This window comes from Panicum virgatum, chromosome 8K, assembly GCF_016808335.1.
Source record: "Panicum virgatum strain AP13 chromosome 8K, P.virgatum_v5, whole genome shotgun sequence".
NCBI lineage: Eukaryota > Viridiplantae > Streptophyta > Magnoliopsida > Poales > Poaceae > Panicum > Panicum virgatum.
Genome location: NC_053143.1, coordinates 35,793,205 through 35,865,293, shown reverse-complemented (window position 1 = coordinate 35,865,293; position 72,089 = coordinate 35,793,205). Strand labels below are relative to the sequence as shown.

The window sequence follows — 72,089 nt, the reverse complement described above, 5'->3', positions numbered from 1 at the left end:
CATGGTAGAAAACTAAGCAAACAACAAGATTGATAAATAATATTGTTGCTCTTATTACTCTGTGTGGCAAAGGGATCAAGCAGTCTCATATCATCGTGAGAGGCGGACGATTCTGAATCGAAATTCAACCTTGCAAGGATAAACCTAGCACACACGTCTGGAACACCATCGGGTCGTTCCCAAACAACCGTTGACCTTTCTTTCCGGCTTGTGGATAGGGTCACTCTCCCCGACTACAGGGCTCCAAGGTCCACCCTTCAACGAGGTCCACCCTTGTCCCTAGAAGTCGCAGTGTTGATCAACAATACATTTAAAAACCTATCTCTAAAGAGAGAGTGAAAGGTATATCCACTCCCCGGTCCAATCGGCTACTAGGCTTGCCGCGTACCATATTTACGGCATGTGGCTAGTACTTTCAAAAACTTAATCACTGCTACCACACACCGCGACCTTAGCAAGTTCATCAACACAGACGGGGTCTCACCAAAGATCATGATTATCGAACACGACCCCGTCCGTCGTCCTTATATTGATACAGAAAGTAATCAAGCAAATCCTATAAAGCTCGCGAGTGACAGGCAATCACTCGACTTTTACCGGTCCTACAAGCTTAGCAAGTAGTCGAACTCAGGTCTAGTGTTCAGTTCATAGGTTCCTAGGATCATGCATTTAGGGTTTCAATTCAAATCTTAAGAACTGTAAATGCACAAGTAAGTAATACAGTAAATGATATTAATTTGAAGTATAGGTTATGTCCGGGGCTTGCCTTCTCGGTAGTCGCTAGCTAACACAGCCTGGGGTTCTTCCGAACTTTGGTTCGGGGCTTCAGTTAGTTCAGCTGCGTTCACCTGGACTTCTGGATCACCTCCGTTAGACTCCGGGATCAACTCGTACGTCCCGTCCGTCAACGTAGTCGTATCTATATGAAATGCAAAAGGTGACATAATTAAGAACATACCCCTGTCATGGTAAAGTTGTAGGCTAACAACTGGCAAACAAGCATAACACATGGGCAATCGTTTATAGAGTAGTTAACTAACAAACCTAACTACACAAGGCATCATGATCAACAGCACAAATGATGTTGACTACTCCATAAACAAGTGGGGGTGGTTTTCTATAACAAACAAAACATGGTTTGCTAATAAATTAAACACTCAGAGCATAACCAATAATAAATTCTGCCAAAATTACACTAAACAGAACATGAACAAAGTAATCTACCCTATAAAAATCATGCCATAACATCTAACCATTTAAACAGAACAAATCAATCATTCAGACAGCACATAGAACAAACCTGAATTATACAGGTCAAACTAGAACAAAGCAGAAGCTCAAAATTTAACAGGAGATCTACACAGAAATGAACTAGCTACTGTGAATGTTTCATGATTTTATCTACACAAAAATAATTATGAGAAAATGAACAAAACAGAACAACAGATTAGCAAGATTCAAGTTTAGCTCCTGTTCTAATCATGAACTGAGGCTCAAAATTCCTGGACATGCTAAGCTATTCAAGAAGAACATGCAGAAATAGTTTCATGATTTAATACTAACAGAAACAATTTACCATAATTAAAGTCTATTAAACAAGGATTAAATCAAATAAATAGCTATACATGAGAACTGAGCACGAAATTTTTATAGCAACACTATATACATATGAGTAAATCACCATAAAAATTTCACTGCAAGATCAGGCTTTAAACAGTAGATAAGAAAAAGATAAAAACAACTAATATATATGCACTAGTAACACAAATCAAATTTTTCAGCAAAAACTTGCAACTAAAGCCTAACATATTATGGTCCTACTGCATAGAGCTCTTCAAGAAGATTCCAAAACATCTAGATTTTCTATTTTACGAATTTTCCACGAATTGATATTGAATTTCAAAGTTCACTGAAAAATCATCACAAAGGAGTCCCTAGAGCACTATTCATCTGTGTCTTGAGCTATTCAAATAACCCCCTGGCCTTTCTCGAATTTAAACCCGAGGGTCCTTGGCTGAGTCAGAGAGGGGAGGCGACGGTTGACCGGCCAAATCCCGGCGAGGGGCTCACCGGCGGCGAGGGGTAGGTTGGGGAAAACGGAGAGGAAGTCGAGGCGATTCTCTGGATGCCCTTGGGTCGCGAAATGAGGGTGGGAGGAGGTCGGTCCACGGCGAGCGGCGGCCGGTGGAGCTCGGAGCACGGCGGCGGGGTGGCTCCAGTGGGGTTCGGGCGAGGGGAAGTGGCCTGGGAGTTGCGCGAGGGCGAGGCGGTGCTTGCTAGGGGGTCAGAGCGGGCGGAGGAGCGGCGGTGAGGCGGCTCCGCAGCGGGGGTGAGCTCGCCGGCGTTCAAGCGGGGCGGCGGCGGCGTTCTGCGGTGTGAGAGCGACGGGAGAGCAAAAGGAGGAGAGGAATAGGTCGCTGGGGTCTTTGAGGTGCTCGGGCGCGCGCTAGAAGGGGTCCTGGAGCTCTGCAGGGGGCGCTCCACGGCGGCGTCGCGGTGGCGGCCATGCAGCGGCACTGGGCGGCGTGGCACTGCAGGGGAGGCTCCAGCGCGCAGCCAAGGGCGGTGGAGAAGCTCTGGGGCGACGCGTGGGCGCCATCGCAGAGCGAAGGGAGGCCGGGCGGGCTCTCCACGGCGCCGGCGACAAGCTCTGCGGCGGCGGCAGAGAAAAAACAGAGGAGAGGGCTGGAGGAAGAAGAAAAAGGGCTGATTTGCAATTTCTGAAAATTTCAGGGACCAAAATGTAAACAAGCAATAACTTTTAAACTAAAGCTCAAATGAAAAAGTGGTCAACATGAAAGTTGTTCAACTTTTCAAGATATACAACTTTGATGTTGTGCAAAAATTTATTTGACCAAAGGATAGAGAGCTAATTTTGAAAACAAAGAAAGGAATTTGAATTTAAAGGAACTTGACTTTTTCAATGAAATTTCATTTCAATCTTGGGCTGGTTTGAAAAGTTACCTGCCATGTAATGATTACACCACATTTTGCAAAAACACCCTCCACAAGAGTTATAATTGCACACCCAATTCAAATATAACTGCAGAAAGTACCTTGCATAAAATCATAATTACACATATACCCTTTTATAATTACAAAAAGATCCCTTTTCAAGTAAACTAAGCACAAGATGCATATAATGAGTGCAATTTGATTGTGCAAACACCTAGGGTGTTACACTGGCCCCCTAAACCATGTTTCTAACAAAAACCAATTTTAACGAGACGTGAGCCACTCAAGCCACACAGAGGGCCACTCTCAGAATTATGTTGCATATACCATTAATCAAATTAATTAAAAAGGACCATTATGTGTTATAGCGCGGCACCTAGCACAACTAACCAAAATGCAACCCAAGGATATATATATATATAGGATATAAAGTGGCTAGGAAAATCCTTTATAGGCATACAGTATTAAAATGCAGTATGAAATTGTATTTATAAGTGATAGGTTGTGTTCATGTTATACTTGCCTTCCTCGTACTGCTCCTGCTGCTGCTCAAAGTGCTCAGAAGACGGCTGCTCCGGATACTGGTACTGGGGCTCCTTAGCGTCTACTCACGAACACATGGCCAAAACAATGCACAATAATAAGCATACAAGCAAACACTAACAAAAACTAAGAAACAATACATCAATACATAAAAACAGCACCCTAAACTAGTCTAAAACTATTCTACGCGCTACAACGATCGCGTGGACATAAAGAACGCCTAAAACGGAGCTAAAACGCATTTTCTATGCTAAAAACAAGGTTCAGGGACTAAACTGCAAGAAAAACTAAATTCCAGGGGGTTTTCTGCAAAAACCGAGGACTAAAACATAATTAACCATTAAATCTAAGGGCTAGCGTGCAAAACTAATGGCTCAGGACTGCGGGTTCTAATCTGAGAAAAGCCAGGGGGTTTTGTGCAAAACTTTGGGCCTAACTGGAAATATGTTTACACAGGCAAGGACTGCGGGTTAAATCCAGTAAAACCCAGGGGCTCTTTATAAAGTTTTCCAGGCCGAAGGGGTACGTTTCAATATGGGCGCTTGGATCTGGATCTAACGGTTCAGATCTAAAGGGGTAGGCGATCTAATCTTGTCCGTAGAAAACGGATCGGACGGCCAGGGAGGAAAGGGGCGCGCGGGGGTGGCGGCGCGCTACCGCCGGCGACGAATCCCGCGGTGGCGCGGCTCAGGACTCGCCGGAGTTCACCAAAACCGGTGCTCCGGGGGTCGTTTCGACCCGTGCTTGGGTCGGGTGTGTCCAGCGCATTACGCGTGATGCACCTGGGCCAAAAACAAGGTACGGCGGGGCTCTGCTCGCCGGGCATGGCTGCCGCGGCGGCTCTGCGCGGGCAGGCTCGCCGGCGTGAGGCAGTTCGGGGTCTCCAGGGGCCACGGCTACCAAGACTAGCGCAACAGAAATGGGGTGCTGTGCAGGTTCTCACCGCGGATTTGAAGGTGAGGTTGCTGCAGGGTAGGTCGGCCGGCGATGAGGTCTGGCGGCGGTCCGCGACGGAGCTCGGTTTGGTGGGCGTTGGAGTGGCGCTCCGGGCGTCGAGATCCCACTGCCAGGCTCAGAGTGTCCCTGCGGAAGCGTTGCGGGGGTCAGGGGGGACTGAAGCACACCGACGGTGTGGAATCGAGGTGGCGGAGGTGTTTACCGGCGGCGAGGTCGTGGGTGAAATTCGGCGCGTGCGGGGCCGAATCGAGAAGGGCTGGCCTGGGGAAAACTCTGGACGTCGGGGCGGTGCTCCTGCGCGGCCTGGCCGGAGCTCCGGTGCGTCGGGACGGCGTGGCAGCAGCGGCGCAAAGGAGCAGCGCGGCGGAGCGAGGCGAGGGCGGTGGCGCTAGGGTTAGGGTGGCGGCTGCGGATGGGAGGAGGAGCGTGGGCGAGGCTGGGGATCCTTTTATAGGGCTGCGGCGGCGATCCTGGGCATGCGTGCCCTAGAGGGAACGCCCGCCGGGGATCTCGGCGTGACGGGCGCACGGGAGACGCGGGAGGAAGGAGACGAGGCTGACCGGTAGGGCCACTGCGTCAGTGAGACGGACGCGGCACGCGCGGTTGCTGGGCTCGGGCGCGTGAGCTGGGCCGAGGGCGTGCGGGGCAGGTCGGGGCGCGACGCGGGGTGAGGGATGGGCCGCGGGGAGAGAGGCTGGGCCGGTGCGGGTTTCGGCGTGGGAGCGGGTTGGGCTGCTCGCGAGCGGGCCCGGGGAGGGAAGGGAACTGGGCCAGGAGGGAAGGAAAGGAAAGGACTGGGCCCGCGCTGGGTTCCTGGGCTGGGTTAGTGTGGGGTTTGGGTTTGAGTTTTGGTTCTCTTTTTTCTATTTCTAATTCAAACAAAGTTTGAATTCAAATACAAATTTGAATTCAAACCACACTCAAATAATTAAAACCATGCACCAGCATGAATGCAACACAAAAAATTAAACCTATGATAAAATTTTAATTACTTGAGGAACAAAATTTTAGTTTAAATGCAAGACTAAGCAAATAAACCTTAGAAAATTAAATAAAGCCATTTAAATTTATTATTAAAATGCTGAAATTTAAATTAGGGTGTTACATCCATTAAATTGTTCCGGTGGCGCCAGGCCTAGAAGTCCCATTTGATATGCAATTCCTGCGGTTCCATCTTCTAGTTGGCTTGTGTGCCTCCGGATGGCGTCTATGTCTTCCATGTTTCTTCTTGCATAGGCACCCATGATTCTCATTCATTGTTCTGGTCGAGGGAGGTCAAAGTATTGTGCACCAAATGATGGGTCGGGCATCTCTCCTAGGTATGACGGGGGTGGGTAGCCGTAGTTGCTAAATGGTGGGGGCGCCGCCGCAGCATGCCCCCATGCTTGATCTTGGTTCCCTTCCCATTGACTTGTCCATCCTTGCGGGTATCCTTGTCCACTTGATGCACCTTGAAATTCATTCCTCCAATAAGCGGAACTTGGCGGTGGAAGGTCTACTCCCAAGTCTTCTTGTTGTGACGATGCCGATGTTCCTTCAATTAACCTTCCTCTTTTTGATTTCTTCACCTTTTTTCCAATATTTTCAACTCGCTAATCAGTCCTCCCTCTTGCGAATAATTTCAGCCTTTGATCGGGGAGGGAAATATCCATCTCAGAAATAGTGAATCCCTTCTTTTCATCCCCTCCGATATAATGGCCTTGCCTCAAATGTTCAATCCCAATATCTCTTCCCGGGACATAATATTTTTGGATCACTCGTAACCCCGGATTCATGGCTCGGGCTATCATTGTGAGATAACACCCTAACCAACTTCTCCCGTACCGGATGATGCTTCACAAATCCACCTTTCAACCATGATGTAGGTGGGATCAATCACTTGCTTCTTCACCAATGCAGCATAGATCCAATTTAATTCTTGGTCGGTGACCTTCGATTCTCTCATCCTCCCGAGAATTCTTTTGCTCAACCAAGAGTGGAATATTTGGAGGGTCACATTACTTATATTCTTCCTTTGGCGGTTGACATCTTTTGCTATCTTTGTCCAAAATTCATCAAGCTCTCCATCTTCAACTCGCACCATTTCATATGCATTACTTTTGAATCCGAGCAAACTCTCTATTTCTCCATAGGTGATGACTTTTTCTTCATTTTGAGCCGAAATTTCAAACATGGAACTTCTTCATCATCCACCACTTCTGTTGTTTTCTCCAGTGTCATGAACATCTCCAAAGCCACTTCTTCTTGCATGTCTACCGTGACACCGTCGGAAAATAACTTCCAACCGATGTTCTCCAAGAGTTGGTAGATGTCATGATGAAATCCCAACTTCTCCAATGCTTCATCATCAAAATTATAATTTGCTCGCAGCCTTCCCTTCATGAACTTGAGCCTTTCTTCTTCTTCCTTCGACAAGATAATAAACCCAAATTCTGAATTCCTGGGCTTGTATGGTGGTGGTGCGGATGACCTTGTCTAACGCCGTGGAGGAGGTGGCATCCCTTCGGTGAATCTCATGGAGGAGCTTCTCGGGTCTCTCATCCCACCAAGGAGCAACATGTCGCTCCTCGGTGCGGGGTTGTCTTCCTCCATGCTCCGCGGAGACTCGGAGACCGAGTGCCTCCGCGAAGAACTTGCCGATGCATCGGATGTCGATGAACGCATCCTTCTCCTCCCGGTGACGAACCTCATGATGCCACTCATGGTGACTCCTTGCTACACTCACTCAAAAACAAACACACTGGGGGTTTCTTGCTGGCGGGAGAACAATATATCGAAGAGTGGAGCAAACTAGGATTTGTGGCGAATTTTCGGAGATTTTTGGAGTAGATTTTGGTAGACGAATTTTTTAGGGCCCTAACTGATGTTTCTGGGTGAAGAACTCGAAGAACATAAGCAATGAACTGAGTGAGGAGCGTACTTGTCAAAGGGGAGCACCAGAGCACTTAAAAAGGGGCCAGGCCGGCCGGCCTAGGGCATTTTTGGCTCTCCTCCACTTCAATTTTCTTTGGTGGCTTGCTGGTGCAATTATTTGCTTCTATCCAGTACATTTTTCATGCTTTACACCGTCTAGATCCTGTGAACCACTCCTTTTCCTTTGATGTCCACTTGCAATATTATTTCTTCACTTTGTGTCATTCACCTTGTCCCATGCTTAATCATTCATCACATGGTGCCATCTTTGCTGAAAATCACATGTCCTTCCCATGCATGGCTGCTCCCTCCTTTGGATTATTTGCATGAGGTGGTAGGTAGAGAGCACAATTCCTTCCTGTGAACTCACTTTGATCAATGGATGTTAATCAAGCACATAAATCCTCTCCAAATCATGCTTAGATGTTTAATCCTCTTCTAACTTCGAAATTTCAGAATTGACTCAAAGCATGCAATGAGTTTAAATGAATAATCAAAGGGGAATTGAAACATCTTTACATTTGTAAGTCGAAAAATATTTCCCAACTACATTAATTTTGGTTGCACTGGAACCGTTCACTTTCATGAATTGATAGCGAACAATCTCGAATTCAACCGTGGGTCTTGGGTTTAGGTTCTAATTTTTGACAAAACGAGAGAGAGATTTTTGAAAAAGAGAATAATTAAGGTTAGGAAAATTCTAGTCCTATGGTAATGAAACTGAAAATTCTCTCTATGTTTGTGCGAACCTACGCATCAAGAATTTAAATAATATAAACATAGCGCGGCTCTACTCGTGTGTTTTATCTCAACTTGGTCCGGCCGTCATGGACAGGATGGTCGCCAAAAATGGGTGTGGAATTTTGGATGTGGCTTTCTCAAGAAGAGGCAAATAAATCATAGGATGGCTCATGTCATTGGTTTAAAATAAGATACAACATCGAAATGACCGAGCGAATAAAATCCAAATCGAATTGTTCAACCGAACGACCAATTGTTCAAAAGTATACCATGTCCTTGCGTAGCAAAATTCTCAACTCACTTACCCAAACCTCTCGCGGGTTGTCCTCCCGGCAGCTTATTCTTGACTCGACGAATGGGTTGAACTCCCGGCAGCTTTATTCTTGACTCGACGAACGGGTTGCCTCCCACAAAGCGCTTCGTTTATAGTCTATAGCTAGACTTTCTTCTTCTTCACTTCGGACCAACGTTCGGTGATGGCGCTGCAGTCTTGGGTACCCACTTCCGCACAATCCGTGGTGCGGGTTTCTCTTCTAGGTTAGTCGCCTTTTTGGCCTTCACAGGCAGGCTTTTAGCTTTCTTCTTGACGGGTACAGCGATCTTCTTTGTCGTGATGGACGCGACGACTTCTATCTCCTTCTTCGCTTCCTTCTTGTTTGGCTCCTCCTCTTTCTTTGGCTTCTCCTTTGTGATACGGCGGTGAGGCGGAACATATTTGACATTGATCATGTTGCATACCTCGAGGTGTGGACGAAACTTGAATTCGCTTGTGGTGCCATTGATGTCGAACTTTATCTCCCCCTTGCCAACGTCGATGTTCTCCCTTGCGGTCTTGAGGAAAGGCCTCCCAAGTATGAGAGGCACCTTGCTCCCTTCTCCCATATCGAGAATCACAAAGTCAACGGGGACTAAGTGTTCTCCAATCTTCACGGGCACGTCTTCGGTGATTCCTAAAGGATAGCGAACGGAATTGTCCGCTAACTCTAGGCACATGGCGGTGGTCTCCGGCTCCGGTAAGCGTAGCTTCTCGAACACATTCTTTGGCATGACGCTCACACTTGCACCGAGATCACAAAGTGCTCTTTCGAACATAAGAGATCCAATGGAACACTGGGCGGCAGGACATCCGGGGTCCCTCTTCTTTTTCAGGAGCTTCATTAGCGATTGCCGCGCTACATTCCTCGGTTACCTTGACAGTGCTTGGCGGTATCTCGCGCTTGTTCCCCATGATGTCTTTGAAGTAGCGAGAATACGTCGGAACTTGTAGAGCGTCCAAGAGTGGCATGTTGATGCTCAACCTGCGTACCATGTCAACAAATTTGTTGAATTGCTCATCTTCATGTTTACCTTTGCGGATTGCTCATCTTCATGTTTACCTTTGCGGTATCGTGGCCTTGGTGGTAGAATCTTGGTGTCTATATCATCTAGCTCAAACTCTGGCTCTTCGGTGACTATCTCTGGCATAGGAGTAGGTGTCTTCTCCTTGATGATGGTCGCCACTTCAACTCTTGGTGTAAGGATCGATGGACCAAGAGGGGGGGTGAATTGGGCCTTTTTCAAATTTCTAAGATAGATAAAACAACCTTAACCTATGCAATGCTAGTAAGGCTCAATTCACCAACCGGCTAAACAAAGCAAACTACACAAGCTAACAAAGATGTGAAACTAAGCAAGGTAGAGCTAAGCTATGATCTCTAAGGTCAAGCACATGAAAGAATGCATGAAAGTAAGTGCTTGAAATGAAAAAGAGTGCAAGAGACAACCGGATTTTTTTCCGTGGTGTCGATGTGTTGGCACACACCCCTAATCCACGTTGTGACACTCACTAAGAGTCTTGTCACCTCCCATGTCACCGAGACTTGGGCGCTCACTAAGAGTCTCTGTTCACCATCCCGGCGTGGTGGAGCTCAAGCCACGTACAATCTTCTTCTCCGGGCTCCCACAATCCTTGGCAAGCTCCGCGAGAAACACTTCGATCACCAAGATCGTCTAGGTGCTGCCAAACACCAAGAGTAACAAGCTCCTAAGCCTTCACTTGACCTACACTCAGTTGGCCCTAGCTCAAGCACATTTGCTACACTTGCAAAGGATGAGTTCTTCAAGGTTGAAGCACAAACTAAGCACTAGATTTTCTCTCTTTTGCTCAAAGCTCTTTCTCTTCTTCTCAAGGGTGGCCTCAGGTTTTCAAGGTGTCAAAAGGCAACTGAAATGAGCCAGGGGGTACCCTTATATAGAGTGGAGGAGGTCACATAGCCGTTGGAAGTCTTCTGCAGAAAAACCGTGACCACCGGAAGAACCGACGGTATAGAAAATATGGACATCGGTTCAACCGGTCTCTCTGTGTCAAAGAAGTAGCCGTTGGAGTTCTGACATAGTATCCACGCTTGCGTCATTGCACCGGTGCATGCTCCGTAGGGGCATCGGATCAACCGGTGCTGAAGAGGTTCACTGATCATCTCAAACAAGCGTTCTGGAACAAAGTACATCCAATGCACCGGTGCTTTCATTCTGAAGCGTCGGTTCAACCGGTGCTGAAGAGCAGTTGAAGTCAACCAAAACATGCTCTCTGGAACAAAGAACTTCTGATGCACCGGTGCTTTGATTCCAAAGTATCGGTTCAACCGGTGCTGAAGAGAGGTTGAAGTCCACCAAAACATGCTCTCTGGAACAAGGAACTTCCATTGCACCGGTGCTAATCTTTTGACCATCGGTTCAACCGGTGCTACACTTCATTTCTGCCTTCATCCAGAGAAGATAGACCGACAGGGCATCGGTCCTTCCGCCATGCATCGGATGCTCCGATGCTAGGGCACCGGTTCAACCGGTGCTGCTGATTTTCTTCGTTTTCAGCTGTTTTGACTTGGATTCGAATGTGACTTTGATTGTTTCTTCTTCCAAGAGTTGTGTTGACTTCTATTGACCATCTTTTGCTGTTTTTGAGTGAGTGTGCAAGATTTCTAAGGCCAACTCAAGTTTGATCAAGCTACTAACTCATGAACCCCTCTTAATAGTACGATCAAGAACTAGAAACTATAAAACCTAACTAAATCAAATGTCCTTCATCTCCTTATGACACTTTAGACTAGAAAGGTCCTTTATCTTTGAAATTGAGTCCTTGGTACACATGATTGTTTCGAATGAGGGGTCTCCTTTCATATTTCATATGAGACTAATCTAGTTATTGAGCTTTCCTTTAAAACACACGTTAGTCACATACGGTTGTCATAAATCACCGAAACTTACCATTAGCATCTATCGGCCTAGATGCGCTACAATCTCCCCCTTTTTGGTGATTGATGACAACACAAAGTAGAGATACATACTATAAGAAAATGAAAGAGATAAACAAGCATGCATTACTTGAAATAAAACACATGTAGGGACATGTCAACACAGAGCAAACACAATATCCAAATAACATGTCCATACACAAAATCCAAGAAGATCCAATCACGCCACAAACTACCAAGCTCCCCCTATCTCTACTCCCCCTATCTATCTCCCCCTTTGGCAACAAAGCACCAAAAAGGAAGGCAATCTAATCCTGAGCTGGAGAAGGTGGGGTCTTCCGGCTGGGTCCGGTGGAGAACTGAGCGGTGGAGTCGTCGATGTTGTCGTCCGTCCAGTCGTCGTCGACCGAAGAGGACTTCTGCTCGACCGGAGTCGTCGGAGCGGCAGAAGTAGCTGGTGTAGCGGTAGAAGCTGGCGCGACGACGACCGTCGAGTCCGTCGGAGGAGCAGACGTGACGGGAGTCAGGTCTGACTGAGTGACGCGCACAACGGATGGACGGAGCACCTCAGGCTGAGAAGGAGAGTCAAACGTGAGTGACTGAGCCGAGGGGTGCTGGAGCTGGTGTAGGATCTGCTGCTGTCTATGAAACTCTGCACGCTGCTCGGCTGTCTAGACACTAGGCTGTGGAGCAGGAGCCGGAGCAGCAGTAGGAACAGGACTGGCAAACAACCCGGTCTGAAGAAGTGGTGACATCGGGAAAGATGACAAGGGTGTCTGCACAAATCCGCCAACAGGTGGAGGGGGAGCAGTGGGGTCGAACTGGAGCTGCTGGGGTGTAGGGAGCTGAGGCTCAGGCAGTCCAGTGTGTCGGTACAGCTGACCGAAGCATCCCAAGAAGAATGTGAACATCTGCTGCTGTATCTGGGACTGCTGCTGTAGCTGTAGCCTCATGGCCTCCTGCTGCTGCCGAATGCCCTCAAGAACAAGTGTCTGGGCCTCCTGCTGACGAGCCTGCTCGGCCTGCATGCTCAGCTGAGCTGCAGCAAATCTGTCCTGCTGATCTGATAGCCGAGTAAGAATGGTAGCGAGTGCATCGGGCTGAGTGACCTGAGCAGTGGAGACTGGAGGAGCGGGGGCTCGTGCTGCACCAGAAGATCCTGCCTCATCATCATGAGCTCCTCGAGGGACGGTAACAGTAGGAATGAAATCCTCGTCATCCTCCGAGTCCTCCGAGTCTGTGATCAGGTAGTGTGGGAGTTGGGCCTCTGCTGCTGCTAGTGAAGCGTCCTCGGCTGCTGTCGGATCGTCTGCAATTCTGCCCTCAGCCAAGACACGCTCATCAAGAACCCGCTGAGCTCGGCGCTGTCCTCTCGAGCCACGACGACCGTCTCGAGGAGTAGCTGGTGAGTAAAAACTGAAGTGTGTCCTCGAGTGCTCCAGCTCATCCATATGCTCATTCTGACTTAGCTGAGCCAGAATCCAACAAATCCAATGAGCAAACGGATGACGACGGTGAACTGTCATCCCATCCAGAATCACATCCTCTAGCTCGCAGATAAAGAAGTCGACTAGGTCAAAGTCACGACCTGTCATGATATAAAGTAGAAGCCACTGCTGTAGAGCTGTGATCCCCTCATTGTATCCAATCCGAAACAACAAGCTCTTCCTCAAGGCTAGATGGATAGAGTGTGCCATGGGAGTCAGCCTGTCCGGAGTCCTCGGTGTGCCAGGTAGAAATGGCTGCTGAAAGAGAATACTGATCTCCTCGTCATGCGGGACGTGAGACTCGTGAGGACGTCGAGGAGGTACCGTGCTGCCATAAGCCTGATAGTGTACGAAGTGTGGCTCCTCGGCAATCTGAACTCCAAGAAAGGTGGCCAGTCGTGCTCGGGTCAAACGATAGTGCCTCTCCTGGAACATGAAGTCAATAAACTGCCGGTCCTCCTCAATGAATAGAGTGCGTAGAAGACTCGAACCCACTCTCGAATGTACCTGGACCTCTCACTGAGTAGAGCAGGCAATCCAACATATCTCTCAAAGAGAGGAAGCACTGGAGTCCCACCTGCTGCTACACGCATAGCTACCCAGTGAAGCATCTTGTGCTCACTAATCTTGATGTCCAACTGGCAGTAGGTGTGGTAAAAAGACTCCTGGAGCAGAGTGTAAAAGCGACGATAAACTCCAACGTCTCTCTGCTCGGGAAACCACTGCTCTGGGGTGACATATCTCAGTCTCTTGACTCTAGGTCCTGGTATACCCCTGAGATCAAACAACTCAACCTCGGGCAGCTCCTCACCACTATCCTAACCTCCTATCTGAGTGTCACTACCGGTGTGCTGCTGCTGCTGTGCATGGCCTGCTCCCCTTTGAGTGCCACCACCTCGAGTCCGTGGACGTGAGCGGGACTCAGGTGTGGCCTGAGCTGCCTGAGTACGTCCTGAGCAACGTAACTGCTGCTGTGGCTCCCCCTGAGCCTGAGGATCCCTGATCCTGAGTGAGCCCTGCCTGTCAGCTGCGTCTGCCACTGCCTCAGCCTGCTCTCGCTCGCGGTCCTCACGGGTGCGCTTCTTCTTCTTCTGCACAACCATCTTGCTCTTGCCCTTCTTGTCACCAGCCATCTGACATAGAGCCAAAGCATGGATTCGATTTGAGCTTATGACAAGAAATCTAGTGGATAACCTTTAAAAGAACAAACTAATATAGATCATATGAGTCAAGGGCCAAGATGTGTGAGTGAGAGGCAAGGGTCATATGTGAACATGTGTGTCAAGGATAAGAAAACTAAGATACATCACATGCTTAAGAGTGTGTAGGCCATACCCTTGCAAAACGGGGATGAAAACGACGAAAACGGCCTAAGTGGCAATTCCTCGAACACCTTGTGTGCACCGAATCAAGGGTGCAGAGAACTTCAAATCGGGCTCGAACACTCGTGCGAGGGAGAAGGAGTGGAGCAGAACTGTGGAGAAGGCTTGCTGTCGCTTGGAGAGAGGCCGACGGCGGTGGTGAGCGGCGGCGCGTGGGTGGCACAGGCGCGGCTGGGGCGCGCGAGTGGCTGCGGAGCAGCGGCGCAGGAGCAGCGTGCGCGAGTGTGGGCGAGCACGGGCGGCGGCGCAGTGAAGAGCTCGGGCGCGGGTGTAGCTTGGAGTGGCGAGCAGGCGGCGCGCGAGCGGCGGCGGAGCGGCGTACGGGCGCGGGTGCAGGGCGGTGGTTTCGCGAGAGGGAAGAAAAACAGTGAGACTGACGCGTGGGGCCTGCGGAGGGGTTAAGTGAAAACAAAACGGGCGGGCTCGCCAACCCTAAGCACCGGAAGATCCGATGGTGCTGAGAAACTAGCGTCGGTGTAAACACCGGTGTAATGTTGACCAGATCTGAAAGAGAGGAAAACCATTGTCAAAAGGGCACCGGAAGAACCGTTACTGGGGCATCGGAACATCCGATGGGCGTCGGTGCAACGGCAGGAGTAAGGTCCAGAGGCTATGCAAGGGCCATTTACTCCACGCAGTAGCACCGGTTGAACCGATGCAGAAGCGTCGGTTCATCCGCCATGCATCGGAAGCACCGGTGAACACCGGTGTAACGGTCGGAGGTTGTTCCAGAGGCGATGCAGAAACCATGCCACGAAGACTTAAGCACCGGTTGAACCGATGAAGCATAAACATAGGGCGTCGGTTTAACCGGTGGTTAAGGAAAATTTCTGCTGAACTACAAACTCTACTTCTGATCCAAATCCTCAAAAACCAAAGCCATAAACACTCAATTTGGATCATTTTCGAGAGACAACCTCACCCCTCAAACACTCAAACTAAGTGCTCGCAAGCTTTTATATAAACATAGACAAATTAAGAACCGAGCGAGGTTTAAACACAAAAACCAAATGTATGAGCCACTTTGCCTATGAACTTAGAGATAGAAACTTTAAGTTCGATAGGACGTGACTCAATAGGCATGAAAGCACAACATTGATCTTATCACCCTTGTAGAGATGATATATCATATTTAGCATGAATATCTTTCTCGAAGTGTGATTTGCTCCCTTCTGATGCTACTAACGAGATGCAATGCCAATGCAAAGCGAGAAATTAAACATGGATGCATTCTATATGACAAGCACATGCATTGCAAAATTTAAATCTATCTTGTCAAGTTTGAACCCTGGTTAAGCTTCTTCATGATGAACCATTCTTCATGCCATGAGCGAAACCAAGACCACCGGCTCATGCAAGACCCATGTTCATCACTATCTTAACAAGGTTAGACAAGCCCCTAGCACATGTACATATGAAATGCATCTATATGACAAGGCAATTATATGACGTTAGAAGCATCTAGAACGTTAAGCTCACTCCTTAGCCTAACAAAAGTACTCTCGTCTAAAGGTTTTGTGAAAATATCCGCCAATTGCTCCTCGGATCTCACACCTTGAAGAGATATATCTCCTTTGGCTTCGTGATCACGCAAGAAGTGATGGCGAATATCAATGTGCTTTGTGCGAGAGTGTTGAACCGGATTTTTGGCAATTTTTACGGCACTTTCATTGTCACAAAGGAGCGGGATCCTATCTAGTTTCACACCAAAGTCCAAAAGGGTTTGCTTCATATATAGGATTTGGGCACAACATGCACCGGCCGCTATATATTCCGCTTCCGCGGTGGACAAAGCCACGGAATTTTGCTTCTTACTCGACCAAGAAACTAGAGAATGCCCAAGCAAGTGGCAACCCCCGGAGGTACTCTTGCGATCGACACGGCTTCCGGCAAAATCCGAATCCGAGTATCCCAAGAGATCTAAGCTAGCGCCTTTGGGGTACCACAAGCCTATGCTTGGGGTGTGCTTGAGATACCGAAGGATCCTATTCACAGCCGAGAGGTGTGATTCCTTTGGGTTTGCTTGAAAGCGGGCACACAAGCACACACTAAACATTATATCGGGCCTAGATGCGGTAAGGTAAAGCAAAGACCCTATCATAGAACGATAGAGGGATTGATCAATCGGTTTACTGTCCACATCCAAGTCGAGATGCCCATTGGTTGCCATGGGTGTCTTGATTGGCTTGCACTCATCCATCTTGAACTTCTTCAAGATATCTTTAGTATATTTTTCTTGATGGATGAATGTCCCTTCCTTCATTTGTTTGACTTGAAAACCAAGGAAGAAGGTCAATTCGCCAATCATGGACATCTCAAATTCCCTAGACATCATGGTAGCAAACTCATGGCTTAGTGAATCATTAGTTGAGCCAAAGATAATATCGTCAACATAAATTTGACAAATAAAAAGATCCCCGTTGACGTCTTTTGTGAACAACGTGGTGTCCACCCTCCCGATCTTGAAGCCTTGCATGATTAGGAAGTCACGAAGCCTCTCATACCAAGCCCTTGGAGCTTGTTTGAGCCCATAGAGTGCCTTGTGCAACCTATAAACATGGTTAGGATTCCTCAGATCTTCAAACCCGGGAGGTTGCTCAACATAAACAAGCTCGTTAATAACGCCATTTAAGAAAGCACTTTTCACATCCATTTGATACAACTTAATGTTGTGATGTGAAGAGTAAGCAAGAAGGATGCGGATAGCTTCAAGTCTTGCAACCGGAGCAAAAGTTTCACCAAAATCCAAACCTTTGACTTGAGAAAACCCTTTTGCCACAAGTCTTGCTTTGTTGCGTATCACCACCCCATGTTCATCTTGCTTGTTTCGAAAGACCCACTTGGTGCCGATGATGTTCTTGTCTTTTGGAGGAGCTTCGAGGACCCAAACTTCATTGCGGGTGAAGTTGTTCAATTCTTCTTGCATGGCCATCACCCAATCCGAGTCCTCAAGCGCTTCCTCTATGCTAGTGGGTTCAATACAAGAAACAAACGAGTGATGTTCACAAAATGAAGCATGCTTGGAGCGAGTTCTTACTCCCTTTGAAGGACTACCAATGATTTGACCAATTGGATGATCCTTGGAGATGCGACCATGCTTCACTAGCGGTATTTGCGTGGATGCTTGTTGGGGTGGATCTTGTGTGACTTGTGCTTGTTGTGGAACACTTTGCTCTTCTTGTTCTTGGACTTGGGGTGTTGGTGTTGGTACATCTTCTTGAGGTAGTGGATCATCTTTTTCTTGATCTTCATCCACTTGGGGCGCCGTGGAGGTGCTTGGTGTAGATGAGGAAGGTCCTCCCCCTTGATCATTGCCTTCATGCACCTCTTCCGGCTTGATATCCCCAATGGACATCTTCTTCAAAACTTCATCAATCTCCTCATCACCTACATTTTCATAGCCAACAACCTCCTCTTGGGAGCCATTAGATTCATCAAACTCCACATCACATGTTTCTTCAACTAACCCGGAGGTTTGATTGAATACTCTATATGCTTTGGAGTTTGATGCATAACCAAGAAAGAAACCTTTATCACATCTACTTTCAAACTTACCGAGCCTTTTCTTCTTGTAGATGAAGCATTTGCAACCAAAGACTCGAAAGTATGATATATTTGGTTTCTTCCCGGTGATGAGCTCATATGGAGTTTTCTTGAGGAGTCGGTGAGGATATACTCGGTTGGATGCATGACACGCCGTGTTGATTGCTTCCGCCCAAAACTTCTCGGACGTGCCATAATCATCCAACATTGCTCTAGCTAGAGTGATGAGTGTCTTGTTCTTTCTTTCCACCACTCCATTTTGTTGAGGTGTGTAGGTGGCGGAAAACTCATGCTTGATGCCCTCTTCATCGCACCATTCTTCAATCTTCATATTTTTGAACTCGGTGCCGTTGTCACTCCGGATCTTCACAATTGGGGAGTTGTACTCCCTTTGAGCTCTTCTTGCAAATGTCTTGAAGAGTTCCGGAGTTTCACCCTTATCGCCTAGAAACGTAACCCAAGTGTAACGTGAAAAATCATCAACTATTACTAGGCAATAGAGGTTACCACCAATGCTCTTGTATGTAGTTGGACCAAAGAGATCCATGTGAAGTAGCTCGAGCGGCTTGGAAGTAGACAACATCGTCTTGATGGGATGATGTGTTGCGACTTGCTTCCCGGCTTGACATGCTTTACATAGCTTGTTCTTGTCAAACGTGACATCCTTCAAGCCAGTGATCATCCCTCTCTTGTGGGCTTTCTTGAGGTTGCTCATGCTAATATGAGCAATTCTTCTATGCCAAAGCCACCCAAGAGAAGACTTGGTGAAGAGGCATGTCATGGTGCTTGTTTGCTTTGAAGAGAAGTCCACTAAATAGATGTTGCCATGCCTAAACCCCGTGAATACCATTGACTTGTCTTCTTCAAGAGTTACTACAACACCATTCTTGTCAAAGGTACACGTTAGTCCAAGATCACACAATTGAGCAATAGAAATGAGATTAAAACTAAGTGCTTCTACAAACAAGACATTAGAGATGGATAAATCTTTAGAGATTGCTATTCTACCCAAACCTAAGACTTTCCCCCTTGAGTTATCACCATAGGTGACATGTTCATGATCGCCGGGGTCTTCAAGAGAGGTGAACATGCTATCATTGCCGGTCATGTGTTGAGAGCAACCGCTATCAAGTACCCAATGTTTTCCACCGGCTTTGTAGTTCACCTACACACATGAGAATTCACTTTTGAGTTTTGGGAACCCAAACAAGCTTTGGGCCTTGCACATGTGTGACAAGAGCTTTTGGGACCCAAAGTTGCTTGGGGAGCTTTTTCTTTGACTCCTTAGTGAGTTTGCCAATGAACTTGGCCTTCACCTTGCCCTTCACATTACTCAAGAGAAAATGGTTATTTTGAAACATTGAAGAGTAATTCTTGGGTAAATTAGGAAGAGGACGTGATGGTAAAGTGCACTCCCTAGTGTGGTGCCCGGTGACTTGGCAATGTTGGCAATATGATCCAACTTCCTTGATGAAGCTAATCTTGATCTCCGGAGAAGGAGTAGTGCCTTGATTTGGCTCCGGAAATGAACCAAGAACTCTCTTGCCATAGTCACGTGCATTGTTGAAGAGAATTTCCTTGTGGATGTATTCTCCTCTTGAGAGCTTCTCCACACTACTCTTGAGGCTTGCCACTTGATCCATCAATTCCTTTTCCCTAGAAGGTACAAGCTTGGGCAAAGCATTAGTGGCATTTGCATTAATGAGTAGGTCATCACATGAAGTAGAAGCATTGACCTTCTCAATAGTTTCATGAGCAAAGTTCTCAAGACTTGGGTCAATTACTTCATAGGCAAATTCAAGTTCTTGATATTTGTGAGCCAACTCCCTATGCTCTTGTTTAAGCTTTTTGTGGCTCTCTTCAACTTGCTTAGCAAGTACAAGTGACTCATTGTTCTTTTTGAGCAAGTCATTGTACTTGCCAAGCAAATCGGAGTGGGCAAGCTCTAACTTGGCATGAGTGCTCTCAAGAACTTTGACTTTGCCCTTTTCCCTCTTGATGACGGATGTATACTCATTAATGAGGTTAGTGAATTCATAAGGATCAAGCTCTTCATCACTATCATCTTCACTATCTACCTCACATACCTTGGTGTTACCTTTTGCCATTAGGCACATAGGAGGCAGAGGTAGTGGTGGTTCTTCATTTGTGAGGGCGATGGTGATGATGTCTTCTTCATCACTTGAATCTTCGCTTGATGAGACATCGGTCACCCATTCTTGTTTTTCCACCAAGAAGCTTCTCTTAGTGTGCCCTTTCTTCTTTGGGAAGAGCTTGGTCTTCTTGTCATGGCTCTTCTTTTTCCCAAGCTTCTTGTTTTTGTTCTTCTTCTCATCTTCTTCATCATCGCTTGAATCATGGCGATGTTTGCCTTTGTTGTCCTTCTTTCTTTTGTCCGGCTTGGGGCAATCGGGAGAGATGTGGCCTTTTTTTCCACAATTATAGCAAGTTTTGTTCTTGACATCTCCCCATGGCCGGAACATTCTTCTTTTGGGGTCAAAGTTGAAACCCTTCTTGTTGATCTTGTCATTCAAGCGTGTGAACTTTCTCATCATGAGAGCAAGTTCTCCATCATCTTCTTCATCGGATGAGCTCTCATGATGATCTTCTTCTTCATTGCTTGAGCTTGAATCTTGCTTGACCATCTTGAGCTTGCGGTGCTTGTTGGCCTTGGTTTTGAGAGCAATTGACTTGCTTGTTGTTGGCTCTTCGGTCATACCAAGGATACTCATTTCATGAGCGCGAATTTCGCCCACAAGCTCTCCCACTTCCATTGTATCAAGATTCTCCTTTTGAAGCATAGCATTTATAATGTTGTACTTGGGCTTCGGAAGGAGCATGAGAATCTTGCGGTTGATGGAGCCACTGTCAATTTTGGAGACTTCAAGAGCATTAATGTCATTGACAATGACATTCAAGCGGGAATACATATCATTGCAATTTTCATGAGCAAGCATTTTAAAAGAATCATATTTTGCTCTAAACAAGTGATATTTTTGTTCACGGACTTTTGTGGAGCCTTCATGAATTTCAATTAGCTCTTTCCATATATCACTTGCTAAGTCCATGCCATTTACTCTAGCAAAGACTTCCTCACTAATGGCTTCGAAAATTGCATTTCTAGCCTTAGCGTTCCATTTTAATTGCTCCGAGGTGGGAGTTCCGGTGAACCCGGTCTTTGTTGCCAACCACACTTCGGGGGCAATCGCATCAAGGTATGCGGCCATACGAACTTTCCAATAGGCAAAGTTCTTGCCCTCGAAGTGAGGCGGCGAACCTCCCATCTTGGCCATAGCTCTAGGCGGTGAAGCCTAATGATCCAAATGAGCAACGAGGCTCTGATACCAATTGTAAGGATCGATGGACCAAGAAGGGGGGTGAATTGGGCCTTTTTCAAATTTCTAAGATAGATAAAACAACCTTAACCTATGCAATGCTAGTAAGGCTCAATTCACCAACCAGCTAAATAAAGCAAACTACACAAGCTAACAAAGATGTGAAACTAAGCAAGGTAGAGCTAAGCTATGATCTCTAAGGTCAAGCACATGAAAGAATGCATGAAAGTAAGTGCTTGAAATGAAAGAGAGTGCAAGAGACAACCGGATTTTTTTCCGTGGTGTCGATGTGTTGGCACACACCCCTAATCCACGTTGTGACACTCACTAAGAGTTTTGTCACCTCCCATGTCACCGAGACTTGGGCGCTCACTAAGAGTCTCCGTTCACCATCCCGGCGTGGTGGAGCTCAAGCCACGTACAATCTTCTTCTCCGGGCTCCCACAATCCTTGGCAAGCTCCGTGAGAAACACTTCGATCACCAAGATCGTCTAGGTGCTGCCAAACACCAAGAGTAACAAGCTCCTAAGCCTTCACTTGACCTACACTCAGTTGGCCCTAGCTCAAGCACACTTGCTACACTTGCAAAGGATGAGTTCTTCAAGGTTGAAGCACAAACTAAGCACTAGATTTTCTCTCTTTTGCTCAAAGCTCTTTCTCTTCTTCTCAAGGGTGGCCTCAGGTTTTCAAGGTGTCAAAAGGCAACTGAAATGAGCCAGGGGGTACCCTTATATAGAGTGGAGGAGGTCACATAGCCGTTGGAAGTCTTCTGCAGAAAAACCGTGACCACCGGAAGAACCGACGGTATAGAAAATATGGGCATCGGTTCAACCGGTCTCTCTGTGTCAAAGAAGTAGCCGTTGGAGTTCTGACACGGTATCCACGCTTGCGTCATTGCACCGGTGCATGCTCCGTAGGGGCATCGGATCAACCGGTGCTGAAGAGGTTCACTGATCATCTCAAACAAGCGTTCTGGAACAAAGTACATCCAATGCACCGGTGCTTTGATTCTGAAGCGTCGGTTCAACCGGTGCTGAAGAGCAGTTGAAGTCAACCAAAACATGCTCTCTGGAACAAAGAACTTCTGATGCACCGGTGCTTTGATTCCAAAGTATCGGTTCAACCGGTGCTGAAGAGAGGTTGAAGTCCACCAAAACATGCTCTCTGGAACAAGGAACTTCCATTGCACCGGTGCTAATCTTTTGACCATCGGTTCAACCGGTGCTACACTTCATTTCTGCCTTCATCCAGAGAAGATAGACCGACAGGGCATCGGTCCTTCCGCCATGCATCGGATGCTTCGATGCTAGGGCACCGGTTCAACCGGTGCTGCTGATTTTCTTCGTTTTCAGCTGTTTTGACTTGGATTCGAATGTGACTTTGATTGTTTCTTCTTCCAAGAGTTGTGTTGACTTCTATTGACCATCTTTTGCTGTTTTTGAGTGAGTGTGCAAGATTTCTAAGGCCAACTCAAGTTTGATCAAGCTACTAACTCATGAACCCCTCTTAATAGTACGATCAAGAACTAGAAACTATAAAACCTAACTAAATCAAATGTCCTTCATCTCCTTATGACACTTGAGACTAGAAAGGTCCTTTATCTTTGAAATTGAGTCCTTGGTACGCATGATTGTTTCGAATGAGGGGTCTCCTTTCATATTTCATATGAGACTAATCCAGTTATTGAGCTTTCCTTTAAAACACACGTTAGTCACATACGGTTGTCATAAATCACCGAAACTTACCATTAGCATCTATCGGCCTAGATGCGCTACACTTGGCTTAGGCTTCCTTGCTCCCGCTGCATGTTCGGGTTCTTCGGTCTCCTTTCCCAAGCGAGTTTGAATTGCCTTAGCCGTCTCCGGACTTTTAGGTTGCCCGGGCAATTTTCCTTCGTTGCTAGATAGGCGTCCGGCGAGCTGGGCTACTTGCATCTCTAGCATCTTCATCATGTTGAGTACTTGAAGGTTAGAGCTCCCGACCTCCGTCACCTTGCCATCAATGTTCTCCAAGATCTTGTCCATAGCCTTGAACTTAGTGACGGTGTCCTTGTTGATCTTGCCTTGCTCCTTGCCCGTAGCGGAAGTTGGGTGGCAGAATCCATTCTCCCTTCTTCATGTAGTCGAGCATCTTGGCTTCCTCCGGGCAATTCTTTTGGACATGGTCGTACTCTCCACATTCTTCACATGTAGACCTTGCTTCGGCCGCCTTCAAATCAATAGCTTGGGCTTCTCTCTTTTCCACTTCCATCTTCTCCAACCTTCTCATGAGCGAGTCGATCTTCCCTTCTAGCACTTCTTCACGTTCCACTTGCAATACACTCTTCGCGGCGCCCACGGCTTGGAGTGGTTGTAGGCGCCCTGATGATGCCCATGCATCATTGTCTGCCACCTTCTTGAATAGCTTGAAAACTTGAGTAGGCGTGAGCTCAATGATAGAACCTCCGGCCGATGCGTCAATGATCCCCCTTGATGCAGTAGTGAGGCCTTGATAGAACTTCTGGACCACATCCTCCCTTGAGAATTTGTGATGAGGTACGGCGCGGATGTAGTCGTTGAAGCGCTCATAGGCTTCCGCAATAGTCTCCATCGGGGCTTGCGCGAATATTGCAATCTTGTTGCGTAGAATCTGGGTCTTGCCCGGCGAGTAGAACTCCGTCATGAACTCTTTCATCAAGGACTCCCAATTTTGCACCGTGCGCGGTGGTAGAGAATGAAACCATTGCAACGCTCTCCCAAGTAGAGAGAACGGAAAGAGCCTCGATCTTTTTTGATCTTGAGTCATCCCTTGCATGTCGAAGGTGCGGCATAGTTGGAGGAATGCTTGAAGATGTAGATTAGCGTCTTCTTTTCCAGTGAAGGGAGAGCTTTGCACCATCCTTATGATTGAAGTCTTGATCTCGAACGGAACTCCGATGTTGTCGAGATTTTGGATCGGCAAGTCCCAAACGTCCGGAGTGCATAGCTCTCCGATCGTACGCTCCTGCTCCGGTAGCGCCATCCCTTGGTGCAGTGGCGCCTCCTTTGGACTTGTTGGTAGAGTTGCTTGAGGTGAAGATGATGAACCGTCGGCTTCGACTTTTGGATCTACTAGTTCCAGCTTCCTTGATCGTGCTTCTCGTCTCCTTTGCCTGTAAATTTTTTCTGGATCATCCACAAAATTTTCGGGTTTGTTGGAGAGGTTCCCGTCCATCTCCTGTTAGGGGTTAGTGAAAAAGAAAAATATATACCAGATCTAAAAGATGAATATACAAGATCTAAAACATAAAAGAAAAATAGAGCAAAATAAAGCAAACTCTAGATTAGATTGATTTTCGTGGAATAGATCCGTTTTTTTAGTTAGCTTAGAAAAATAAGAGATCTAAAAAGGTCAAAAAGAAAAATCAAGAAAAAGAAATATTTACGAATGCAAGTAAGATTGGATCTTAAATCGATGGTTCCCCGGCAACGGCGCCAGAAAAGCTTGTTGACGCTCCTTAGCGCCCCCGATTTGTATACCGCAAGCGCACGGTTCGTGTAGCTTTTCCCTTAGAGTATTCCCCCAAGGTTTATCAATCCACGGAACCAAAGATACAAGAAATAATCTACTATCATAGAGATTCCTTTGTGTTGAGATGGTGAAAAACGAATCTAATCTACTAAAAACGACAAACACCGAAGGTAGCAAGAGAAAGTTAGAGATAACCAATCTAGATCACTTAGATCATGCATATGTTGTAGTTCCAGCTAGATGTAGTGAAGTATGATTGATGTGAATCTCAATGAAAAGCATCTTTAAACTCAAAATCTCCAATCCGATCCCTCGATACCCCACCTACTCAGTGGCAACGCCCTGTCACGACGCCCCCCTTTGGACGAAAGTACCCTGAAGCAAGTCGAACCCCCTTTGGTAGTTCCGCCATGAACCTCTAGCAACCATGACTACAAGATCATGCTAAGCGATCTATCTCGATAATAGATCTAGGATGAAGCAAACCCAAAGAAAAGAACAAAATCGAAAGAGAGAACATGGTCGCTAAACATTCGGAATCACAAATAACTTCACCATGAATGATTGTACATCACAAGATCACAACCGGGGCCCTACCTTGATCTTGATGATCCTAGCTCCAGAACTCCAACGTGGTCTTCCTTGCAAGGTTCCCATGTTGGCTAGGGCAAACCCTAGATAACTAGCATGACCCTCGGCTCTCCGAGAGGTGTCCCTCTATCTTCTCTGCTCTTTGGCGTCGTCTCCCGAATTGATCTCCTCGTGAACCTTGGGGAGGGGTCTTTAAATAGCCTCAGGAAACCCTAAGTCAAAGGGGAGGCCGAACCGCCACAAAAAGGGGCTGGACCGGCCGGCCCAATGGACCCAGGCCGGCCGGCCTGGCCCATTTCTTCGCCACCTCATGTCCTCCTTTCTCCCCAAGTTTCCTGGAGTCTTCTAGAGTTTATGCCTTTCACGATTGCACCCCATTAGACGTCGTTATCTTCAAGATTTCTTCAAGGAAAAGGATAGGATGGAAAATCCTTCCTTAAATCTCTCTTTGCTTTGCTTAGCCCCGAAGTATCTTGGTCTTATCTTGTGGGCTTTGTCCTTTGGGCTTCATTGGAGGGTGGATGTGCACGAACGGGCCTCTAATCATCATGGCCTTCGGTCCTTTGTTTGGGCTTTGGCTTTCGTCTTTCTTCGTGTCATCGCGTGATCGTGGGCCTCGTCATTTCATGCTCCAAAATTGGTCAAAAACCTGCAAAAACGAAGTACCTCCAAAATATATGTGCAAACGTGAAAACGACCAATAATTGGGCCAAGGTTAGGATGGTTAGTGATTTTGATATTAAATTCATGCCATTATCAAAGTTAAACAGGGGTTAAAATGGATACTTAAGGAGCGCCAACAGACGCCATACAACTACGCAGAATATCGCGTCCGGCGTCAGCCACTTACAAAGAGGGCCCATCTGGCAGAGCAAACGGGCGCGCCACGCATAATGCATACAAGGAAAAATATCAGGGCCCACATGTCAGCCTGCCGAGAAGGATAAGAACGAGAGGCGGCCAGGTGGGGCCGGTCGACCCCCTGGGTCGGCCGAACCTGGCCGGCCTCCTGTCCAGGTGAATTTCGAGGAGTCGCCCCAAGTCTCCTGATCACCTTCCATACGTGCATTTCACGGGAACCAACCTCCACTAGTATAAATGGGCCCCTCTCACCCCACTCAACACACACACACACACACACTTCATTCCATTCTCTCCAAGAAGGCTCTCTTCTCTCTTGCTCTCTTAGCTAGGTAGTGGAGCTAAGCTAGTACTCTTTAGCGAGCAAGTCGTCCTCGGGGTCGTTGAGCAATCCTCGGCTCCTGGTATGGCTTTGTATCTGACTTGTCAGACTTCTATTCATAATACAGAGTTCTTCCATGGTTGCTTTACTATCTTGATAGTTTATCAATCCATTCTTAGATCGTTCATAAGTTATGCTACGGTCTTGGTTAGGCCAGATGATCCGGGTACGGATAGAGGTTCGTTGTGCTTTCGGGCTTGCTCTAGTGTTTTACTTGTCCATCCGAAGGGTGGGAGACCTGGGGGCACTAGAGTAGTGACTTCATACACGAGCGTGGTGCTCGGTTATGCAGGATCCTTCGGATATGACCGTGCTCCACGGTGTGACTGGGGTAGACAGCAGGTGGTGACAGCCCTGTCCGTCCGCCGTAACAGTGGTGTTGTGTTTATCGTACTCCCCGACGTTCGGGTTCGGTGTAGGAGTTCATGCAAAGAGGTAACGGGACTGGACGTACTCCGGTGCGGGTTAATGTTACCCCTGTTAGACTATTGCCTATTGCTTGAGGCACAATGTCATGGTTAATGTTGAGTACAATACATTTACCACTGCCATCCTTTGGGACACAAATAAATGACGATACCCTTACTCTCCGGGTGAAATACTACAACAGTATATCTGTGCGCTTGCGGATCCATCTATAATTGTATTGATTATTGTAACACCCTAATTTAAATTTCAGCTTTTAATAATAAATTTAATTGGCTTTAATTAATTTTCTAAGGATTATTGTGTTTAGTTGGCATTTAATCTAATGTTTGATCCTCAAGTATTTAAAATTTTATCATAAGTTTAAACTTGGTTGTTGCATCATGCTGGAGCATTGGTTTAATTTGTTTGAGTGCTTGAGTGATTTCAATTTCAAATTTGGATTCATTTGGGTTAAGTTTGTTTGAATTAGAAAAGAGAGAGAAAATAGAAATAGGAAAGGAAAACTTCAGCCCAACCCGTGGCCCAAAGGCCCGGCCCAACCGGCTCTCTCCCGCCCAGCCCGCGCAGCGCTCCCTCTCTCCTAGGCCGCTCCAACCCCGCAGCGTACCGGCCCAGCTCACCCCTCGCCCTTAGCCCGCGCGGAGCACTCAGCCCGCTCGCTCGCGACCGCGTCGCCCTCCCCCACTGCGCGCCTGACCCCACCAGCCAGCACCCGCAGCCCAGCCCCCGTGCGCGTCGCTTTCCCTCGCTGCCAGGCCGGGCCCGCCGGTCAGATCCTTCCCCGTCCTCCTTGCGCCCGCACCCAACGGCCTCTCCGCAATCCCGCCGGGGATTTCGCCGTGAATCGTTCCCCGAACGTGCACGCCAAGGATTCCGCCGCCCTACAAATAGCACCCCTTGACCCCTGCGCCCCTCTCATCCACCCGCGCCGCCCCAGAACCCTAGCAGCAGCCGCCGCTACCCCGGAACTCGAAGCAGAACCACCCGCCGCTGCCGGTGAGCATTTTCCTCTCACGATTTCTTGCCACCGGCCTTACTCTGGCCGCGTTGACCCACCCACCGCCGCCGCAGGAACACCCCGTGCCAAATCAAGGAGTCTAGGAGCCAGGGGCGGCCCCGTCGCAACCTCCCGCCGCGAGCCCCACTCCATCGCCGCCGCCAACCTCGCCGTGGACCATCGTGCGCCGCATCTCTGACTTTTGCCAAGTCTCGGTGAGCGCCCCAGAGCCCCATTCCTTCTTTTGCGCTAATCCAATTAGGCCGTAGGCCACTCTATTGGCCGGGCACCGCCGCCGGCATTTCCCCGCCCCGCTCCGTCGTGGCGGGCACCCTACAGAGCAGCACAGCCCCACGTAGGCCCTGCCTGCACTGGCCTTAGCACTGTGGCCCCTCACCAACTTGGTTGCGCCAGACTTGAGCCCTAGAAGCGCATGACCGCGCGCGCCGTCGAGCACCGCTGTGCAGACCCGCTGCCGCCCGCGCTTGCGTCGTCCAGAGCTCTGCCGAGCTCAACTGAGTGTCCAGGTGGACCACTCATAACGTGCTGAGCATCCCAGACCCAAGCTCGGGTCGATTTGACCCCCGGAGCACCAAGATTGGTGAACTCTGGCGAGTTTTTCCCCACGCGCCGCCGCGGGAGAAGAATCCCGGCGAATCCCGCCGCCGCCGCCGGTCACGTTCGACCTCCGCTGTTCGATCTGAAATAGATGCACAAGATTAGAACCCACATCAATCAGATCTGGACCGCTAGATCTCGATCCGACGGCCCACATCCACGCGTACAGGTTCGCTGCGGCTGTTTTGCATAAGAGCCCCTGTAGTTTATAATTATCAACCCGCAGTCCATAATAGTGTAAAACTATTTGCAGTTTGGCCCAGAATTTAGCAAGCAGCCCCCTGAGCTTTTTAAATATTGAACCCGCCGTCCAGCACCTGGTCTTTTGCACGCTAGCCCATAGATTTAACGATTAATTACGTTTTAGTCCTCAGTTTTTGCAGAAAACCCCCTAGAACTTAGTTTTTCTCGCAGATAAGCCCCTAGAACTTGTTTTTAGCCTAGATTATGCGTTTTAGCTCCGTTTTAAGCGTTCTTTATATCCACGTGATCATTGTAACGCGTAGAATAGTTTTAGACTAGTTTAATGTGCTGTTTTTATGTATTGATGTACTGTTTCTTAGTTTTTTGTTAGTGTTTGCTTGTATGCTTATTATTGTGCATTGTTTTGGCCATGTGTTCGTGAGTAGACGTTGATCCATCTGAGGAGCCCCAGTACCAGTACCCGGAGCAGCCGTCTTCCGAGCACTTTGAGCAGCAGCAGGAGCAGTACGAGGAAGGCAAGTATAACATGAACAACCTATCACTTTTAAATACAATTTCATACTGCATTTTAATACTGTATGCCTATAAGGATTTCCTAGCCACTTTATATCCTTTATTGTAACACCTGGTTTATAAAAGAACATAAACCGAGCAATCATATACGTGCCAGGATCAAGTCACACGTATATACAACAGAATGAACAGTATATCACAGCACATATCACGAATAAGACATAATAAATCGAAATACGAATGTTATTTATTACATTAATGACAAAAATGTCTGATACAGCGGAAGCGAAGTACAAATACGATAAAAACTCTCCGAAGCTGAGCAGGGCGCCACAGGGACGTCGACTGGGAGACGAACGCCTAGAAGTCCTCGTAGTCCTGGTAGCGCTGAACGAACTCCCTCGTGTCGGCAGGAACTGAGCAGTAGTAGAGTATCCAAGAGGAAAAAGTAGAGAAGAGGCAAGAGTGAGTACACAACTTGTACTCAACAAGTATAACACAAACTATGAGGCTCTAGGCTGGCTGACTGACTGCATTAGCTTTTAAGTCTTGGCAAAATTTTATTAAAGCAATTTACTACGAGTTGATGAATTACCATTTACCCAGTTACATAGTAATTAATCAAATTTAATTAAGAACTACTAAGAACCAAACCGAAACCAAGCCACCAAGGTAACCCCGAGAGGCACCCCCTCGTCGGAAGGGGCTAACCCCACTAATCAAAAGGAGGATCTAGGCCGCTCATAACCGTGAGCACGGCTAGTATACCAGTTTTACACTCTGCAGAGGTTGCACACCTTTACCCACAAGTCGTGAGCTACGCTAGAGGTTCATCACACTTCCTTAGGTGAGATGACTAGCGACTCACTACGAGGCCTTTACAAAGAATCTCGTTGGTAGGGAGTAACCGCGAGGGTGGATCGGCGACTATGGAGCAGGTCTAGTGGGCGTCAAGACACGAAGCACAGACGAGGCCACTCAGCACGAGGGCCATAGAAGCTTACCGCCCCTGCCCCGCAGTTAAGTTACTCCAAACCAAAAAGATCGAATTATTACGCCAAGTCTATCCCATTCTAGCCTTGTGGTAGCGCTGTTGTCCCAGGTTGTCGCTCTATGAACCGGTCCTTATGGAGAGTGGCCAACCAAGCACTAAGCACCGTGCTGGCCCCCTAAACCATGTGTCTACAAAAACCATATTTTAACGAGATGTGAGCCACCCAAGCACGAAGCACAGAGGGCCACTCTCAGAATTAAATTCGAGTAAACCATTAATCAATTTAATTAAAAAGGACCAGAGTGTGTTATAGCGCAGCAACCTAGCACAACTAACCAAAATGCAACCCAAAGGATATTTATATAAAGGACATAAAATGGCTAGTAATGTCCCTATAGGCATACAGTATGAAAATGCAGTATGAAAATGTATTTAAAGGTGATAGGTTGTTCATGTTATACTTGCCTTCCTCGTACTGCTCCTGCTGCTGCTCAAAGTGCTCGGAAGACGGCTGCTCCGGGTACTGGTACTGGGGCTCCTCCGGTAACTCAGAGTCTACTCACGAACACATGGCCAAAACAATGCACAATAATAAGCATACAAGCAAACACTAACACAAACTAAGAAACAGTACATCAATACATAAAAACAGCACACTAAACTAGTCTAAAACTATTCTACGCGTTACAACGATCGCGTGGACATAAAGAACGCCTAAAACGGAGCTAAAACGCGTAATCTAGGCTAAAAACAAGGCTCAGGGGCTTATTTGTAATAAAAATAGGGTTCCAGGGACTTTTCTGCTCAAACCGAGGGCCTAAATGTAATTAAACTAAATCTTCAGGGTCTGACTCGTAAAAACTTCAAGCCTGGACTGCGGGTTGTATTTTAAAGAAACCCAGGGGCTTAGACGGTAAAAACTGGGCCAAACCGCAATTATTTTTCAAAAGGGGTGGACTGCGGGTTGATAACAAGAAAATGAGGGTGTCTTTAGCAAAACTACCACAGCTGACCGGAATCTAGCGTGGTCAACGGCCCTGGGCCGTTGGATCGCGATCATGTGCGCCAAAACGAAGAGGTACGCAGGATCTAATCCAATCCGTTGATTGCGGATCGGATGGACCAGATCCAAAGGGGGCGACGGCGGCGGCGCGGGCGCGACGGCGAGCGGCGGCGCTGCGTTGCCGCGGCGGTGACTCGCTGGAGAAACACGTAAACGCGTTCCTGGGCTCGATTCGGCGCGTGACTTGCACAGGGAGGCAGTGCGCGAGGCCAGGAACTCGATGGCGGGCTCTGCGAGGTGGGTTGAGGACTGGGCGTGGGTGCGCGACGGCGAGCGGCGGGTCCGCGCCGGCGAGCGTGTGCGTGAGCACCTAATGGGCGCTAAGGTCTACAACATCTAGCGCTAAAAGGGAGAGGAGGTCCACGCGGTGCTCACCGAGGGGTTGTGGTGGACGGAGATGCGGCGCAGGGGAGTCATCGGCGAAGTCCGACGGCGGCGTGCGTGCGGTGGTCGCGGACGGGGTTGACGCAGGGGCTTCCCGGGCTGCTGATCCACCGGGGAAGGTTCGCGGCGGTCCTGCGGAGGTGCAGCGGGGGTCAGATGGTCCGGTGATCACCGGAGGCAAGGATTTGCAGGGCGGAGGTTCTCACCGGTCGAGGTCGAGCAAGGAGGCCCTAGGAAGCCTCCTGGAGTTGAGGCGGCGAGGCCACGAGCTTGGCAAGAGCTGGGCGGCAGCGAGGTGGCTGAACCATGGCGGCGCAGGGGGTGCCGTGCGGCGGAGTGGTGCGGGCGCGGCGAGCTAGGGTTTGGGGGCAGCGCTGGGGGAGATGGGATGCAGGGGGGTCGCGGGGCGCTACTTATAGGGCGGCGTGGAACCTAGGCGTGCGTGCCCAGTTGGCAGTGGGGCGCGTGGGGCGCTGACGCGGCGCTGCTGCTGGCGGGTGGGGTCAGGCACGCAGGGAGGAGACGGCGACGCGCGGTGTGGGCGAGCGGGGGCGAAGCGGGCCGCGCTGGGTGACTGGGCCACGTGGCGCGGGGCAGGCCGGGGAGTCTGGGCCGCGGGGAGAGGCTGGGTCGCCTTGGGCTAGGCTCAGGAAAAAGGGAAGGGGGGAGTGATGGGCCTGGACTGGGTTGTGTTGGGTTTTCCTGGGTTTGGGTTTGGTTTCTTTTTTAATTCTTATTTCTAAATCAAACAACTTGTTTGAATTCAAAAACAAGTTTGAATTCAAACCACACTCACTCAATTAAAAACTATGCATCAGCATGAATGCAACAACAGGATTTAAACCTATGATAGAATTTTAATTACTTATAGAACAAAATTTTATATTAAATGCAAGTCTAACACAATAAACCTTAGAAAATTAAATAAAGCCAATTAAATTTATTAATAAATGCTGAAATTTAAATTAGGGTGTTACATACCCTACACCCTTAAAGAAATCTCGTCCTCGAGATTTAGCTGGGCTGGCTAGCAAAGAGATCTGGATAGGTCTTCCTCAACTCATCTTCTCGCTCCCATGTAGCCTCAGCTTCACTGTGATGACTCCACTGAACTCTGCACATCTTGATGCGCTTGTTCCGAGTAACCCTCTCTGATGTCTCCAGAATCTTCACCGGATGCTCAGTATAAGTCAGATCTTCCTGCACATCGACTCCATCCAGGGGTGCCTGCTCCTCGGGTACTCGCAACACCTCTTCAGCTGAGATAAATGGAAGACATCATGAACTCCCGAGAGGCTGAGAGGTAACTCCAGGCGATAAGCAACTTCGCCTTTCCGCTCTAGCACCTTGAATGGCCCCACATACCGAGGTGCTAACTTCCCCTTGACATTAAATCGGCGGATTCCTCTCATCGGAGACACCTTCAGGTACACATAATCACCGACACTGAAAGTCAGGTCTCTCCGTTTGCCATCTGCATAGCTCTTCTGTCTGCTCTGTGCAATCCTCAGATTTTCCCGCACAGCCTGAACTATCTGCTCTGCATCATCTATGATCTCAGGGCCAAAGAGCTGCTTCTCACCAATCTGATCCCAATAGAGAGGAGTCCTGCACTTTCTGCCATACAATGCCTCAAAGGGGGACTTCTTCAGACTAGCCTGATAGCTGTTGTTATATGAGAACTCCGCATAAGACAGGCACTTATCCCAACTAGTACCATACTGAATAGCACAAGCTCTCAGCATATCCTCCAACACTTGGTTGGTTCTCTCTGTCTGCCCATCTGTCTGAGGGCGATAAGCCGTACTTAAACGCAGCTTCGTATCCAACGAATCATGGAGCTGCTCCCAGAATCGAGAAGTGAACTGAGACCCTCTGTCAGATATAATCTTCTTGGGCACACCATGCAAGCAGACAATCCGAGAGATGTACAACTCTGCAAGTCTAGCACCGGAGTAAGTAGTGTTCACTGGAATGAAGTGAGCAACTTTCGTCAGACGATCCACTACTACCCAAATGGAGTTGTACCCTTTCTGAGTACGAGGCAATCCAACAATGAAGTCCATAGTGATTTCCTCCCATTTCCACTCTGGAATCTTCAAAGGCTGTAACAGACCTGCTGGCCTCTGATGCTCAGCCTTGACACGCTGACAGGTGTCACAAATAGCCACGTACTCTGCCACTGAACGCTTCATCCCATACCACCAGAAATGTTCCTTAAGATCATAATACATCTTCGTGCTGCCCGGATGAATAGAGTAAGCTGTATCATGGGCCTCACTCAGAATCAACTTCCGGAGATCAGGCATGCAGATCCGGTTCTTGTACCACAAGGTACCCTGATCATCCTCTCTGAAATGAGGAGCCTTGCCCTTCTTGAGCAACTCACGAATCTCCTGCAGCTTCTCATCATCTTTCTGATGCTGCCTGATCTCTAACTCTAGAGTCGGTACTGCCTCAAATGCTGCACTGGAGGTATGATGCAAGAAGCCCAGACTCAACTGCTCGAACTCCTCGCATAACTCTGGAGGCATCTGGAAAGTCACGGCCATGTTGACATAACTACTTCTGCTCAGAGCATCTGCTACAACATTGGCCTTGCCCGGATGATAGTGAATCTCCAGGTCATAATCCTTGACCAACTCTAGCCATATCCTCTGCCGCATGTTCAGCTCATTCTGCGTGAAAATATACTTGAGGCTCTTGTGATCAGTGTAGATATCACACCGCTGCCCATACAAGTAATGCCTCCAAATCTTCAGAGCATGCACAACTGCGGCTAACTCAAGATCATGAGTAGGATAATTTATCTCATGCCGACGTAACTGCCGTGAAGCATAAGCGATCACTCTGCCCTCCTGCATCAGAACACACCCGAGACCATCCTTCGAAGCATCACAATATACCGTGAACCTCTTCGTCTGGTCTGGCAGAGTCAGGACTGGCGCCGTAGTCAACCTCTTCTTCAGCTCATCAAAGGCCCTCTGACGCTCATCAGTCCACACGAAAGCCACATTCTTCTCTAGCAAAGAAGTCAAAGGCTTCGCGATCTTGGAGAAATTCTCAATGAACCTCCGATAATATCCAGCTAAGCCCAAGAATGACCTGACTTCCTTCACCGTCTGCGGTGTCTCCCACTCTAGCACATCCTTCACCTTGCTCGGATCAACAGCAATGCCTCCCTGAGAGATAACATGACCGAGGAATGGAACCTCGTCAATCCAGAACTCGCACTTGCTGAACTTGGCATACAGCTGATGCTCTCTCAATCTCTGCAGTACGAGTCTCAGATGCTCCTGATGCTCTTCTTCTGTCTTGGAGAAAATCAGAATATCATCAATGAAAATCACCACAAAGACATCCAGATAATCCATGAAAACCATGTTCATCAGATGCATGAAGAAAGCCGGGGCATTAGTCAAGCCGAAGGACATGACTGTATACTCATATAGCCCAAACTTGCAAGTGAATGCCGTCTTCGGAATATCCCCAGGACGGATCCTCAGCTGAAAATAACCCGAACGAAGATCAATCATCGAGAATATACGAGCACCTCGAAGCAGATCGAAGAGATCCTCAATACGGGGCAGTGGATACTTGTTCTTGATAGTGACTGCATTCAGCTCCCGATAATCAACACACATTCTCTTCGAGCCATCCTTCTTATCTACCAGCAACAATGGAAAAGCCCAAGGAGAGAAGCTGCGACTGGATATAGCCCTTGGCTAGCAACTCATCAATAGTTTTCTTGACTTCTTCATGCTCTATAGGTGCCATACGGTAGGGCCGCTTTGCAATAGGAGCTGTGCCAGGCAAGAGATCAATACAAAACTTAATGGCGCGTTCAGGCGGCATACCTGGCAGATCATCCGGAAAGACATCCGGGAATTCAGACACCACGCGAATACCGTCCGTGGGTCTAGCCTCCATCTGATGAAGAAATCCCGAAGGCTCTGAAGCACTGACTGTCACCTCTTGGCCATCAGATGCCGACAAGTGAACTGTCCGCTGAGCACAATCAATACGGACTCCCCATCTGGTAAGTGTCTCCATGCCCAAAATCACATCTATCCCCGAGGAGTCAATAACTATCAAGCCAGTGCGGAATTCTACCCCCTTTATGACAATACTAACTCTGGAGCATATAGAACATGTACGTATCTGACCCCCAGGTGAGGTAACTACCATAGCTGTCCTCATACAAGAAACCGGTATACCATGCTGCTCGGCAAATGACTTGGAAATGAAAGAATGGGTAGCACCGGTATCAAAAAGCACTGTAGCGGGGTGAGAGTTGACCATGAACGTACCAATAACCACGTTAGGAGCCTCGGCCGCTGACTCGGCCGTCACATGGTTCACCTGACCCTGTGCTGGCGCCCTGGGCTGAGCTGGGCGCCCCTGCTGTCCCGCCTGCGCCTTCCGGGGGCAAGTGTTGGCGTAGTGCCCCGGCTGGCCGCAGTGATAGTAGACGTGTGCAAGTGTCGAAGCCTGCTGTCCGGTAGGAGCTGCCAGACGTGGAGCCTGCGGTGCTGGCGGAGCTGGTGGAGCACGAGCCGGAGGTGCTGGTAACCTCGGGCCCTGACCTGCCTGCTGCTGCTGTCGAGGCGGGTACTGCTGCGATGGCCTCTGCTGGTACTGCTGAGGAGGCCGGTACTGCTGCTGGTACTGCTGGGGCGGCTGGAGGCGAGGACGAGTGTTGCTGCTGGTAGCAACGGGGACAACCTTCCTCTTCTTGTCCTCCATCTCCAGGTGCTTGCGCTCAGTGTTGAGCGCACTGTCAACCAGATGGTTGAAGTCGTCGAAGCGGAGCTTGAGCAGCGCGTACTGGAGGTAGTCCTCAAGTCCCTCCATGAAGTGCTCCTGCTTCTTGCGGTCATCCGCAACATCGGCAGGGGCGTAGCGAGCAAGCTGCAGAAAGCGATCACGATACTCCGTGACCGACATAGTCCCCTGAAGTGACAAAGACAGATAGATATCGAAAGATTAATTCATGACTCGGAAAGATAGAACAAGGGGTACTAGCTCAAAATGAACCGCTGAATGATTATATTTAAGATTACCTGCTTCAGTGCAAGGAACTCCTTCTGCTTCATCTTCATAACGCCCGCGGGGACGTTGTGGCTGCGGAAACGCTCCCTGAACTGGAGCCAAGTGAGAGCCTCGCGGTCCTGAACTGGGTGAGACTCCCACCAGTCCAAAGCTGCCCCTCGCAGCTGTCCTGCTGCGTACAGAACTCGCTCCCGATCATCGCACTGGGCGATGTCCAGCTGACGCTCCACTGCACGGAGCCAGTTGTCAGCCTGAAGAGGGTCGGACGTGTGAGAAAACGTCGGCGGGTGACCCCTCAGAAACTCAGCACGCCTGTCGCGAGGCTGCGGCGGTGGAGGAGGTGGAGGCTGAGTGTGAGCCTGCTGAAGAGCCTGAACAGTGTTGTTCAGGGTGGCCATCATCTGCATCTGGAGCTGGAAGTACTACTCCGGAGTCAAAGGCGGCGGCATCGGGATCCCGGTCCCCTGGGTGTTCTGACCCTGGTTGTTCTGCCGTTGCTGGTCAGAACCACGCCTGGTGTTCACCATCTGATTTTTGGACAAAAGATTTCACGGGTAAGGATATTGCAGGAATAAATTCAGATGGATATGATAACTCTTTGCGGAAAAAGACTCAGCCATGATAAAGTAGACAGGATAGAGTGGACTGTTTTACCCCCAACGATCTAACTCATTTTATTAATTAGTTAACTTTAATTTAATACTGATTTTCATTAAAAAAAATTAAACTACTAAGCTATGCAATCATTCAAAAATCCAAATCAAACATGTAGCATAATAACAAACAGACAATTTTCACGACTTAGCCGTGTTTAACACACGACTCGACTAACACAACGCGTCGCAGAACGTGCTATCGTATTATTATAAAAGGGTCACCTAGCTTACTCAAGGTGGTCAGATGACTGATTCAGGCCAAAATCTACGAAAACTATTCTTCAGAGTGAGAAATCAAGGCAAGACGGGTAAAAAGTCATAGAAGTCAAGGGGTATAATAGTAAAAGAGTTTCAACAGGCAAGGATTGGAGAGAAGAAGACTTAAAACTCGACCAGTTCTATCTAGGCTTCGTCCTATAGTCGATATGGCTCTGATACCACTCTGTAACACCCGGTTTATAAAAGAACATAAACCGAGCAATCATATACGTGCCAGGATCAAATCACACGTATATACAACAGAATGAACAGTACATCACAGCACATATCACGAATAAGACATAATAAATCGAAATACGAATGTTATTTATTACATTAATGACAAAAATGTCTGATACAGCGGAAGCGAAGTACAAATACGATAAAAACTCTCCGAAGCTGAGCAGGGCGCCACAGGGACGTCGACTAGGAGACGAACGCCTAGAAGTCCTCGTAGTCCTGGTAGCGCTGAACGAACTCCCTCGTGTCGGCAGGAACTGAGCAGCAGTAGAGTATCCAAGAGGAAAAAGTAGAGAAGAGTCAAGAGTGAGTACACAACTTGTACTCAACAAGTATAACACAAACTATGAGGCTCTAGGCTGGCTGACTGACTGCATTAGCTTTTAAGTCTTGGCAAAATTTTATTAAAGCTATTTACTACGAGTTGATGAATTACCATTTACCCAGTTACATAGTAATTAATCAAATTTAATTAAGAACTACTGAGAACCAAACCGAAACCAAGCCACCAAGGTAACCCCGAGAGGCACCCCCTCGTCGGAAGGGGCTAACCCCACTAATCAAAAGGAGGATCTGGGCCGCTCATAACCGTGAGCACGGCTAGTATACCAGTTTTACACTCTGTAGAGGTTGCACATCTTTACCCACAAGTCGTGAGCTACGCTAGAGGTTCATCACACTTCCTTAGGTGAGATGACTAGCGACTCAATACGAGGCCTTTACAAAGAATCTCGTTGGTAGGGAGTAACCGCGAGGGTGGATCGGCGATTATGGAGCAGGTCTAGTGGGCGTCAAGACACGAAGCACAGACGAGGCCACTCAGCACGAGGGCCATAGAAGCTTACCGCCCCTGCCCCGCAGGTAAGTTACTCCAAACCAAAAAGATCGAATTATTACGCCAAGTCTATCCCATTCTAGCCTTGTGGTAGCGCTGTTGTCCCAGGTTGTCGCTCTATGAACCGGTCCTTATGGAGAGTGGCCAACCAAGCACTAAGCACCGTGCTGGCCCCCCTAAACCATGTTTCTACAAAAACCATATTTTAACGAGACGTGAGCCACCCAAGCACGAAGCACAGAGGGCCACTCTCAGAATTAAATTTAAGTAAACCATTAATCAAATTAATTAAAAAGGACCAGAGTGTGTTATAGCGCAGCAACCTAGCACAACTAACCAAATGCAACCCAAAGGGATATATAAAGGATATAAAGTGGCTAGGACAGTCCTTATAGGCATACAGAATTAAATGCAGTATGAAATTGTATTTAAAGATGATAGGTTGTTCACGTTATACTTGCCTTCCTCGTACTGCTCCTGCTGCTACTCAAAGTGCTCGGAAGACGGCTGTTCCGGGTACTGGTACAGGGGCTCCTCCGGTAGCTCGACGTCTACTCACGAACACATGGCCAAAACAATGCGCAAAAAAAATAAGCATACAAGCAAACACTAACAAAAACTAAGAAACAATACATCAATACATAAAAACAGCACATTAAACTAGTCTAAAACTATTCCACGCGTTACAACGATCGCGTGGACATAAAGAACGCCTAAAACGGAGCTAAAACGCGTAATCTAGGCTAAAAACAAGGCTCAGGGGCTTATTTGTAATAAAAATAGGGTTCCAGGGACTTTTCTGCTAAAACCGAGGGCCTAAATGTAATTAAACTAAAGCTTCAGGGTCTGACTCGTAAAAACTTCAAGCCCGGACTGCGGGTTGTATTTTAAAGAAACCCAGGGGCTTAGACGCTAAAAACTGGGCCAAACCGCAATTATTTTTCAAAAGGGGTGGACTGCGGGTTGATAACAAGAAACATGAGGGTGTCTTTAGCAAAACTACCACAGCTGACCGGAATCTAGCGTGGTCAACGGCCCTGGTCCGTTGGATCGCGATCGTGTGCGCCAAAACGAAGAGGTACGCAGGATCTAATCTAATCCGTTGATTGCGGATCGGATGGACCAGATCCAAAGGGGGCGACGGCGGCGGCGCGGGTGCGACGGTGAGCGGCGGCGCTGCGTTGCCGCGGTGGTGACTCGCCGGAGAAACGCGTAAACGCGTTCCCGGGCTCGATTCGGCGCGTGACTTGCACAGGGAGGCAGTGCGCGAGGCCAGGAACTCGATGGCGGGCTCTGCGAGGTGGGTTGAGGACTGGGCGTGGGTGCGCGACGGCGAGCGGCGGGTCCGCGCCGGCGAGCGTGTGCATGAGCACCTAATGGGCGCTAAGGTCTACAACATCTAGTGCTAAAAGGGAGAGGAGGTCCACGCGGTGCTCACCGAGGGGTTGTGGTGGACGGAGATGCGGCGCAGGGGAGTCGTCGGCGAAGTCCGACAGCGGCGTGCGCGCGGTTGTCGCGGACGGGGTTGATGCAGGGGCTTCCCGGGCTGCTGATCCACCGGGGAAGGTTCGCGGCAGTCCTGCGGAGGTGCAGAGGGGGTCAGATGGTCCGGTGATCACCGGAGGCAAGGATTTGCAGGGCGGAGGTTCTCACCGGCGGTGATCTTGGTCCAAAATTGCGGCGCTACACCGGTCGAGGTCGAGCAAGGAGGCCCTAGGAAGCCTCCTGGAGTTGAGGCGGCGAGGCCACGAGCTTGGCAGGAGCTGGGCGGCAGCGAGGTGGCTGAACCACGGCGGCGCAAGGGGTGCCGTGCGGCGGAGTGGTGCGGGCGCGGCGAGCTAGGATTTGGGGGCGGCGCTGGGGGAGATGGGATGCAGGGGGTCGCGGGGCGCTACTTATAGGGCGGCGTGGAACCTAGGCGTGCGTGCCCAGGGAAACCGCTGCGAGATTCCCGGCGAACTCAACGCGGGCGGGCGCTGCGGGAGGAAAGGGGCGGAGCTGACGCGCGGGGCCCAGTTGGTAGTGGGGCGCGCGGGGCGCTGACGCGGCGCTGCTGCTGGCGAGTGGGGTCAGGCACGCAGGGAGGAGACGGCGATGCGCGGTGTGGGCGAGCGGGGGCGAAGCGGGCCGCGCTGGGTGACTGGGCCGCATGGCGCGGGGCAGGCCGGGGAGTCTGGGCTGCGGGGAGAGGCTGGGTCGCCTTGGGCTGGGCTCGGGAAAAAGGGAAGGGGGGAGTGATGGGCCGGACTGGGTTGTGTTGGGTTTTCCTGGGTTTGGGTTTGGTTTCTTTTTTAATTCTTATTTCTAAATCAAACAACTTGTTTGAATTCAAAAACAAGTTTGAATTTAAACCACACTCACTCAATTAAAAACTATGCATCAGCATGAATGCAACAACAGGATTTAAACCTATGATAGAATTTTAATTACTTATAGAACAAAATTTTAGATTAAATGCAAGTCTAACACAATAAACCTTAGAAAATTAAATAAAGCCAATTAAATTTATTAATAAATGCTGAAATTTAAATTAGGGTGTTACATTTATATATATCCTTTGGGTTGCATTTTGGTTAGTTGTGCTAGGTGCCGCGCTATAACTCATATTGGTCCTTTTTAATTCATTTGATTAATGATTTATGCAACTTAATTCTGGGAGTGGCCCTCTGTGCTTCGTGCTTGGGTGGCTCACGTCTCGTTAAAATATGATTTGTTAGAAACATGGTTTAGGGGGCCAGCACGGTGCTTAGTGCTTGGTTGGCCACTCTCCATAAGGACCGGTTCATAGAGCGACAACCTGGGACAACAGCGCTACCACAAGGCTAGAATGTGATAGACTTGGCGTAATAATTAGATCTTTTTGGTTTGGAGTAACTTACCTGCGGGGCAGGGGCGGTAAGCTTCTATGGCCCTCGTGCTGAGTGGCCTCATCTATGCTTCGTGTCTTGACGCCCACTAGACCTGCTCCATAGTCGCCGATCCACCCTTGCGGTTACTCCCTACCAACGAGATTCTTTGTAAAGGCCTCGTAGTGAGTCGCTAGTAATCTCACCTAAGGAAGTGTGATGAACAACTGGCGTAGCTCACGACTTGTGGGTAAAGATGTGCAACCTCTGCAGAGTGTAAAACTGGTATACTAGCTGTGCTCACTGGTTATGAGCGGCCCAGATCCTCCTTTTGATTAGTGGGGTTATCTCCTTCTGACGAGGGAGGTGCCTCTCGGGGTTACCTTGGTGGTTTCGGTTTGGTTCTCAGTAGTAACATGTTTAATCTTAATTAATTACTATTTAACTGGGTTTAGGGTAATTCATCCACTTGTAGTAAATAGCTTTAATAAAATTTTGCCAAGACTTAAAAGCTAATGCAGTCAGTCAGCCAACCTTAGAGCCTCATAGTTTGTGTTATACTTGTTGAGTACAAGTTGTGTACTCACTCTTGCCTCTTCTCTACTTTTTCCTCTTGGATACGCTACTGCTGCTCAGTTCCTGCCGACGCGAGGGAGTTCGCTCAGCGCTACCAGGACTACGAGGACTTCAAGGCGTTCGTCTCCAAGTCGACGTCCCTGTGGCGCCCTGCTCAGCTTCGGAGAGCTTTTATCGTATTTGCACTTCGCTTCCGCTGTATCAGACATTTTGTCATTAATGTAATAAATAACATTCGTATTCGCTTTATTATATCTTTTTACGTGATATGTGCTATGATATACTATGCATTCTATTGTATATACGTGTGACTTGATCCTGGCACGTATATGATTGCTCGGTTTATGTTCTTTTATAAACCGGGTGTTACAATTATACCATGAGAGTGGCACCCCTTGTGTGCAGTTGCTAGGATGTGTTCGGCGCCCTCATTTCTAGTGATTGCCAACAGGCATTTCTGGCGCTGTTGCTAAGGATTAACCATTTCTAGTGATTGCGCTAAGAAATGTCAACAAGCATTTCTTGCGCCGTTGCCGGGACGGCATGTGAACAAAGATATTGTGCTGATATTAACTTAGACCTTGTACTCAGGATATAGTCTTTACTCTTTCAAGCTAATGTCACTTTATGTCTTCTTTTATTTTTGATTTGAAAAGAAGACAAGGGTAGTGTATGACCGGTTTCTCCCTCCCTGAAAACTACACAGACAATCCCGAGAGCTCGTGAGAATGGCACGACCTCGCGTCGTTCCTCCTCTTGCTATCCTCCCGGCACAGAAACCCATTTCGGAAGCACCACTCGTTCTTGAGGCTATGGCTGAAAAGACTCTCCGCGAGTTCTCCGTCCCCTCCACCGACAATGTGGCCACTGGCCCCAACATCAATGTCGGGGACATGAACTTCGAGCTCAAATCAAGCCTCGTCTGTGGCAAGCCGAACGAGGACGCAAATGCACATTTGCGGAATTTTCTGGAGCTCTGCGACACCGTTGTCATACGGGGTGTCGCCACCGATGTTGTCAAGCTTCGTCTGTTTCCCTTTTCCCTCCTGGGGAAGGCAAAATAGCGGTTTTATAAAGAAAAGGACATCGACACTTGGGCCAAATGCTCCAAGGTGTTCCTCGCAAAATTCTTCCCATTGGGCAAAACAAATGCCCTGTGCGGGAGAATTTCAAGTTTCCAGCAGACAGGGATGGAATCCATCCCAGAAGCTTGGGAGAGGCTGCAGGAATACATCCTGGCCTGTCCTCATCATGGCATGGACAAGTGGCCCGTCATGCAAAGCTTCTACAACGGGCTCACAACGACATCTCAAGCCAATATTGATGCCGCTGCTGGAGGAGCCTTCCTCGACCTGACCATAGCCAAATCCAAAGCATTGGTCGAGAAGATGGCATGCATACCGTCAAAGAAGCAGATATGATTGCCGCGAAGCTGGACCTCCTAATCAAGAAGATGGAGGAAGGGAGCAAACAACCAATCCATGCTCCCGTTTACACCATGGGTTCGCACTTCACATGCGAAGTCTGTGGTAATGATGGACATTCGGGGAACGATTGCCCCGAAACCCGTGAAGACTGAGCCTACCTCAACAACAACAACAACAACGGGTACTGTCCACAACAAGGAGGCCAGGGGTGGAACCATCCTCGTCCACCTTTTCTGGGAGGTAATAACTACAATCCTTCTTATAATTCGAATTTCAATTCAAACCAACCTCTTAAAAACCTTTGTCTTCTACTCTTAAAAACCAATGTTAAGCTTGAAGCTTTGTCTTCTACTCTTAAAAACCAGTTAAGTTTCAACAAAATGATCAAAACCTAGCTTGCAGAAATTGCTATTTCGTTACCTGCTGTTGAGAGCGGGAAGATCCCGGGGCAACCCGAGTCTCCCGTTGAAAATGTCAGCATGATGTCTACCGGACGGGGTAACTCGTCCTGGAGGCCACCACGCAATAACCATGCAGGTAGGTACTATCCCCCAAGGAATGACGTTTGGGATGGCATGGTAGCAGCTGTGCAAGAGGATCCAGGGGTCCCCATGATCAGCTGCTCGATCTACATCAAACACTTCGAGCGATGCCTATGCAATCTGGGGGCAAGCGTAAATATAGTCCCCAACAACTATGCTCGTACAGCTTGCAGATTCAACCATTCGGTATCCCGAAGGGATAGCCGAACATGTTTTCGTACGCGTACGGGACTCCTTCCTCCTTGCCGACTTTGTGGTAATGGATATGGAGGGCGACCTCGGAGTCGACCTCGTACTTGGGCGACCTTTTCTAAGGTCTGCCAAGGCAAGGATTGATGTCGAAAAGGGAGAAATCCATTTCAGTGTCGGAAGGGAGGATATGTTTTTTAGGTTCAAGAAGAAGAAAGAGCAGTGCTTCATGATCCAACAAGACAGTGAAGGGCAAGCACTCTGAGGATATGTTTTTTAGGTTCAAGAAGAAGAAAGAAGAAGGAAAAGAAGGTGTGACAGAAGGTCGAGAGTTCGGCCTAGTCCAGTTCTCCAGGACGAGCTGACGAATGGTAAGAACGATAGAGAAAAGTTGTGCACGTCGGACTTTAAACGACGCGCCCTTGCCAAAGGTAAATTGGTATTTATCTCATATTTGTTTTCCGCTTTTCAACATTTTCTTTACACCTTATTTGTTTTTCTCCATTGCATGTTTGAAATTTTCAAAAAAAAATTCTGCATGTTGGAATTTTTTCTAGCACATTTCCCTTTTTACAAAAAAAATACCAAAAATATTTTCTGAGTTTTTAATCCTTTGGGAAGAAAATAATTTGGACATCTTCTTGAGCAAACTTTTGGCCGTGCACCATATTTTCAAAGAACTTAACCGTTGAGGAAGCACCAGGCCGAAGGGGGATACCAGGGGGCCAACCCTGGGGCCGGCCGACCCCACAGGTCGGCCGACCCAGGGCCAATGGCTCCTGAGCCCCACCTTCTCCAACGGCTCCATAGCTGTTGTGGCTTGCCTGTCCTCTGGTGCACGCGCCATCTTCTCTTTAAATAGGCGCCGAGAGGGGTGTTGAGCTCTCTCATGCTCACACACTCACTCACACTCCCTCTCACACATTCTTGCTCGGGTTTCCATTGGATTTTGGCTCAAGTTTGGTTTCAAGAAATCTGTCTCTCTCATTTATTTGCTGCAAGATTGATCACATAATTGGAGGAACAACTCTCGGGTAAGAATTTCATTTTGATTTCGCTAACATAACCCGAACCGAGTTGTTCTCATTCGTTCTTGTCGCTCGTGTTGCAATCATGAAGGGTGTAGGTCGGAAACTTTTTGGAGCTATCAAGAAGATGACAGGGTCAACCTCATCTCATTCGCGGGGTGGGTCGAGCTCCCGTCATTCCCTCGAACCTATACCAACGCCGACCACGATGGACTATGAGCAAGACGAACAAATAGAGGAGCAAGCTGAAGAACCGCAAGCCGAGGACATGGAAATAGATGAAGATGATGCACCGTACCTCAACTTGAAAGATGACCGCGAGCGTCAAGCCTACGCCATGATCAAGAATCGAAGCTTTGGTCATACCAGAGCCTTCGATCCGTACCTTCTCAAAAAAATAGGTATGGACGTTGACTTCGCTCGTGTTTGACATGCGGTTGGATGGGATAGTTTTGTGCCCGTTGAGGAGAATGGTTCTCGTCTCCTCACCATGCAGTTTCTTTGCACTCTTCGGGAGGTGGACGATGGTGTTTCTTTCCGACTTTTTGGAGTTGAACACTATTTTAATGGGAGAAATTTCAGTCACCTCCTTGGTTTTAGCGCGTGCTTGCCAGTTTCCCTTGCAAAAGCTTGCCGCGGTTTTGATCGACATGAGTTTTGGGGTTTGATTTTGGGTCAAGTTGTTCATGGCAAGTTTGCACCACGGTGCAATGACATTCAAAATCCGACTCTTCATTTGATGCACAAGTTGGTGGCTATCACTCTCTTTCCAAGAGATAATCCACGACCAATGCGGAACGATGAGTTGATGATATTATACGCCATGATCAACAAAATCCAAATCTCCCCCGCACAAGCAATGGTTAAGCAATGGCTCACAAATTTTCGGATGACGGGTCCTATTGAATGCACTTCTTTGGTTACCCACATCGCATCAAACATGGGAATCTTAGATGGGAACCCCGTTCCCTTCATTGAGGAGCCCCGTGTTCTGATCGATGAGGCGTACTTGGTTCAAGGTCACACGCTCAAGAAAGGCTCGGATGACTCCTTGATTTTCTTTTCGCTTGGTTATGCAAATGAAATCCCATTGCCAAATGCGGGGTATCATTTGTATAACTGCCGTTTGCTAACCATCCCTTTTGTTCCACAAGAGGAGAGCCGCCGGCATAGTGTTTCTGGTCTTCCTGGCAGGGTTACAAGAAGCAGGGCCAGAAGGGAGGAATTCATGCAGCAGCAACCTCAGCCTCAACCACAGCAATATGAGGCTGGAGGTTCGTCATGGCAGAGTGCCAGCTCCACTGAGTGGGCACGGTAGGTCTCAAGGCACCGGTCCACCAGTTCCAGCTCTAGTGGTCCCCTGCGACGTACATCTTCGTCCAGAGGCTTCGCCACTCTGACTCGGCAGATGGGCGAACTGAACATGCGCACCACCAACATTGATGAGTCGCTGGGCCAGTACATCGAGTCAACTCAAAACTGTCAGCGATACACAGGCGAGAGGATCTGCAACCTAGAGTAGCAATAGCAGCAATCCCAGGAGGAGTGGAGGGCCTACTACCATTGGGCTGGGTTTAATCCTAACCAGCAACAGTGAGCCTGAAGCTAGCTTGGGGGAGGACCCCCATGAGAGGTACCTTGTATCAAACTCTATCTTTACCGCTTTGCATGAAACCAAACAAAAAGTTGCAAAATTCTGAAAATTCATAAAAAATTGCATAACTAAAATTAAATAAAAATTGACAAAACCTTTAAAAACCCAAAAAATATTTACTTGATTTCCAGTATGTGTAATAAGCATGTGTTGTTTTTCCTTGTTGAGATGATGAATAGTTGCTCTGTTAGTTCCTTTCATATGCCTAGTTACAATCTTGTGCTCTCCCTAAGTTCTGAGTTTGGTGGCTAGATGTTCAAACCTTAAGCTTGAAACTTGTGGGTAGCAAAAAGCAGAATTCGAATCTAGGTTGTTGTGGGTTATGATATGGCTGAAAAGAGTTGCTATGATCTTCTCCTACGTGATGCTTGATATCCGGAGTATTTCTTTTCAAAAATACAAAAATAGTATAAAGTTCCTCGGTGATATGCAATTCCTATCTAGAGCCATATGAGTTACAAGTTTGAAAAGCCTTTTCTACATATGCAACTTGTCTTCTCATTGAGCTTTGTCAAATTGTTGTGACCCTTTGTGAGAATCACTTCATACGCCCATGATCAAGATCACGTACACGTCCACTCACATGCTATACTTCTACACCTGGAAGACAGCAAGTACATCCCCCATCCATCCACAAATAAAACTCCAAGATGTGCCATGTTTATCTCTCTCCAAAGTTATCATCATAATGTATGGGCTACACAAAAAGAAATAAAAAGATGCATACCCAAAAGAAGGTATGCCATATGCCCAGAAGGCATGTCAAAAAAGAGAGAGAGAGAGAGAAAAGATGCATACCCAAAGAAGGTATGACACACACCCACAAAGTGTGTCAAAAAAAAGAGAGAGAAAAAGAAAATATAGCCCATACCAAAAACATTACAAGGGAAAGAGAATTCATATAAAGGAGTTCTCATCCATCATCCACCAAAAATATCCACACACACTTGCACATCTTGATCACGGCTTATGACTTGTTTCTCCTTTGGATCCGGTCTTTGACTTAGCGAAATATGAGAAGCAAGTTTGCCATTATATCCTCCATACCTACAAATCCACCAAAAAGAAGCCATTAGAAGTAGGATGGAAAAAAGAAAGGTGCATAAAAAGGCCTTGGTGAGGAATGAAACACATTGAGCGATCCGAGAGATCACCCGAGGAACTTACAAATTTCTTTTAAAAAAATTTATAAAACCTCCGGATTGACGGTTGAACAAAGAAGTGGTAAGTGGTACTCTACAAAGCCGTTCTGACCCTCAACCGCCAAAGATGAGGATGATGCTATAAGCCCCACAGGAGTAATGTAAAAGGTGCGAACAAGGCCAACTTATTCAGAATGAAGGTAAGAACACTCGGTTGTGCCTTGGGCATAAGTCAGGAATGCGACATTGTAGCAACTCCTGATCAACAACCTAAGTCTAAAACTTTGCTCGGGACGAGCAAAGGGCTAGCTTGGGGGAGTTGTTGACGGTGCTTAAGTGCCATTTTTAGCCGTCAACTATACTCAATAATAAAGGAAAACTACATGTCTTACTCGCATATTTGTATCACTAACCTTGCACCATAGTTGTTTTTGAGTTTTGTACATTTCAGATGAGCAAGAGCGGAATAAGACGAAAACACGCAGCAGACGCCATACAACTACGCAGAATATCGCGTCCGGGCGTCACCCACTTACAAAGAGGGCCCATCTGGCAGAGCAAACGGGCGCGCCACACATAATGCATACAAGAAAAGATATCAGGGCCCACATGTCAGCCTGCCAGAGAAGGATAAGGACGAGAGGCGGCCAGGTGGGGCCGGCCTCCCGTCTAGGTGCATTTCGAGGAGGAGTCGCCCCCAAGTCTCCTGATCACCTTCCATACGTGCATTTGGTGGGAACCGACCTCCACTAGTATAAATAGGGCCCCCTCTCACCCCTCTCAACACACACACACACTTCATTCCATTCTCTCCAAGAAGTCTCTCCTCTCTATTGCTCTCTTAGCTTGGTAGTGGAGCTAGGCTAGTTCTCTTTAGCGAGCAAGTCGTCCTCGGGGTCGTTGAGCAATCCTCGGCTCCTGGTATGGCTTTGTATCCGACTTGTCAGACTTCTATTCATAATATAGAGTTCTGCCAAGGTTGCTTTTTACTATCTTGATAGTTTATCAATCCATGCTTAGATCATTCATAAGTTATGCTACGGTCTTGGTTAGGCTAGATGATCTGGGTACGGATAGAGGTTCATTGTGCTTTCGGGCTTGCTCTAGTGTTTTACTCGTCCATCCGAAGGGTGGGAGACCTGGGGGCTCTAGAGTAGTGACTTCATACACGAGCGTAGTGCTCGGGTATGCGGGATCCTTCGGATATGACCGTGCTCCATGGTGTGACTAGGGTAGACGGTAGGTGGTGACAGCCCTATTCGTCCGGCGTAACAGTGGTGTTGCGTTTAGCGTACTCCCCGACATTCGGGTTTGGTGTAGGAGTTCATGCAAAGAGGTAACGGGACTAGATGTACTCCAGTGCGTGACCTTCTCCCCACTATCCCATTTTCCTGGCACCTGTAGTCCTAACCATGATCTAACATGACCCCAGCTTTGGATAGAAGCACTAGGACACCTAACCTAGCCTAAGCTCTAGCTGACTTGACGTAGGATAGAGTAGTTCTTTGTTTTTTAGTTTCTCTCCTTTATTCCTTCCTCTTGGAGTGTAAATGTGTGCTGTGTCGCATTACCCTTGCTTATTCTTTATCTATACTTACCCCTGTTAGAGTATTGCCTATTGCTTGAGGCACAATGTCATGGTTAATGTTGAGTACAATACCTTTGACGCTGTCGTCCTTTGGGACACAAATAAATGACGATACCCTTACTCTCCGGGTGAAATGCTACAACGGTATATCCATGTTCTTGCAGATCCATCTGTAATTGTATTGATTATAGCACGAGAGTGGCGCCCTTTGGGTGCAGTTGCTAGGATGGGTTCGGCGCCCTCATTTCTAGTGATTGCACTAAGGACTGCCAACAGGCATTTCTAGCGTTGTTGCTAAGGATTAACCATTCCTAGTGATTGCACTAAGAAATGTCAACATAGACACACTCAAGTTCACAAATGAAGGCAAGGTATGGAATAACTTTTATGCAGGATGATTTATCAAGAAGATGCCGCACACCTTAGTCCTAGCCTTTACTCGGGACGAGCAAAGGGTCAAGTGTGGGGGATCTTGTTGACGGTCTATATTGACCCAGTTTGACCATCAACTCCTGCCCAAAAGTCAAGCATATTGTGGAATAAATGTTAGCATAGGGCTATTTATTAATGTATTCCACAGATATTGGTTTCAGATTGTGTGCAAGTGATTCTGAGCTAAAAATAAAGCAATATGGTGAGGTATAATCCAAGACACAATGTTTCGGCCAATCAGAGCATGACACATGTCATCACATGGATTGGAGGGCCCACCAGAGTTGGGAACCGACATAACCAGGGCCCACACCACATGCCTATGACATGTGGGCCCTTAGGACAGCCCACCAGGACAAGTTGGGGACAGTTGGCCACTAGGCTAGGCCGGTGGTGGGCCCCACCGCCTCAAATCTTCCACGTGGCAGCAGCTAGTTGGTGGAGAAGGTTGGTTCAGGGCAGTTTTAGCTCATCCTCGCGGCAGAACTCAGGTGGCTGCCTCCTATAAATAGTAGAGGGGTGTAGAAATGGAGAACACACACCAACACACAACTCCTCTCCTTCTTCACTTGGAGCTTGAGAGCTAATCCTTAGGTGCTTTAGGCAACCTAGGTGTGTAGGAAAATAGGGAGAGAGTGAGGAGGAGTCGGAGGGAGTGTCGGTTTGTCGGCACTCTTCTCCGCTTGTACCTCGACGGATGCTTAGTCGGTCATTGTAAATGTTCGTGACTTCCTTTGTTATTTAGAGTTAGAGTTTAATTGCAAGTTCTAGCTTCTACCTTTTATTGGATTGAGTGTTTGCTTAGAGTAGAGAATAATCATAGCTTAAGACTCCTGATAGAGATGGATAATCTTGGCCAGGGTTAGGATCAGTACGGTGTAGCGTAGATGTGGTGTCTAGGCTAGACTTTACCAGTTGATTCTTTAGTATACCCACAGTTTGTAGAGGTAGCCGGCAGGTGTGACAGCCCTGTCTGTTGCCAGTAATCCTCCATGTTCGGTTATAGAAAACAGAGTGTAATTACCGGAGCTTCTGGCTTTTAGTCAGGGGAACCCGATAGCCCGAAGTACGAGGTGAAGCTAGTTCTTCTTTAAGCTTAGAGTCTAAATCCTACGAGATCCTCTCTATCCTATTTATCCCACACGAGTATGTGTGTCCTTGGACAATCCTGAACCCGTAGATAGTGTACTCACATTCCTTAGTGGATACGATACCCTGGAATACTTCTAGGTGAAAGCTACAGCGGTATCCGTGCACTTACGGATTTTATTCGTGACGTTACAAAATACCAACAGTTCCCTTGTGTTGAATACTAGAGTTTGTTTCGAGTAGTTGCTCTGCTAATAGGACCGGTGAAAGTCGAGTGATTTCCTGTCACTCGCGAGAACAATAGCAATTGATTTTCTACTACATACTGCAAGTATAAGGTTGACGGGCGGGGTCAATGTTGATGTTGATGATTTTGAAACACCGTCTATTTAGTGCTAAAATGCTAAGGCCGCAGTGTGTGGTAGTGATGATTAAGCGTTTGAACATACTAGCCACATGCCGAGAAATATGGTAATCGGCAAGCTTAATACCTGATTGGACCGGGGAGTGGACTTGTCCCTCACCCTCTTTGAACGTTGTTCTCATGCGGCCAACATGCGGGTGTAGAGTAGCCTTACTCTGTAGTCAAGGGGGGTGACCCTGATCCACGAACTGGAAAGAGAAGAGAATGGTCTTGTGGGTGATGTCGTTCCCCATGCGTGTGAGTTAGGTTTGCCTTGCAAGATTAAGAAATTCAATTTGAATCGTCCGTTTCTCGCGATTATTGAGACTGCTTAATACTTTTACCACATAGAGTAACAAGAGGAACTTTGATGATGACAAACATGGATGAATTAATTGTTTGCAACTTGTATGATCAGAATTAGCTTCTCACGTAGAATGGTTAAATGAACTAGAACTTTGAAAACTAAAAATCTAAAAATAAGGACATATTCTTTGTTGCTTGTCGGCAAAACAAACCCCACCAACTAAAAAGCCTTGCATGTCTAGATAAGTGGGCTAAGTATACCCCAATATCGGGTAAGCCTTGTTGAATATTAGTATACTCAGTCTTGCTTGTGACTTTGTTTTCAGGTGTGTTATTTGAAGATATGGCTGCTAGTCTGACTTGGCCTTGTGCCCTTCCTGCTTGTTGGTCCGTGGACTGGGATGCGTCCCCGGCCAACAACTGATGCTATGGGTTGATGTCACATACGGGCTTCATCGTGACATTTCATATTGACATTATTTATTGTGTTTATTTTGCTTTCCGCTGCTGTTAAACTCTGAAATGTTGTTCTGAAAGTTCAAACAGTTTGTAATATAAGTTACTCTCTAGACTCACCTTCGAGTGAGTTGTATGCAAGCTTTGTGTTCAATCCAAGTGTTCAAGTGGTTTAACCGGGATTTTACCTGACTGAACTGTCATTTTACTCCGTTTGAAGTGCGAGGTAGATCCGTTTGCTCTTATGGCATTGATCATCGTAGTTGAGCCGGATTAATTTGGTCGGTTCTGCCATAGTTGGCATCAGAGCTGAACAAAGCATGCACCAGAGAATACTACAAGTTTTCAAATAAGTTTCTTAAAACTTGGCCACAAAAATTGAGTTTAAAAACTGCGTTGGGTCGTTAAGGACGGTGCCTAGTTCGTAAAGCCTAGGGAATTGGGAATATGATCAGGTGGTTATCTAAGTATGTTATATAACTAACTTTCATCAGAATATATTATATCAATCTTCTGTAGATACGCTAACCACGATTTTGATAAATTAAGAATGACTACTTATTCGGCTAGTTAATATAGGAAGAGATGTATGTATACCACCGAATTATATACGTAAAGCCAAGTTATTGGTAATTTCTGTGAGGACGGATAAGACGTGCATGCATCATGTCACTTTGAAACTATATAAAACCTGTTGTGATTTGGTTGAGAACAATAAAATTAATTGTGGACATAGTTATAAATCACTTAAAGATCAGTTAGATGTCTGTCTTGTTTGGTCACCTTTGCAGAAAACAAATTTTAGCATAATCCTTGTTGAAATCTTGTTCCTGAACTTGTGTGCTTGCTGATTCTAAGACTTAAGATTTTGGAACTTCATGCAGTAGGTAATGTAGGCAAATGATATCCTTCTATTTTTCAGCCTTAGAGGAGCAGTTCTGGCCCTTTACTTTTTCGACCTTCTTAGAAAAATCTTTTGCAGAAAAGTTGAATACGAAACTTGTAGATAACTTGACCAGGAAGGCTCTATTAAAATTTGAAATTTTTTGGCTATGTATATTTTTCTTGGTACACGAAACAATGGCCCTCTGGTTGCTGACTTTATCTTTGGGGGCGACAGTAAGGTGGGATTTTTAGGTAAAGGACCATTTGAGAGTTGATCTGGACCTAGGCTTGATTAGCAAATTTGTGCACAAATATCTTGGGAGTATCCTGGCATAAATTGAGAAATTTTGACCTCAACTTATCCTATGTAATTCTTCTAAAGCGTTGTCCACAATCTGTCCATACCAAATCAGAGCCTAAGAAATGGAATTTCTTCTACCATCTTGATCTGGAAGTTAGCCAAGTTAACTACTGAAGTCTGTTGACGGTCTATTTTGACCCATTTTGACCGTCAACTATTATGCAAAATAAGAGCATCAAAGGGAATAAGTGCTAGCAATGATGAATTATTGACGAATTCCACAGATGCTAGTCTTAATTCAGCCCTGCTTGATTAAGTATCATGGTGAGATTAAATTTTAGCTTCAATAAAATTTTAGGAGCTCCCTGGTTCTTAAAACTGGTAGAGCCTTTGTTTCGTTTTCATTTTTTGTTTTTAAATAAGCACCAAGTACAAACATAAGTGTGGGGGAGATCTCTCGGAGCTTTGACACACATACACTCGAGATCACCTCTAACACGTGCACAACACCGAACAAACCAGCAAGCAAAAGGCCAAGACGAACTAGTGCCAGCATTGGTCGGCGAAAACTCAGGTTTGGCCAACCAGAACTAGCCCCGTTCGTTGTCCATCGCGACGGTTTGTGCACTCTACCCCTCATTCTCCCCGATCCATGAGTTCAAATAAGGATCTTTGCAAATCATTAAGATTAAACTCAAGGTGTTCGTCTAGCTGTTTGCTTCGCTATGATTGGCTTGCATACTTTTTATTCTTTGCTAAGCCTAAGCTTGTGAATCACATCTTAGGGAATCCATAATTGTTAGGTTGTTGACAAGTGAGATATAATTTGATGGAAGAATCCTCGCTTTCTCTGCTTATATGTTGGGGAAATTTTTATCAAAAGGAAAACCTCCATAGCTTTACAGCTCCACATGTTTGTCCTACCAAAGCCATATGTCGATCTTCATGATACAAACTTTATACATATGTGCCTTGTTGTTACATTGAGCTTCATCAAACTTTGTGACCCTAGTGAGATGCCTTTCATACTTGCTTGATCAAGATCACGTGCACTCCACCAGCGAAACTTTTACACTAGAAGTTAGCTGTCCCATTCCATCCATCCGCAAAATAAAACCCCATGAAAAGATTTCTCTCTATAGTATCTCTCAAAAGAGGCATGGGCTATATATATAAAAAAGAAAGAAAAGATGGCATGCCCCAGAAGCATGACCCCAAAAAAATAGGAAGACATGAAGGTCCTAGTGTCGAAAAAAATTTGAACACATGAAAGTTCATATATATATATATATATATATATATATATATAGGACTCTGCTATCGAGTACCCTAGGTACTGAATATTCAGTACCCGAGCCACCCTCCGACCCACGGGCTCCCCCGAGTGCCGCACTGCTCCGTTCCTCAGCCGGTTTTCTTTCCAGGGGGGTGGTTACTTCGAGTCTTCAACCGAGCGCCCCTCTGCTCGGGCGTGCCTAGTTTACGGTCGCCCGTTGGGATTCAACTGTGCGGTCGATTCTCTGACCAGCGCACCTTTCCATTTCAGGTAAGAAATTATATTTCTTTCTTTCTCTTTTCGGAATACAGATTCCCGCCGCTTCTTTCCTTCTCTTTTCGGGAAACAGGTTCCTGCCGCATGCAAGAAGACTAATCGCGCCCCGCTCCATCTCTTTCAGGAATCTTTTTTTTTTCGGGATGTGGGATAATAGGGTGCAAATATCGGGTGGGGGAGTCAAAATAAAACTAAGTTTTAAAGTTACAATTAAAGAATTTGGAACAGTAAAACAAGTAAAAATATATAATTTACGAAATTGACCTCGACAAAATTTACATGTTGTAAAAAAGGAAAAGTTTCATATAAAAACTTTTGACATGACAAAATTTATAGACAATAGAGTATTGAACAATTTTGTGGGAAAAAATTATACGTCAAAAAAATAAATTTAAAATTAACAAAATTGAACCCGACAAACTTTACATGTTCGAAAAGGAGGAGAAAGGTCTGACATGAAAATTTCTTACATGAAAAAATTTATAGATAATATAGTATGGAACAATTTTGTGGGAAAACCTTGTACGCGAAAAAAGATTGGAAGAAAATGAATTTGAGAAAAAAAACTTTATTACATGAACATCTTTAAAAAAAATTTGAGGACAAGTTTACTTCATCAACAAAACAACAAACAATTGGAAAAAAATAGAATGATCAAACAAAAAAATGTACGCCACACCTTTACTGTCTCCATATATATATATATATATATATATATATATATATATATATATATATATATATATATATATATATATATATATATATATATATATATAATAAAGGATTACAACTATTCAATAACCAACAGAATTTAGGTGCACATAAAAAATAGAAATATTTTCATCCTGCAAACTTTTTTTTGACGTTACTTAGTGGTCTAACAACACAATGATGCCTGTTTGGAAATCTTCAAGTATGGCTCCTACAAAAAAAAAACGGTTGCAAAATATAAGATACGTAAAATATATGATATTTGAATTTGGTGAACTAATGGATGGGCATAGGCTAGGGTGGTGGGGTACCTTCTGGTCCCTGCAATGTTGTTCTCCAGAATTACACCCTGGTTTATAGAGATAGAAATAAAATTTAATTAAAAGAAATGATGAAGAAGGTGAAGACATAGGACTCGCTGATAGCCTCAGGAGATCTAGGAAGCCACTCAGTATCCTTCACAAGTACTTCTTCAACAAAGTTGTCGACGTCAAAATGAGTCAGACCTCTGCAAGCATTATGTTACAGATTGAAAAATAAGAAGTAGTTGGCTTTAAAAGCCTAAACAAGCTTATTAGTTAGAAGGCTTTGTATCTGATCATATCTGGAAAGATCAACACATCTCCATTAGATGACTCAGTGCCATCTTCTCCTTCACAGATGGTCAATTTGGTCTGTGTCATGGTAGAATATACCAGTCATTAGCAATAAACAAAATTACTTGACCGGACACCTTCCGAATCAGTATTGTCATCCATCTACTGTACAAAAAAGAAAATGAAAAAAGGTTTGTCTATAGCTATTAGAAAAAAAAGGTATATACTCATTCAAAAAAACTAGTGACATCTATTACTAGATTCATAAAAAGGTGTTTGAAACCCTCTAGATCTCTGCATCCCTATTCAAATACTTGGACATTCAAAGTTCAATGATCTGTGAAGATAATACAGCTACCAGAATATAACTGAAAATAAAAACTGATATGGATTGGCTATGTTTGACTACCATGAATCCGTACCGACAATACTGGTGCTCTACCTTTTACATGCAGTCTAACTTGATCTGTAAACCCCCACCCCCTACAGCAGATACGAATAGCCGCGAAACCAGAATCACACCTGAAAAAAAACAAAAAAACACCCAAATCTCCTATCAACAAAAAAAGGAAAAAAAATAAGAAAAAAACACCGTTACCCCCGTGAAGCTCGCCGCCGCCGCTAGGGGCGAGCGCCCGGGGAGGTCCCTGCCACCGCTGTCACGGTTCCCTTGAAAGGCCGTCGCGCCTCCTCAGGAAGGCCGGCGTCGCGCCGCACCGCTCGCGGAGCTCCACCAACTAGAGACGCCACCGCCGCCGCTCGGGAATCCCGCCGTCGCGCCGCACCTCCCCTGCCGCTAGCGCTCCGCACTGCTCGCTCTTGGGGCCGAAGCTCGCGGAGCTTCCCTAGGATTCAGATCTGAAGCAAAAAGAGAGAGATGAAGGGGAGAAAAAAAGAAACGAGAAGAAGCGCTCGGTGCTTTGAATGAGGACGACGGATGGATGAAGCTAGTAATAAGTGATGAATTGATGTGGCTGTGGGACCTACCCACGTGAGCGGTCAAATCGACCGTGAGAAGCCGAACACCCGGTCACCCGTAGAACCAGCTTTGCGCCTCTCCTCTCCCGGTTCTCCTCTCTGGGTTTTCTTTTTCACCATGTGTGTGCGGAGGTTTGGACGTGACTCGTGAGCCCTGAGGTTCTCTGGGTTTTTTTTCACCACACGTGTTTGGAGGTTTGGACGTGAGCCCTGAGGTGGGTCGTCATGTTGGTGATTCACGGGCGCTCAAAAGAAAGCAAACCTATGGCCACAGTAAAATGATTGATCATGTACTTGCAAGTGACAAGCTAATTGTACCGAAGCATACCATGAATACATCAAGATTTTACTGCTGCAACATGGACACAAATAGTACCATAAAGTCGATTACACGGCCAATTTGATTTCATAAAACCTTTTTATGTTTGACCACATGCATCTGCAACATACATGACTGATAGTTTTCGCACTCAATAGATTTGGGAAATTACAAAATTAAGTGCCAATAAGCACGACAAGTTCATAGGGAAGGAATCCGTGCTCCACGCGCCTGACAGGGACCAAGATGGCATTGGAGTTTGTAACGAAGCCCAGGCAGCACTTTATGAGCCAAACGCAGATGAGGCAATAACTATTAGCTTGATGTCTGGTATAAGCCTGGTTCCGTACTCAGCATGTCGGCATGCTTGCTCTGATCCTAAAGAACTCGACGTGTGGGGGGTAAGACTGCCTCCACAGCATTTTCACCAAAGAAGAATTTTTTCACACAGGTCGAGAAAACCACCGAATTCCTGCCCCACCCGTACACAGTGCCCGCACCCGTGAGAATGGGCGATTCACGCACATGGGGGGATCAACGACAAGAGGCAGGCCCAACTGTGCTTTGGCACATGGGGCAGACGAGGGGATTTTTTTGTGAGAAACCAGTGTCGAGTGAGACTCGAACGCTGGCTGGTAGGGAGCCATCCACTGGCTCCTACCAACCGTGCTACGCGCGGTTCTCGCTTGCTCTGAATCTGATCCTCAATATGATACAAGCATTCTGCCATGTAATAATAAGATGCAGCAACACCATTCCTCTGCAAATACTCCAAGTGCAAACTAGTCATGTTTTTGTAAAAAACAATGTGCAAACCAGCTTCCAGACTTCAAGCAAGACCTTATTAGTTCTATCGCCGTTCAGCATCCTTTTAAAGAGTTCTAGTTCTGCTGCCGTTCTGCATCTTTCTCAGTTAGCAGGCGTGCCTTCTATGATCCTCGACCCACTAAGCAATAATCCAACTAAAATGCAGCATCAGATATGTGCATATAAAAATAGAGAGAAGAAAAAAGATTAACAAAAATCAAAAACCCTATGGCAGCAGTGTACAAAAGGCAGAGCGATACCTCCAAGGATTGAACATGGCTGAACCAACGTTGTAGGAGCTTGTCATGAGGACATCCAACATTGACCTGCAATGAACAAGATAATTCTCATGATTCAGTTCTGAAATTTAAAGATGCATATACAGATTGAATATCCAAACCTGAACATTCGAAGAATACCCTATTTAAGGATCCCATCCATTTATTCACCATTATTAATGGGATCATGAGGATCAAATTGGAAGCAAGTGTTAATAAATAGAATAAACAAACTTCGAATTTGGAAACTTGTCTCGGAATGCATCTGCTAATTGCATCAGCGAAACAATAGTAGGATATGGCAGAGCAGATTTGTCCTGTTCTCCATATAATCCTCACATTCTTTTCACAGTCATAGCCCAATAGGTGTATTTAATTCGGTTGTACTCACAAACAGAAACTATAAAACAATATGGCAGAGAAGTTGGAATGGACAAGGAGTAAAAAAATATAAGAACCAATTTTGTTCCTACTAGAAAGATTTGAACCCATTCAAGAGGTAGCATGCTTGATCTCTTATTGTAAACTGTCAGATCAAAATGATAGTTCCCAAGGAAATAGGTCCACACAGTACGGACAGTATAAACTACATGAGCAAGACAGAAGCATGCAGAAGGCTTTGCGTAGGTCAATCTCACAATTCCGTGCTTACTAAATGAGCAGGAGAGGAGCATGCAGAAGGCTTTGCATAGATCAATCTCACAATTCCATGCATTGCCATTGGTCTGGAGGTGTCGAGGACATGAGATTTATACATAACAAAGTACGACCCATTTTAAAAAATAGAAGTGAATTACAGATTTTACTAATCTATTTTATTTTGCAAGTATACTACATGAATATCTATCCCCACCATCAAGCCATGACATGTCAAATGAAAATTCAGTATAATCTGACAGGTACCTGCCTATACATACTGCAAAAAGATATGCTATCATTTGAAGAAATCCTATCACTATCTAATGGATTACCCACAACTTGTGAATTTATCCATCTACACAGGCAATTTAACATTATAAACAATCTGCCATTATTGAAGAAACTCATAGCCATGCGAGAGAACTCCAGGGGATATTCACCCAAACATGGAGCAAGCATCAGGCCATCGGCATCATCGATAGTTCATCCACCCAAACATGCTAGTCGATTTGATGGGAGGAGGACCACACTGAGACCAGCAACTAGCTAGCCATGGTTCACGGATCACTGAGGCCACGCCACCGTCCCCATCCGCCAATGCTCCGTCGCGTCCTCCTTGTCAGGCCTGTGGTCGTCGAGACACTTGACGGCGACTCGGCTGCTACCGCGGATGTCGTGGTGGTCATACGCCAGTTCTTCCCGGCCCCATTAATAGCGGCTGGCGCAGCACCCACACGGCCACACCACCCAGCTCGGCGAGCGCACACGGGCTGGATCCGCCTTTCTGCCATGACCCCGCTGCCCGATGGCAGCAACGGCGCAACGCCGCAGCGGCATCCAAGAAAAGACATCGGGGGTCGCCATTGTGCAGCAACCGAGCGAGTTGGGAAGAAACTGTCGATGAGCTCGAAAGTCGAACCTCCTCATCCCTTACCCGTGTGGTAGTGGCGGAGTTTTCGGGGACATATGGGTGCGGCGACAAAAATCGGGATCGGAAGAACCAACCAAGCAGGAAAAAACCAGAAAAAAAAATGATGGGGACTCGCTACCCCGCGCGGCGGCCGGTGGGTAGCGTGCTTGGTTGGGTCGGGTACCGAATAAACTATTCAGTATCCAGTATATTCCTCAGGTCATTCAAATAAAAGGGAGAGATCCATAAAAGGAGTACTTCATTTCCAGCATCCATCTTCCACACACATGCACAATATTAATCAACTTGTGTAATTTGTCATCTGCATGGATTCATTGTTTGACTTTTCAATATATGTGACACAAGTGCATGCTTCTATTTTCCTACCATGAGCTCCACATAAGCCATCTTGGTGAGGATATATACACACTAAGCGACATAAGACCTATGGAAAGATAAAGCTATGGTTTGTCTTTTCAAAAATCTTTGCAAAACCCCTTGTTATATAGCAGAAAAGTGGAGGAGACTGAGCACCGTTTCACTCTTCAACTTCCCAAACTATTATGGTAGACACATCAAATTCACAGGTAAGGGTGAAATTTAGAATAATCTGCATGCAGTTGCCATATCAAATGGAAGTCGGGTCCGCCTTAGTTCTAGCCTTTACTCGAGGATGAGCAAAGAACTAAGCATGGGGAATCTTGTTGACACTCGATAACAACTCATTTCAAGCATCATCTTGAGCCTAAAATCATGAGAATAAGGTCTCATATCAGCTTATGCTATCCAAAAAGAGACAATTCCACATTTCATCTTGAAAATATTGCTATATTGTAATTCGGGCAGAAATACAGATAAAATAGGCTCCAAGCTTCAAGATATAAAACCCAACCATCAGAGCAAGCTATCAGCTCCTGCATGAGCGCATAAAAGATGAGCGTCAACATTAGTGGTAGGTGTTATTTTTTTAAAAGAAAAACTGTGGAGGAGATCCCCACAGTTATAAAACCTTAAATTAAAAAACCAAAAGCGAGAGTACAAGCTACTTACAGCAGAGGATTAACTAAAGGCGTCAACCCAAAAACAGAAAGCCGATCGCAGATCGGATTTAAACCTAATTGACTGAAGATAGCATTGACTTCTAAAATTACAAAACCATCTGGCAACACATTGGTTACGCCGATCAAAAATCTTGTCGTTACGTATTTTCTAGATCTCCCAGGCTGCGATGAGTGAAGCTTCTAAGAAGAAATCCAACTGATGCAACTGATTGGCAAGAGTGAATCTATCAGAAATATCTAAGCTGTTGTCCCAGGTGAAGCCAATTTTGTTCCAGCAGAGGGTGGCGAACTGACACGTGAAGAAGAGATGGTCTAACGTTTCCTCAGCTCCTTACTCACAAAGCACTCAGAGATCATCTATATGGACATGGATATGGCGTCGAGTAAGCATTGTTTTTGTGTTGAGCCGGTCTACCATGATCAGCCAGGCAAAGAATCTGACCCTAGCTGTGCACTTGGACTTCCAGATGGCCTTGAAAATAGGATGCACCTCAAAGAAATTAAACACATGATTGTACAACTTTTTTGAGGTGAAGACACCACCGCTAGAAGGCATCCAAGAATCAGGCTCATTCTCAGCGAAATGGACCTCACTGATGACTAGCTACTAACAAGTTCCACAAAGTGTTGGTGTACATTTGTGTGCAGGTTGCTTATGCTTGGAAATGAAAAGAGAATGCAGCCCATAAGGAAGGTGACACGTCATCGATCCAAGGAAAAACCTTCTCAACAAATCAGGTGCGTTCACGAGGATCCATGGGCCCACCAGAGCATCCAAACCGACTTAAGACAGACCCTTACACCCATACATATAATGGGGGCCCACCTAGCAGTGTCCAGGTCAAGTTTAAGGCAGGTTTGCTGACTTTTTTGGTCAGTTCATCTGACCGTCATCTTCCACGTGTCACGTGATCATTCGATGCCAAGGTCGGTTCTAGGGGGCTCCGGGCTCAACTCATGGCAGAAACACCCATGTACCCCTTCTATAAATAGTAGAGGAGGGGGCTCAAATGGAGAACATCCCACATCCACTCTCCTCTTGAGTTTACACTTGAGGTGTAAAGTTATCTTGCAAAGTTAGGGGTAGAGGTACTCAGGAGGGGTGCCAGTAATGGCGCTCTTCTCCAAATTGTACCTCTACAAGAATGAGAGAGAGTCGGGGAAGTGTCGGGTCTGTCGGCACTCTTCTTCGCTTGTACCTCGACGGATGCTTATCAATCATAGTAAGTATTTTTGATTTCCTTCCTTAGAAATAGAGTTTAAGTTAAAGTATTAGTCTATCATTTACGGGATCGAGCATTCACTCAAGGGTAGTGGATGACTCTAGAGTAGGACTCCGGGTAGAGAAGGATAATCCTGTATGCCTCTAGAGTTAGTACGTGATAGCGTAGACGTGGTGTCTAGGCTAGCTTTTACCGCTTGGTTGTTTTGTATGCTCACGGTTTGTAGAGATAGCCGGCAGGTGGTGACAGCCATGTCCATTGCCCAGTAATCCTCCATATTCAGTTACGAAATAGTGCGCAATCACTGGAGCATCTGGCTTTTAGCCAGGGGAAACCGGTGGCCCGAAGTAAACGACGACTCTAGATCTTGTCTTACCTGAAGTTCTAAGCCTTAGGAATCCTCTCAGCCCCTATCCTCTTCAGTAGTGTGGTGTCCTTGGACGAGTTAGAGCCTTAGATAGTATACTCACATTCTCCTGTGGATACGATACCCTGGAATACTCTTGAGTGAAAGCCTACGACGATATTCGTGCGCTTGCGGATTTTATTGTGACGCTATGAAACGTCAACAGTACCATGTGCTGATTACTAGAGTTTGGATTCAAGTAGTTGCTTTGCTCAATGGGACCGGTAAAAGATGAGTGATTTCCTGTCACTCACGAGAAAAATAGGAGTTGTTTGTCTACTACATGCTGCAACTATAAGGATTGACGGGCGGGACAAATGTTGATTATTGTGATGATGATGATGATTTTGGAACCCCGTCTGTCTAGTGATGAAAATGCTAAGGCCGTAGTGTGTGGTAGTGGTGGATAAGCGTTTGAAAGTACTAGCCACATGCTGAGAATATGGTAATCGGTAAGCAGTGTACCTGATTGGACTGGGGAGTGGACTTTTCTCTCACCCTCTTTGAAAGATGTTTCTCTTGAGGCCAACATGCGGGTGCAGAGTAGCCGTACTCTATAGTCGAGGAGGGTGACCCTGATCCATGAGCTGGAAAGTAAGGGGAGGTGTTGTGTGGGTGACGTCGCTCCCCATGCGTGTGAGTTAGGTTTGCCTTGCAAGGTTAAGAAATTCGATTCGAATTGTCTATTTCTCACGGTTATTGAGACTGCTTAATACTTTTGCCACATAGAGTAACAAGTGGAACTTGATGATGATGATGAACCTGGTTATATGATTAATTTGTTTGTAACTTGTTTGATCAGTTTTTGTTGCTGACATAGAATGGTTAAATGAAATAGAACTTTGAAAGCTAAAATCTGAAAGTCTTTGAACATACTCTTTGTTAATTTTTTAGCAAAACAAACCCACTAGCCAAAAAGCTTTGCATGTCTAGTTAAGTGGAAAAGTATACCTAATTGTCAGGTAAGCCTTGCTGAGTATTAGTATACTCAGCCTTACTTGTGGCTATGTTTTTCGAGTGTGTCATTCGAAGACTTGACTGCTAGTTTAACTTAGCAGTGTGCCCGTGTTGACAGCCATTATACGCTCCTTTTGGCCGCCAACCATTGCCATTAATGAGGGAACTCGAAGAAGTTTTGATATAAAGTTCTATTTAAACTAATAAGTTCCACGAGTTTTGTGTCCCACCATATTTTGCAAGGAATACAGGTAATATGGTGCACAAATACCATTATTGGTGAAGTAGCAGTTGAGGCCATACAAATGAAGATTCACTCAGACGTCTCGGTACAAATGACACTTGGGCATGGTGCAAAGGTTACTCAAATCACAAATTTTGACAGCACCGTGTTAAAGAGCTCGTCGAGATGATCAAAATGGACACTTGGATCACCCAATTCGGAGTCCGAACATAAAAGTTACGCCTCCCGGAAAATCACCAACACGGCCCTGTCAGGCCGGTCGGCCTGACTTAGGCCGGCCGGCCTGGAACCTCCCCAAAACACTTGCCACTCATCATCATAGCCTTGGAGACTCACCAATGGACACCCAAATACTTGGGAGGCAAGCCAAAAGTGAAAGTAAGAATGAAAGGCCTCATATGCCCCTCCAATGGGCTCCCGAAATGGCCACTCAATGTTGGGCTAATCGTGGCAGAACCACCTGAATTATCCCGGCTCAAGTGCGCAGGGCATCACCATAAAGGCAACACTAGCTCAAACGCACTTCAAACGGAACAATTCTTGGTCTGTCGGGTAACATCCTGATACAACCACCGGTTCTCGGATCGAACAAGCATACCCCGCACGAAGGCGAGTCCAGAGATATTACAACCACAAGTTTACAACATAGGCAAAGTAGTGATTACAACATGTTTCAAAGTACTTATTACAAAACCAAACTTTGTAAACAGTTATACAAACCACAACTTTAACTTCAGAGTTTGAAAAGCAGCGGAAAGAGACAACAACGGCTACAACACGTCGCAAAGGTATACCAAGCTAGCCCAAGCAAGGTATCACTCATCATGGTCATTGCCAGCTGAAGACGTATCCCACTCTACGGACCAGCCAGGAGGCAAAGAGCAGGGGCAAGGCAAACTAGCGACCTGGTCCTCAATACTCATACCTGAAAAAGGGTTTCAACAGCAAGGCTGAGTATTCTAATACTCAGCAAGACTTAACCGTCAACGAGTATAAGTAGCCCACTTTAGCTAGACTATGCAAAGTTCAGTGAGGCTCTGGTTTTCCTTTTTGCTGAAAAGCAATAAAGAGTAGGTCCTTACTTTCAAGTTTTAGCTTTCAAGATTCTAGTTGATTAACCATTCTATGTAAGCAACTACCTATCCAATCATGGTAGAAAACTAAGCAAACATCAAGATTGATAAATAATATTGTTGCTCTTATTACTCTGTGTGGCAAAGGGATCAAGCAGTCCCAAACTGTGAGAAGCAGACGATTCGAATCGAATTTCTTAACCTGGCCAGGCAAATCTAACACACACGTCTGGAACACCGTCGGGTCGTTCCCAAACAACCGTTGACCTTTCTTTCCGGCTTGTGGATAGGGTCACTCTCCCCGACTACAGGGCTCCAAGGTCCACCCTTCTACGAGGTCCACCCTTGTCCATAGAAGTCGCAGTGTTGATCAACAATAACATTTAAAAACCTATCTCTAAAGAGAGAGTGAAAGGTATATCCACTCCCCGGTCCAATCGGCTACTAGGCTTGCCGCGTACCATATTTACGGCATGTGGCTAGTACTTTCAAAAACTTAACCACCGCTACCACACACCGCGACCTTAGCAAGTTCATCAACACAGACGGGGTCTCACCAAAGGTCATGATATCGAACACGACCCCGTCCGTCGTCCTTATATTGATAACAGAAAGTAAACAAGCAATTCCTATAAAGCTCGCGAGTGACAGGCAATCACTCAACTTGTACCGGTCCTATAAGCTTAGCAAGTAGTCGAACTCAGGTCTAGTGTTCAGTACATAGGTTCCTAGGATTATGCATCTAGGGTTTCAATTCAAATCCTAAGAACTGTAAATGCACAAGTAAATAATAACAGTAAATGATAATAATTTGAAATATAGGTTATGTCCGGGGCTTGCCTTCTCGGTAGTCGCTAACTATTTCAGCTCTAGGCTCTTCCGAACTTTAGTCCGGGGCTTCAGTTAGTTCAGCAGTGTTCACTTGGACTTCAGGATTACCTCCCTCAGGCTCCTGGATCAGCTCGTAAGTCCCGTCCGACAAAGTAGGCGTATCTATATGTAATGCAAGAACAGAATTATAAACACACATGGGCAATCATTTATAGAGTAGTTAAATAACAAATCTAACTACACAAGGCATCATGATCAACAGCACAAATGAAGTTGACTAACATCATAAACAAGTGGGGGTGGTTTCTTATAACAAGCAAGTCATGGTTTGCTAATAAATCAACAACTCAAAGAACAAACAGAAATAAATTTAGTAAAAATTACCTTAAACAGAACATGAACAGATTAAGCTACCCTGTAAAAATCATGCCAAAACAAGAAGCCATTTATTCACAACAAACCATTCATTCAAGCAACACCTAGATCAAGCTTGAATTATACAGGTCAAACTAGAATAAAGCAGAACCTCAAAATTTAACAGGAGGTCGACACAGAAATGAAATAGCTACTTTGAATTTTTCATGATTTTATCTACACAGAAATAATTATGAGAAAAAAAACAAATCAGAACAACAGATTAGCAAGATTCATTTTTAGCTCCTGTTCTATTCATGAACTGATGCTCAAACTTCATGGACAAGCTAAGATACTCAAGAAGAACATGCAGAAATATTTTCATGATTTATTACGAACAGAAACTATTTATCATAATTAAAGTCTACTAAACAAACATTAAATCAAAGAAAAAGCTACACATGAGAACTGATCACCAAATTTTTATAGAAAAACTAGTGTCACATGAGTAAACTATCATAAAAAATTTCAGAGCAAGACAAGCTTTCAATCATCAGATAAGAAAAAGATTAAATAACTAGTCTTTATTTACCTAGTGACACAAAACAACTTGTACAGCAAAAATTTGCAACAAAAGCCTAACATATTATGATTCTACTGCATATATATCTTCAAGAGGATTCCAAAACATCCAAGTTTACATTTTTCTAAATTTTCTACGATTTTATATGGAATTTCAAAGTTCACTGCAAAAATTACAAAGGAGTCCCTGCTGGCACTATTCATATGAGTCACTGACTATTCAAATAACACCCTGGAGTTTTGATTCTTCTCACCCGAGGTCCTTGGCCGGGTCAGAGCAGAGGGGCAGTGGTTGACCGGCCAAAACCAGCGAGAGGAGTCGCCGGCGGCGAGGGTGGGGATGGGGGAAATGGATAGCAGGCCAAGGCGAACCCAACGGTGGTCTTCTTGGGGCTCGGGGTGGTCGGATTGGGGTTTCCCCGCGGAGCAATTGCTCCGACGGCGACGGCTAGCGGCGGAGGCGGTGTTCCGGTGGGGTAGAAGTGGTGTGGAGTGGCCGGGGAGCTGTGCGGGGTCGAGGCGGATCTAGTGGCGGGCTCAATTGAGGGCAGGGGAGTGCGGAGGAGTGGGTTCGACGGCGAGCAGCGGCGACAGAGCTCGGCTACGGCGGCAGGATGGCTCCGGTGAAAATTGGGCGAGGAGGAGAGGTGGTTGAGCTTCGCGGGGCCAAGGCAAAGCTAACTGGGAGGTTTGGAGGGGCGGAGTGGTACTGGAGCAATGGGTCCACGGCGAGCTCAAAGCTCTAGTGGCAATGGCGGGCGGTGGTAGTGTTCTGGGCGAGCGGGGAGGGAGCGAGCAAAAGGGTGAGGGGAACTGGAAGAGGGGGGGTCTTGTAGTGCTGTTACGCGCACAAGATAGAGCTCCGGGGCTCTGTGTTGCGCGGGCCACGGCGGCGGCGAGGTGGCGGCCGCGGGCGAGTCGCTGGGCGCGTGGCGCGGGAGAGAGAGGGCCAGCGCGAAGCCAAAGAGCGGTGGAGGAGGTTCCGCGCGACGCGTGGGGTGCTAGCAGGCAGGAGGTGGCGCGGGGGAGGCGGCCCAGAGCGGTGGGCGGCGCGGCGACGCACCGGCGGCGCTGAATAGAGCAGAGAGGCAGGCTGGGGAAGAAGACAGGGACCTAAACGCAATTTCCAAAAATTCAGGGACCTATCTGTAAAACAAGGATAACTTTTAAAATAGGCCTCAAATGAAAAAGTGCCCAACATGAAAGTTGTTCAATTTTTCAAGATCTACAACTTTGATGTTGTGCAAAAATTTGTTTGATCAAAGATTCAAGAGCTAAATTTGAAAACATTGAAAAGGATTATGAATTCTAGGAATTTTATCAAATTCAAGGTAATTTCACTTTAAATTTAGACTTAAAAGCAAAATTTGCTGCCATGTAATAAATGCACTGAATTTTGCAAAAACACCCTCCACAAAAGCAATAATTGCACACTCTATTCAATATAACTGCAGAAAGGACCTTGCATAAAATCATAATTACACAAGGGCCCTTATAAATTTAAATTAAGCCCTTGCTCAACAATTCACACATGAAGCATAACAAACAAAAGTAGTTTTTATTGTGCAGACACCTAGGGTGTCACACTAATCTTCCAAGGATTCGATCTGCACCAACATGCAAAGAAACACAAAAGGAACCAATGTCAACCATTGGATGGAAGTTAACACAAATGGAGGAATGGATGAGCTTGTCACATGGATCAAAGGGCCCACCTTCCGCATGAAGAAACGTCCAATCGACTTGAAACCGCCTTGGGTGAGCAACACCACGCTGTCCATCACACAATGGTGGTTGATCTGATGTCTGGGGAGAAAATCCCAGGCCGGCAGGCCTCACCTAGGCCGGCCGGCCTCACTTTTCGGCCGATCGGACCAAATCAAGTTGGCAGTTGCTCTAACCGACATTGCAATAAGGAATATTGGACGTTCGATCAAAAGTCGGTGAATCCTAAGCCGGCCGGCCTAAGGGAGACCGGCCGGCCAGACATTTCCACGCCATGAGCTCAACTTCGTGTGGAAGTTACCTCCACCGATGTACCTGCGTACAAGCCTCGCATTGGCTCAAGTACCGACCTCCAAAGCACTATAAATAGCAGCCCTCACCTCACTTGTAAAGCCCGGAGAATTGGAGCAAGTCCAAGGTGAAGCGTAGTGTTGGGGGAATGGCCCAACCCATATTGTAAATGGGCCTCATGTGTTGGCCCAAGGGCCTATTTATAAATATTGTATTCATCAAGGGGCCGGAGGCAAATTGCCACCTCCTCCCCTCCTATATATATAGCTGACCCAAGGGGTCAAGGGGGGCTCTCTCGCTCTTGAGCTATTGACACTTGCTCCCTCTACTGCTTGGCGGACTCTCATCCCCCACAGTTTGGCGCCCACCTGTCAGTTCGTTCCACCACATCATCCACAAGTCTTCGTCGATAGCATTGGCTTCGGCTCCAGCCAGAATGGCTTCGGCTCAGCCTCTTCGCCATGGCTTCGGCTCCAGACTGAACGGCTTCGGCTCCAGCCTCTTCGCCGTGGCTTCGGCTCCAGCTAGAACAGCTTCGGCTCCAGCCTCTTCGCCGTGGCTTCGGCTCCAGCCAGAACGGCTTCGGCTCAGCCTGTTTGCCATGGCTTCGACTCAGCCTCTTCGCCGTGGCTTCGGCTCCAGATAGAATGGCTTCGGCTCAGTCTTTTCGCCGTGGCTTCGGCTCTTCATCTTCGGCTCAGCATGACCGGCTTCGGCTCAGCCTCTTCGCCATCAGCATTGGCTTCGGATCAGCAAGACCAGCTTCGACCACCAGCTTCAGCCGGGCGTCGTCGCATCACTCCGACTGCCCCTGGTCTTTGGCCAGGCAAGCGAAGGCCACGCCCGCGAAGGCCTCCTTTCTTCTAGGCCGCAAAGGCCCACTTGCTGCCGGCGCCCCCTAGTCTTCGGCCAGGCCGCGAAGGCCCACTTGCTCAGGTCCATCTTCGGCCAGGCACCCAAAGGTATTTCTGCAAAAAAAATGAGGAGTGTTCCCCTCAGGGATCGATCCCTGGACCACCCCCTTCAGTGCACACACATCAACCAACTCAGCTACTGCGTTTCCCTTGCTTGTTGCCTTGCAATATTCAATAAACCGTTTAGCCAGAACGTAGCACGCATGCTCTACTCCTTCGGTCAAGCACAAATTATTTGCTTCATCGCTTTATGCTAGGTTATGGGCACTTCGTTTATGTTTATACCCTTACATGTCAAAACATACATGTGTACCCTCACCAAGCTTTGCAGATAAATTTACCAATGACAAGTCTATGACCACGACGAAGGGGTGTCAATTCCATGATCTTCGCATTGTTGTTAAAAGGGGCTAACTCTTGCTTGGGCTCTTAGCAGAATTGTTGGGCTTCTAACTGCTTGCTAAAGGTTCTAGCCACCCTGGTTATCAGGCTTCGGAGTCCATCTCAAGGCTACGGGAAGTATTCATTTAACCTGAATTTCTCCAATCCAAGACTTCGATGTACAATTTGGGTTAGCTTGTGCAGCTTCGATGCCCCATCCATAGCTGGCTTCGTGGGTCCTGCTCCTCTTAGCTTCACATCCAGTACATTAAAGTCATCCACTACGCAAAACTGAAGGCAGGGAGACCCTATTGCGTGAAATTGAGAGGCTTAAGCATCTTCGTCCAAAATGGGTTTTTTCACTTCTATGCTGCCTCCACCACGAACCCCAGATAAGAGGGGCTATAGTGGGGCTAGGAGCCTAGCACCCCTGACGAACAAGTCTTGCCCGGTGCTCATCATTTCGGCTTCAACGACAATGACGACTTCGACTTTACCCTCGTCGACAAAGTTCGACTCGAGGGGCTTGCCTTCACCCTCGTCGATATAGTTCGGCTCGAGGGGCTCGCCGTCTACCTTCGGCGACGATGACTTCACATTCGCCCTCGTCGATAGAGTTCGGCTCGAGGGGCTCGCCGTCTACTTTCGGTGACGACGACTTCGCCTTCGCCCTCGTCGACAGAGTTCGGCTCGAGGGGCTCACCGTCTACCTTCGGCGATGATGACTTCGCCTTCACCCTCGTCGACAGAGTTCGGCTCGAGGGGCTCGCCGTCTACTTCGGCGACCACGACTTCGCCTTCACCCTCGTCGACAGAGTTCGGCTCGAGGGGTTCGCCTTCTGCTTCGGCGACGACGACTTCGGCCTTCGCTCGTGTCGGCGGAGCTCGACCCGAGGGGCTCGCCTTAGACTTTCGCGATGGTGACTCCGGCTCGCTTTTCTACTTCGGCGACGACAAAGAGTGATCTGAAGATGCGACGAGACTCATCCGGCGCAAAGGGTGAGAGCGCCCGGGATCCAAGACTCTGAAGTCATAGACGGATCTGGGCCACTCCTTGTATATTCAGCTACTGTGCTTTGTTGTACCCAACAAACCAAAGTAGCTGAGGGGCTACTGTTGGGGGAATGGCCCAACCCATATTGTAAATGGGCCTCATGTGATTGCCCAAGGGCCTATTTATAAATATTGTATTCATCAAGGGGCCGGAGGCAAATTGCCACCTCCTCCCCTCCTATATATATAGCTGACCCAAGGGGTCAAGGGGGGCTCTCTCGCTCTTGAGCTATTGACACTTGCTACCTCTACTGCTTGGCGGACTCTCATCCCCCACACGTAGCTGCCCACATATCTTTAGAAAATAGGGAGAGAGGCGAGGTGAGAGTCCAGAGAGGAGCTGGAGTGTCGGCCCCTCTCCAACTTTGTACCTCCGAGGAATGAAGCTTCAGCTCAAGTAATTTCCTCTTCTTTCGTCGGTAGCATTGCTTTCTCTCCTTTACTTTATTAGTACTTGAATACTTGGTCTCTCTAGTTGTGGGATCCCTCGTCTGTGTGGGTAGCAAGTTCTATCCATTTGGGGTTTCTTCTAGCCTTAGCGCGAGGCAGAAGTCAGTAACTTGATAGCATAGGCACGGCGCCTAAGCTAGATAGTTACCTTAGATTGTGTTCCACCCCACGGAACCATTGTGGTAGGCGGCAGGTGATGACAGCCCTGTCCGCCCTTTGTAGTCCACCACGTTCG

The 72,089-nt window shown here is 47.0% G+C and overlaps 2 long non-coding RNA genes and 1 other non-coding gene across 3 annotated transcripts; all 3 read right to left on the bottom strand.

Moving 5' to 3' along the window:
- Window positions 1–43,223: 43,223 nt before the first annotated feature.
- Window positions 43,224–43,332, bottom strand: LOC120646601. The gene has a single exon (XR_005664502.1). It is a non-coding gene; the product is annotated as a small nucleolar RNA R71 (small nucleolar RNA).
- Window positions 43,333–55,864: 12,532 nt separating this feature from the next.
- LOC120646278 lies at window positions 55,865–57,298 on the bottom strand. The gene is made up of 2 exons (XR_005664355.1): window positions 56,094–57,298; window positions 55,865–55,993 (listed from the first exon to the last, which is right to left on the bottom strand). It is a non-coding gene; the product is annotated as an uncharacterized LOC120646278 (long non-coding RNA).
- Window positions 57,299–57,681: 383 nt separating this feature from the next.
- LOC120644500 lies at window positions 57,682–60,413 on the bottom strand. Its single transcript, XR_005663777.1, has 2 exons — window positions 58,743–60,413; window positions 57,682–58,637 (listed from the first exon to the last, which is right to left on the bottom strand). It is a non-coding gene; the product is annotated as an uncharacterized LOC120644500 (long non-coding RNA).
- Window positions 60,414–72,089: the final 11,676 nt, after the last annotated feature.